General features: G+C 36.5%; 2 protein-coding genes and 2 long non-coding RNA genes across 4 annotated transcripts; 1 reads left to right on the forward strand and 3 right to left on the reverse strand.

Moving 5' to 3' along the window:
• Positions 1-33799: 33799 nt before the first annotated feature.
• On the reverse strand, positions 33800-34749 carry LOC145598210 (uncharacterized). Its single transcript, XR_014103518.1, has 4 exons — positions 34516-34749; positions 34323-34393; positions 34075-34098; positions 33800-33883 (listed from the first exon to the last, which is right to left on the reverse strand). It is a non-coding gene; the product is annotated as an uncharacterized LOC145598210 (long non-coding RNA).
• A 2599-nt stretch (positions 34750-37348) lies between these two features.
• On the reverse strand, positions 37349-40908 carry LOC145634708 (uncharacterized). The gene is made up of 6 exons (XM_081686108.1): positions 40033-40908; positions 39189-39939; positions 38543-39092; positions 38096-38395; positions 37909-38020; positions 37349-37825 (listed from the first exon to the last, which is right to left on the reverse strand). The coding sequence occupies exons 1-6, from the start codon at positions 40906-40908 to the stop codon at positions 37349-37351; spliced, it is 3066 nt and encodes a 1021-aa protein (XP_081542234.1).
• A 9244-nt stretch (positions 40909-50152) lies between these two features.
• Positions 50153-51614, forward strand: LOC145598271 (uncharacterized). The gene has a single exon (XM_081654640.1). It carries the CDS (start codon positions 50209-50211, stop codon positions 51496-51498), a length of 1290 nt encoding a protein of 429 aa, XP_081510766.1. The 5' UTR covers positions 50153-50208; the 3' UTR covers positions 51499-51614.
• Positions 51615-66929: 15315 nt separating this feature from the next.
• LOC145598366 (uncharacterized) lies at positions 66930-70093 on the reverse strand. Its single transcript, XR_014103546.1, has 3 exons — positions 69841-70093; positions 68256-68337; positions 66930-67541 (listed from the first exon to the last, which is right to left on the reverse strand). It is a non-coding gene; the product is annotated as an uncharacterized LOC145598366 (long non-coding RNA).
• Between the last annotated feature and the right edge of the window lie 1996 nt (positions 70094-72089).

A 72089-nucleotide genomic window follows, 5' to 3' on the forward strand; every position in this document is an offset into this window, starting at 1 on the left:
CGTTGCCTCCTGCCAGTAAGAAACCGAGTATTGATAATGCACCTCTAGCTCACACATTGGCTATTTCCGATGAAGAAAGCGAAGTCGACCCCTCATCTCTCATTAAGCCTGTCAAAGTGACCGAAGAAGAAGAAGAAGAGATCTTTTTCGATGTCGAGGATAATCCTCCGGAACTAGCAAATGAGGCAGAGATACGAATACTCACACTATATCTGAGGGAGACATCACAACTGTTACATGAAACTCTCAAAATTCTGAATGAACTTCGCAAGGAATATGATCAAGAACCTAAGAGAGAATCCACACCAGTAAAAACGACTTATGAGGCAAAATACTTTCCCTTACAAGTCACCGAAAGACCCAAGAAGAGCAATAAAATTTATACTCCAATTGGGATCCCGTATGCACAAATGTTTAAAATGCTCTCCGAGAGTGGCAAGGTCAAACCTCTCGAACCAAGACCATTTGAATCATTAAAAAGAACAGATAGATATTACTGTCAATACCATCAGTCAGGAGGACACACCATAGAAAACTGCTTCAAATTCAAGGATTTGGTGCAGAAAATGATTGATAGAAAGGAATTAGTCCAAGTTCAACAAGAAGAGGATATAAATGTTAATGGAGTATGGGATAGTGATGAAGAAGATGTCTATCTAAAAGACATATTAGAACCTTCACCTTCCATATCATACACCACAGACGATATTTGGGCTGAAGAAGATACATCAATAGAAGTCCTCACAAGATCCGGGAGAATACAACCTCCTATTTCAACGCAACCCATGCCTACCGTACAACAAGTTCCCATACCTGTCATCGAGGACAATGACATTGTTAAACAATTCAAGAAGACAAAAGTCGAGATGAATGTATGGAAGCTTCTAGCAACATCTCGAGAACATAGGTTGGCTGTGATGAATGCGTTGGATAAAATTAGGATCGATTCTGACACCACTCCTGAGGGACTAGTTAACTTCCTCACGAGTGATCTCCCTAGTCCAATTAATCTAATCACCTTCTCTGATAAAGATTTACCCCCGGAAGGTGACAAGCACTACAAAGCGTTAAACCTCACAGTAGTCTGTAAAAGAATGAATGTTCCCATGACACTGGTAGACAATGGATCGGCTATTAACGTCTGTCCACTTAGGACTGCGAGGATGCTCGGCATAAATAATGAGGATTTAACTCCGTCTACACAAGGAATAAGAGCTTACGATAATACTCGACGTCAAGCTCTTGGCAAAATAACCCTAAATGTGACGGCAAGAGCAATAGAACATGCTACTACTTTTCAAGTGGTAGACATCAAAGCCTCATTCAATCTGTTGTTAGGACGCCCTTGGCTCCATGATCTAAAGGTCGTCCCTTCATCTCTCCACCAACAAGTGAAAGCTATAGTTGGAGGAATCCCCATCACTATTGATGCTTCACCAATGAGGATCAAGTCAATAGAGAATCCAATCATCAACGTGGAGCACGACGAAGATGATGAAGACCTATGGGGCTTTAACGAAGAAGTCTCCTTAATCCAAGAGGATGAAAAGACATCTCTTTGCCACGACCCCCATTCCAACATGATTATCAACACTATGCTGAAAAAACAAGGACACTTCCCTGGGATGACCTTAGGAAAGAAAAAGGGGATAGCAAAATCGATAGAGTCACCTGGCCTCCCTAAACTAGATACTTTCGGACTTGGTTTCGAACCGACTCGGAAAGATCTCGAGCGAGCCCAGGACAAATTGAAAGCACGTAAGGACGCTCACATTCAAAAGAAAGCAATTCCCATGGATCAGTACCCTCTTACGCTTAATGGTCAGTTTATAAAGGAAGGAGAGGACTATCCATGCTATGAATTTCCTGAACCATTTGTTGTAAATGGCATACGACAACCAGGATTCGAAATTTTCTTGGATTGCTATTTCACCGATGAAATCCCAATTCCCGTCCATAAGGAGAAAGCACCTCCGTGTTTTGACTTTAGCGTCATGGGATTACTGTTTGGGCGAGAAAAGAATGAGCCAGTTTATGAGGAAGACAACTCCTCACTCATTCAAACCGTCCTACAAAGCGAAAACTTCGATCCCTCGAAGCTAATTACCCCAGCTGAAGGATTACTGCAAGGGTGGCGCAAGACTATCAAGGTGATTACTCCGAGTGGGAGGAAGATATCAATCACGACAGGACAAGGGCCAATGTTTGAAGAATTGTCAGGGTCAGAGTCAGAGTCTGAGTCAGAGTCTTTCCCTTTAGAATCTTCTAAGTCTTTAGTTATAATGCCTTCCCTTCCTGTTTCTTCTCCTAGGATAGTTAGTGATCCAGTCCCTGAGGACATATCACTCTTTGATGTAATGATCTCAGAGTATAATAATATCGCTCATTCTCCTTACTTCTCCTGTTCTTCCCTAACTCAAGATGACGAATATTGCTTAGCTAACGATGAAAAAGATAAAGAATTTATTAAAGCAATGGAAACACTTGAAAAGAAAACACCAGTAATTGAAGAGACTGAAACAGTTGACATCTCAAATGATTCAACTCATAAAAGAGAAGTTAAAATCGGACTAACATTGAATAAACAAGAAAGAACCGATTTAATTAACTTGCTTAAAGAATTTATCGATGTATTTGCTTGGTCATATGAAGATATGCCAGGCATTAACAGAGAAATAGCCCAACACACTATACCATTAATTCCAGGAATGAAACCTGTAAAACAAAAGCTACGTCGAATGAAACCCGACGTAGCACTTAAAATAAAAGAAGAAGTTCAAAAACAAATAACTGCAGGTTTCATCAAGGTATCCAAATACCCCGAATGGGTCGCTAACGTCGTCCCAGTACCAAAGAAAGATGGAAGGGTAAGGATGTGTGTTGACTATCGAGATCTAAATAAGGCAAGTCCAAAGGACGACTTCCCTTTGCCACACATCGATATTCTGGTAGACAACACAGCAAATCACGCGCTCCTCTCATTCATGGATGGATACGCAGGGTACAATCAGATTCTCATGGCGGAAGAAGACATGGAGAAGACAACTTTTATCACACCATGGGGCACTTACTGCTACACGGTAATGCCATTTGGGTTGAAAAACGCAGGTGCTACTTACCAACGTGCAGCAACTGCCTTGCTCCATGACATGATGCACAAAGAAGTCGAGGTATATGCAGACGACATGATTGTGAAATCAAAAGACCGTCCAGGCCATCAAGTAGCCTTAAGGAAATTTTTCGAAAGGCTAAGAAAATATAATATGAGGTTAAATCCCTCAAAATGCGCTTTTGGAGTAACCTCGGGCAAGCTCTTGGGATACGTCATGAGCTCTAGAGGAATAGAGATAGATCCAACCAATATTAAAGCAATCATGTCAATGCCACCGCCCAAGACCGAGAAACAGATTCGAGGATTCATTGGCCGGTTACAATACATAAGTAGGTTCATATCAAAATTAACAACGATATGTGAACCAATCTTCAAAAAGCTCAAGAAGAATGTACCAGTAATATGGGATGAAGAGTGTCAAAAAGCCTTTGACCGGATCAAAGCCTATCTCGCAAATCCTCCCGTATTAGCGCCAGCACTTCCCGGAATACCTTTTAGGTTATATTTGACGGTTACCAAAGAGACAATGGGAGCCATGCTAGCACAAGAGGTAGAAAACAAAGAGAATGCAATCTATTACTTAAGTAAGAAGATGCTCGAATACGAAACACGCTATACACCACTCGAGAAATTGTGCCTCGCTTTGGTGTGGGCCACAACTAAGTTGAGACATTACATGTTGGTGCATACCGTTTTCGTGGTATCCCGATTGGATCCACTCAAATACTTGTTCGAGAAATCAACGCTCAATGGACGTATTTCAAGATGGATAGTCAACTTAGCCCAGTTCGATGTACGGTTTATGCCACAAAAAGCTATTAAAGGATCCGTGATGTCAGACTTTCTGGCAGACTTTCCAATAGAAGACTCGACACCAATACAGGACAGTGAATTTCCAGATGAAGATTTGATGGTCACCGAAGATGATACTTGGACCTTGTACTTTGACGGAGCCTCAAACCAAAAGGGATGTGGTGTCGGAGTGCTACTAGTATCACTTAAAGAAGAACACGTCCCAATCTCAATAAAGCTTGATTTCGACGTTACCAACAATGCTGCTGAATATGAAGCATGTGTGGTAGGCCTTGAAACAGCCCTGGCATTGGGAGTAAAGAAGTTAAGGATATTCTGAGATTCCTCTCTAATCATCAATCAAATATCTATAAGGTGGAAAGTTAGGAGCGAAAGCCTAGCTCCTTACCAAACTTATCTGGAAACTCTTACCGATCAGTTAGAGAAGGTAGAATACACATATCTACCAAGAGAAGAAAATCAATTTGCTGATGCCTTGGCAAGACTAGCCTCAATGGTTAGGATCCCCACGGATATCGAGCAAATGCCTCTAACTATCGAAAAAAGGCACAAACCAGCATATATACAGGCTATAGAAGACGAAAACCCAGTCCAAGACGAAGATGAAGAACGAGAAGAGGAACCATGGTACACAGACATCCTCAACTATGTCACCAATGGAGAATACCCTCCTCATGCTGACAAAAGAGCAAAACGAGCCTTGAGACTTTTGGCTTCTCAATATGTACTCATAGACGACGAGCTACATAAAAGGGTACCTAAAGGTCAAGCTCTCTTATGCGTAGGGAAGGTGGATGCACAAAGAATAATGAGAATGATCCACGAAGGAATCTGTGGAACTCATATAAATGGCAAAATGTTAGTCCAGAAAATAATGCGAGAGGGGTATTATTGGACTACCATGAATAGGGATTGCCATCAATATGTAAAAAGATGCCCTAAGTGTCAAATTTATGCCAATTTACAGCACGTTCCTCCATCTTTGCTCTACACCTATACATCACCATGGCCATTCTCTACATGGGGAATTGACATAATTGGAAAGATCGTTCCTCCAGGGACGGGAGGCCATGAATTTATTCTAGTAGCGATTGATTACTTTACGAAGTGGGTTGAAGCACAATCATATGCTAAACTCACCGCAAAACATGTAGCACTTTTTATCGAGAGAAATATCATTTGTCGATATGGAGTCCCACATGAAATGATAAGTGACAATGGAACTCACTTTCAAGCCGAATGTGAAGAATTGCTACATAAATATGGTATCCAACATCATCATTCGTCCCCTTATAGACCTCAAGCAAACGGAGCAGTCGAGGCAGCTAATAAAAATTTAAAGACTATCATCGAGAAAATGACAGAAAATTACAAGGATTGGCCTGACAAGCTTCACTTTGCATTGCGGGGTTATCGCACGTCAATCCGTACGTCAACAGGAAATACACCATTTTCTTTGGTTTATGGAATGGATGCCGTACAACCTGTCGAACTAGAAATACCATCTCTACGTATTGCGCTAGAAAGTAAACTCGATGAAGTCGAATGGACTAGGGCACGATATGAAGAATTGATCCTACTCGACGAAAAACGACTAGAAGCTCTACATCACACTCAGTGTTATCAAACTCGTATGGCTAGACATTTTAATAAGAAGGTCAAGACAAGAAATATCAAAATAGGAGATTTGGTATTAAAAGCACTAAGGAAAAATGTTTTAGATCCAAGGGGAAAGTTTAGACCTAATTGGTCTGGCCCCTACATTGTCAAAACAATCCTGTCAGGTGGTGCAGCAAAATTAACTGACATGGATGGCAATGAATTCTCAAACATGACCAATCTTGACCAACTTAAAAAATACTACCCATAATTACTTGAGTAGGACACTCAAGAGAGCTACGTTCGGCCTGATTCCTTAGGAAAGGATACGTAGGCAACCCATTACGGGTGCGACCACTTTATTTTTCGACATCCCCGCATTCCAGAATCTACAAAAAGTCAACAAAAGTCGGAAAAGCAACTGGCGTCGCAGAACAGAGCCTGGCGCCAGCGAAAGGCCATTAGCGCCAGACGATAGTATTGGCGCCTGGCGCCAGACCTCAATATCCGGCGCCAATTCGAAATTATTGACGCCAATTCAGTAATAAAATCTGGGCTAATTTCGGTGTTTTTCGGAAATTTTTCGGCTTCCGTACTCGAAGAATTTCTGGAAAATCAATTTTTTCGGTTTTTCATTGCTTTAATAAAACAAATTTAAAGTAACAATTTAATTGAAAGCTGAAATTTCATTAATAAAATAAAACTGCATTGTTAATGGAATTTAAATAAAGCTGAAATAAATTAACTTTAAATAAAAACTAAGAATCTAATAAATCGAAAGCTAAGCAATGTTCTAATCTTTCTTCTCCTTCTTTGCTCTTTTCCAATTCTTTTCTGCCTCCTCCTCTTCATCCATTACTTTAGCTAGTAGGCATCCTTTAGAGGACCTACATTCAATCTTAGAATAGATTGTTTCCCCTTCCGCTAGCACCCCATGCTTCTTTTCCACCCAAACCTTTTTGTCTGTAGTGGTAGCTTTCCTTTTCCCCTTGTCTTTAGTATAATTCTTCTTCTTAGGCATTATAGGTGTCTTGAACTCAATTCTTGCACCTAAGCGTTCCTTGGCCGGTGTCACCCTATCACCTAGACGATTCTTCACATCAGTCCTACCCTGATCAATTGAAGACTTCTTCAGCAACCACTTCTTTACATCATTAGGCAAAGAAGGGGGAACCTTTTGGGTAATCACTTCCCATAAAGGTCTAGCGCTCCAGTACGTGTCAAATTTATCTACTTCTTGAGATATGGGATACTCATAGGGAGGACGAAGATCCCCGGAAGGAATATTTTGAAGCAAGCCATATTGTCTCTTTACTCTGCAGGGATAATAATATGTCATGAGAGACAAGCTTGGAAGACGGCAGAAAGGTTGCTTGTTAACACCAACCATCCTTTTTATTTTCCACCATGGGATGACCCACTTGATAGCAAAGTCACGTGATTCAAAGACTTTCTTCCACCCATGGCGCCCAATTTTAGGGATGCGTTTCTTTCTTCTTACAAAGCAAGTGGGCGTGTAACTTTCAATGTCGTCCGGAGGGCTAATTAATCCTAGTCTTTCCATTAGCCACATCTAAAAAAAAAAAAAAAAAAAAAAAAAAAAAAAAAAGGGAAAAGTTAGGAATGCAAATAAATTAATATTACAATACAAAAATATATTTTTAATTTCTGTAATTAAAAATATTATTTTTCTACCTGTAACAAAATTGGAGAACCGCGAAGAGGTGCTTTTGGGTCCCTTTTCAATTCATCTAGACCAATCATAGTCTCTCCAACTATTAAAGACATCGGATTTCTCCCTGATTCAATTTGTTCTAGCACAGTGGTTATAATTGATCGACCCTCGTTAATTTTACCACTACTAAGACAATATTGATTAAGCATGCAGAATAAGAACGCCCTTCTTCTATATATGTGAAGAGATTCAGAAAGCGGTTTATCAAAATAATAGCGTGCGAATTCCTTTAAGTTCACCACGTTGCCATTCACTATCCTTGATAAATCCCTTTCCTTCAAATTAAAGAAACGCTCAAAATCCTTATAGTAATATGCATCTACTCTAGGGATCACCACTAGGTCTATTGCAGGGAAGCCTAAAATAGCACCAAATTCCTTTGGCAAAGGGCTAATTTCATCATACCCTATTCTAAAACAATGTGTGTCAATGTTCCAATATTCTAAAGCGGTATGAATGAAGTCTATGTCTAGATCTACCCCTTTAATGCCATATATTCCCCCCAAGTGAAATACATCCAATTCTTTTCTTTCTCTAGCATTGAGAGATCGACACCACTCATGAGAATATTGGGTGAAGGTTTTAGTGGCTAAAGACATGATTACTATTTTTTCTAAAGAGAAGAATATTTTTTTTTCGCTGGAATTATGTGAATAATCGACTGAGCAGGGGGCTATTTATACACAAATTGCGAGGACTTTCAACCTGACTGGAATACGTAGTCAGCGTCAATTGGCGTCACACACCTGAAATTGGCGTCACCCATCTGCTCTTGGCGCCACACGCTAGCAATAGCGCCTGGCGCCACGCGCCACAGGCTGACGCCAGCTAGCGCCAAGTCAGCAGGACAGCCGCGTGTGCTCAGTTTGCGTTTTGATATTAAATTGGAGTCGGTTAATGACTTTATGGCCCCGTTTTATTTTCTTCTAAATATCTTTCTATCCTTTTCTTAATTAATTAAATATAGCAATTATGTTTAGTTAATTGTTGATTCTTTTTTTTTGGATTTTTTATTAAAATTAAAAAAATTCAGCCTTTCTCTCCGTTTTATTTTTCCTTTTTATTTTTTCTTTTTGGGGGAGAGAGTCGGATAATACCCTCCATCAACAATAAAAATGACGGAATTTTTGCGCAAAATTGTTATAACATTTGCACACACTAACATACACTAACATAATAATAATACATAATAGTAGATTTACAGAATAAAGTGTCTAAATAACAAGTCAAAGGCAAAGTTCTATAAAAAGTCAAAATAAATGCATATACAGAAATAAACTACGGCGCCGGAGGACGTAGGCCCATCATGCCATAAAACTGCGCTGTCCGAGGAGTCACCTCTCCACCAGCTCCAGCCCCAGCACCAGTTCCAGTCTCCGTAGGAGGAGGGAAACTCAAAACAGGAACGCTCCAGTCAAGGCCAACCTAAGGCTGAGATCGCGGAGGCTGCTGCGATGACGAGCCAACCTCGTACATCCCACCACCTCTGAAAGCTGAGGTAGCCTCTCCTAACGGCGCAGCCGGAACCTCTTCAGAAGAAGACCCTGAGCCCTCAGCAACGTCGGCTCGAGCAGCCTCAGAACGGCCACCTCTACCTCCTGACGAAGTGCGACGACGTCTCGAGCTAGACCTCGCCGGCTCTCTTCGCTCCTCAGGCCTCGTACGGGTGTGAGAAGCAATTAGCTGACCCTGTAAAAAGAAATAAATCAGAAACAAGGTGAAAACTGAAGCATAAGTGCAGAAACAATAAGTAAAGAAAAGTTACCTCTCGGACAGCGTCGTCTCGACGACAGGTAGCTGCGTTCCTCATCCGGACGAGTTGGCTCCGGAAGGCATCAATGCATCGTGCCATAGCCGAAACCACCTCGCGTGAGAACTGTCAAGGAAAGTTAAGTCAGTAAAAATGCATGATAACTGAATACAAGATTCTGGATTAGAGCTAGACTTACTCTGGTCTGATGACGAGGAATCGACCGCTCCATGAAGCGCTCGCCCTCAGGAGCCGGAGGAATCATCTCCTCGATCGGCCCGTACATCCCCTGGTAGTGGATGGACATACGGGGTGGCACAAACTTAGTGGGACCATCCTGATATAACAGAAAAAGAAATCAGTAAGGTATTACTTGGGGGCTACTCAGTGCAAAACAAAAGTCAAGAATCTTACCCTCACATCCTCGGCCGGCACGGGGGCTGGAGCTAACAAAGGAAGTAGCTCCTCAGCATAACTCCGCCCAAGGATCAGATGGGTTCGCCAAAGAGAACCAGGCTCCTCAGCCATGCTCGACAACTCTCTCTCGTCGAACATGTGGCGTGGTGGAGGAGCAGGAACGACAAAGACATCGGAAGAGTGCTGTCTAGCAACTCTCTCTCCTAAATACGCAACTGCTCCGTAGGTCCCCAGAAAATAACGGCGCTCAGCAGAGTACTGTGCGGCTAATCCAGGGACTGTCCAACCACCCCATGGCCGGTATGCTACCTCAGATCCCTATAAAAATACCAATCGGGTAAGAACATGTGTGAAACATCGCAGAAGAGCAAGATAAGCACCAAGAATCATACCGAGATGATCCGACTCCGGACACGTGCAGTAGACAGGTCCACATGGTGGCCGCCCCAAGAGGCGCTCACCGGATACCCCCTCGGCGATGGTCTCGCCGACGCAATGGAAGGAAAGTATTCATAGAACCAGATCTACAAAAGGCTAAAGAATGAGTAAATGCTAATTAAACATATAGGGCTAAATGTTATAGGGAATAATGTTTACCTATACAACTTTCCAGAAAGCGGACAAAGCGACATTCGTCCTAAGAGACCGGTGGCGACACGAGTCCCTCAGTGCGCGAACGAAGTCAGTATAGGCCAAGCTGGCCCAGTCATAAGTCCCGATCCGCCGGAGATCGCGAACAGCAGGGAGATAGTAAAGCAATGCCCTACTACCCCTATCAGGGGTGAATGTCCCTGACAATAACATCAGCACGAAGATGCGCACCCGCTGCTCTCGGGTGGTCGCATCGTCATCAAGAGCCACTGCCAGCGTCGAGCGGCGAATCCCTCTAGCACTAAACTGAGTCGTCTTGACCTCAGCTCGGGCCCGAACAGCAATCGACCCCAGTAGTTCCTCGACCTCTGGAGCAAAGACGTCGATACTGCCGTCGAATGGCAGCGGCACAGAAGAGAACTCCAGTCCTGTGATGAGACTGAAGTCTGTAGGAGTGACCATCATCTCACCCCATGGAAAATGAAATGTGTTGGTGGTGTCCCAAAATAACTCCACCAAAGCGCGTACTACGTGGTGACCCCCGCTGGAGGCGACCATAGCCTCGGAGGTCTCAAACAGGGCAACCAACCCGTAAGACTCCCATAGGAGTCTCGTCTCTCGATCTCTGGCGATATGCATCCTATACAAATCACTGAGACCATCGCAGCCAGAGCCGTGATGTCGTGTCCTTCCCGGCTCGGTTCCCCGTCTCACCCTCTCAGAAATGTGGTGGACAGGGGCAAAGAACAATGTCTGCTCATCCCACTCTGGGAACTGACCAAGCGAAGTGGATGGTGTAATGTCGTCCTCCACGGGCTCATGCTCCCGTCTAGTGTTTCGGGACCGTGAACCAGAGCCTCGTTGTCTAGCCATGCTACATTGTGCAGAATCATCATAAATCAAGGTTCTATAGTATCTAAAGGTTTGCCTAGCCGCATGATACTATGTTCGCAAAAACAGAGTACGTAGTACTAAAACAGAGCACAAATTTGAATTGAGCATGACAAGCATTTTTCAAGTAATCAAACAATTTCTTGCAACACTATAGTGATTATTGTGACAAATTGAACAAGAATTGCTAGCAAAAACATCAAGAACGAGCCACATTGTTCTTCACGACCTTAGGAGGTCCAACAATGGCGGATTGCTCATTTCTTCGCCAAATTGAGTCAAACAAGTCTCAAATTACTCCCAAGGCAATATACAAACATAAACAAGCAATTTCATGGCATAAAACTTGATAAATAGAGCAAATTGGGCATTATAAGTTTTGAATTTTCATGAAATTCGTGAATGAACATGCCAATAATTCATAAAAATCGGTGTGAGTTGGAAGGAAACTTACATAGATCGGGAATATGGATGAAAAGAGCTTTGATTTGCAACAAATTTGAGCGAATTCGGTTGAGAAATGAATGAGCAACGATCAATTGAAGTTTAGGCTTCTTTCGAGCAGCGTTCGCAACAAACCAGAGCACGAAACGAACTGAAACGGGAAATTAAAGTGATTCCCGTGCTGGCGCCAGTCCCTAGGCATTGGCGTCACATTATGTGCTTGGCGCCAGACGCCAATTTCAGCGCATGGCGCTAATGCGAAAAGCTGGCGCTGACCGATTTTCAACGATGCCAAAGCAGCCAGCCACCTTCTAGGGTTTTGCTAGCCTTCTGCAATATGTTTTGGGTTCCTTGGTACGCCAGTTAGCCCCTCTGAGCAATTTGACATGATTAAGTAATCGGCTTGATTACATGAAGTGATCGACCTGATGAAAAGATCGTCTCACTAAGCTTAAAGCGCCTAAGCATTGGCTCATTAGCAAAAAGCACCGACATACAGGTTCATTAGCAAAAGGCACCGACATACAGGTTCATTAACAAAAGGGCACCGACATATAGGTTCAAGAGCAAAGAGCGCCGACGTACAGGCATAGCAAAAGCAAAGTTCAGGCGAACTTTTAAAGATTGACGGGCGTGGGTCTTCGGTATTTTCCTTTGGGAGATTATCGCATCAAATGAGGACGACTTCAAGAGAAGATGTCTTCGGCATCATTCCCTAGCTTGCGGAAAGTTGTCACAAACAACTGAAGGTAATTTCGGGCGAAATTGTCTTCGATCATAGTTCCTAAGGCGTGGAACGTAATCATAATGCGGATGAGAATTATTTCAAGAGAAATAATTTTCGATGATATTCCCTTAGGCGTGGAATATTATCAAAGCGGAGAGGATCGTTTCGGGCGAAGCAATCTTCTAAGTTGGAAGCAGTTACAAGGCGTAGCGGTTTTCAAGCGGGATGGCATTCTCTAGCTTGCAGGAGGTCATCAAAGCAAATCGTTATTTTCAGAGACATGTGCTCGACGGTGCAAGATACGCGTTTCTTAACTCTTTTATCTGTTTAACTAACATTGTTTTGCAGGTATTGGCGTTATAAGATTGATTTAGGATCGCAGAACGTTCTGAATCATTCTCCGTCCCTATCGATACTTTGACTTTCGTTTTTTGAAACTTGCGTTTCTCCAAACTCAGTCAAAGTGGGGGCTTCTGTAGACACCCATTTGTGTCTCCCCAAAACCAAACCCAGTGATGAGTACCTTTCACGTCGAATCATGATCGAATGAAACGAAAGTGTGGAAAGGTCTAGTGTTGCGGAAAGTTTTATTTCTTTTCTTTTCTCTTCTCTCTGTTTTTGAAAACTTTATTTTAAGAAAACAGCCAATCCAGTTTGGTTGGTCCATGATAAGGGTCCAATGGTGGTGTAGTTGGATGGGGCTTGCAAAGACCTTTTCAACGATATATTATAAGCCCAATTCCAATGAATATTGAGGAAGTTATGGCCAATTTACTAAACTGGGCCCGGTTTGAGTTTTAAGTACGGCCCAATGATCTAGGGGAGGGCCTAATATGATTTATCATTCCTAATGTAATTAGGAATGGTTTTGGTCTTCTAGAACATTCTAGAAGGTCTTATCATTCTTAATTCAATTAGGATTCTTTAGAGTTTTAATTAGATCAAATAGCATTTTCGACTGAAATTATATTATTTTATCTTCCAGTACGGTAAAATTATCATCGTTTCGAAAACGTGTTAAAAGCCGGTTTGGCATCCAACCCCAGGCCTTGGCGCCTGGAACCAGAATTGGCGCCAAGTTGTTTCTGTGATCTTCAGGCTCTGTTTTGATAAATTATCTTTTTTGGCCGATTTTCTCTATAAATATCGTATCAGAAAATTCCGTTTTCATTCACCAATCACCGATTATCAATTTTCTACAATCTACAATCAATAATCATCAACATTCTCCAATTCTCTTTATTCATCATCTTTCTTTCATCAATTCTCAATAACATTAATCTTTTGGCATTCTTTCTTTCTTGCTTTTTCATACAAAATTCCGCATTCACAAGATCTTGAAGCACCTAGCCATATTCGAAGTTGCCTTCGCCCTAGACGTGAAAGGTTTTAATTTCTGAGGGTTTGGTCCCAAATCTCTATTTCAATTATTTAATTTAATTGCTTTGATTTATTATTTTCCTTGAAGTTACTAACGTGTGTATTTTGTTATTAGAAAGAGGTACGAGGCATCCAAGTAAGTATTTTAATTGTTTTTATGATGTAGACATCATGTGTTTATTGTTATGATTCCTAGTATCATGTCTAGGGTGTTTCTAATGTCAAGCATGATTAAAAGTATGATGCTTCCTATGTTCTTTCTAACATTTATGATTATGATTGATGATTATTTATTATGTTGCTTGATATGCCTATTATTGTATATTGTTATTGCTTGATCACCTTTTATTGCAGGTTAAAGGGAATTTGTATTTGCAATCACGCTTAATAAGATAATTAATAATCTTGTTAGGTTGTGATTATAATTCAAGTGATCGCCAATAATAGTTTAATTGTGCATTAATATTCAACCAACATAGATTAAACAGGTTTAGGGTTAATCTATTGATTGTATGTTAGTCAGAAAGCGCACATGAATACGATCAGAATAAAGTAGAGGCCTATTATTAGGGCAGGTTCAATCTCTTTTAGGTTGGATTTGTACCTTCATCCCCGAACCCTTATTTGGTTCATGACCTTATGGAGTTGACGATCTCTTGGATCGTTAAGGGGTGTAACCTTCACCTCGTGAACGGTTTACAAGTTCCTTAAAAACTTGTTGGCGACTCTTTTGCTCTATCTTCTTCCCTTTTGGACGCCACCGTACTTTAGTGTATGATCACAGTGGGGTTCAAGCTAGTGGGATTTTTAAAGGCTTGAAACTATTCCCTACAGTCGCCAACAAGTTTTTTTTAAGGAACTTGTAAACCGTTCATAGGATGAAGGTTACACCCCTTAACGATCCAAGAGATCGTCAACTCCATAAGGTCATGAACCAAATAAGGGTTCGGGGATGATGGTACAAATCCAACCTAAAAGAGATTGAACCTGCCCTAATAATAGGCCTCTACTTTATTCTGCTCGTATTCATGTGCGCTTTTTGACTAACATGCAATCAATAGGTTAACCCTAAACCTATTTAATCTATGTTGGTTGAATATTAATGCACAAATAAACTATTATTGGCGATCACTTGAATTTATAATCACATTAACCCTAAACAAGATTATTAATTATCTTATTAAGCATGATTGCAAGTACCAATTCCCTTTAAACATGCAATAAAGGTGATCAAGCAATAACAATAAATAAATATCAAGAAACATAATAAATAATCAATATCATGAATAATAATAATAATCATAATAATAATAATTATAATCATAATCATGTTCATGTTAAAGCATAATAAAAATAGCAAGATCCTAGGCATGATACTAACAAGATTAATAACAAACCCTAGCATGTCACTGAGCAATAAAAATCAAATCTTTAATCCTAACATGATACTAAAATGAATAAATATTAGAAAGAACATAGGAAGCATCGTACTTTTAATCATACTTAATATTAAAATTACCCTAGACATGATACTAGGAATCAAAATAACAATCTAAGCATCATAACATCAATTAATCAATTAAAGTACTTACTTGGATGCCTCGTACCTCTTTCTTTCACGTCTAGGGCGATGGCAACTTCGAATATGGCTAGGTTTATCTAAGTCTTGCGAATGCGAAATTTTGTATGAAAAACAAGGTAAGAAAGAGATGAAAGAAAGAATGCTAAAGAATTAATGATTGTTGATGAAAGCTAATTAAAATTTATTGTTGATGAGAATTCGTGAATGAAAACGGAGTTTTTGATACGATATTTATAGAGAAAATCAGCCAAAAAAGATAATTTAACAAAACAGAGTCTGACGCTCAGGAAACAAGGTTGGCGCCAACCCTGGCTAGCTGGCGCCAGGCACAAGTGGCTAGCGCCTGGCGCCAAGCCTGGTTCCAGGCGCCAAGGCCTGGGGTTGGACGCCAAACTGAATTTCAACGCGTTTTCGAAAATCTGATAAGTTTATCGTACTGGAAGATAAAATAATATAATTTCTTCGAAAATGCTATTTGATTTTGATTAAAACTCTGAAAAGTCAACTTATCAATGCTAATTGAATTAGGAATGAAAAGAACCTTCTAGAAGATTCTAGAAGACTAAAACCATTCCTAATTGCATTAGGAATGATAAATCATATTAGGCCCTCCCCTAGATCATTGGGCCGTACATAAAGCTCAAACCGGGCCCAGTTTAGTAAATTGGCCATAACTTCCTCAATATTCATCGGAATCGGGCTTATAATATATCGTTGGAAAGGTCTTTGCAAGCCCCATCCAAATACACTACTATTGGACCCATATCATGGACCAACCAAACTGGATTGGCTGTTTTCTTAAAATAAAGTTTTCAAAAACAGGGAGAAGAGAAAAGAAATAAAAAACTTTCCGCAACACTAGACTTTCCACACTTTCGTTTCATTCGATTATGATTCGACGCGAAAGGTACTCATCACCGGATTTGGTTTTGGGGAGACACAAATGGGTGTCTACAGAAGCCCCCACTTTGACTGAGTTTGGAGAAACGCAAGTTTCGAAAACAAAAGTCAAAGTATCGATAGGGACAGAGAATGATTCAGAACGTTCTGCGATCCTAAATCAATCTTGTAACGCCGATATCTGCAAAACTAGCGTTAGTTAAACAGATAAAAGAGTTAAGAAATGCGTATCTTGCACCGTCGAGCACACGTCTCTGAAGGTAACCGATTTGCTGCCGCTTTACTGTTGTTTTGATGACCTCCTGCAAGCTAGAGAATGTCATCCCGCTTGAAAACTGCTACTCCCGTAACTGCTTCCAAATTAGAAGATCGCTTCGCCTGAAACTATCCTCCCCGCAATGATAATATTCCGCGTCCAAGGGAACACTATCGAAGATTATTTCTCTCGAAACAATCCTCATCCGCATTGATAATATTCCACGTCCAAGGGAATACTATCGAAAATTATTTCTCTTGAAATAATTCTCCGTTGTTTGTGACAACTCTCCGCAAGCTAGGGAATGATGTCGAATATATCTTCTCTTGAAGTCATCCTCTTTTGATGCGATAACTTTCCAAAGGAAATTACCGAAGATCCACGCCTGTCGATCTTTAAAAGTTCGCCTGAACTTTGCCATCGCTATGCCTGTACGTCGGCGTTCTTTTGCTTTGAACCTGTATGCCGGTGCCCTTTGCTTTTGAACCTATATGTCGGTGCCTTTTGCTCTTGAACCTATATGTCGGTGCCTTTTGCTAATGAGCCAATGCTTAGGCGCTTTAAGCTAAGTGAGACGATCTCTTATCAAGTCGATCACTTTATGTAATCAAGCCGATTACTTAATCATGTCAAATTTCTTAAAGGGGCTAACTGGCGTACCAAGGAACCCAAAAATATGTTGCAGAATGCTAGCACAACCCCAAAAAGTGGCTGGGTGCTTTGGCGTCGCTGAAAAACCATAAGCGCCAGCCTATTAGCATTAGCGCCAAGCGCTGATGTTGGCGCCAAGCGCCAAGCCCAGATGGTGACGCCAATGCCTAGGGACTGGCGCCAGCACGGGATTCTCTTTAAATTCCCGTTTTCGGTTCATTTCTTGGCTCTGTTTGTCGCGAAAGCTGCTCGAGGAAACCGAAAGCTTCAATTGCTCATTGCTTGCTTGTTTCTCAACCGAATTCGCTCAAATTTGTTGCAAATCAAAGCTCTTCTCATCTATTTTCCCAATCTATGTAAGTTTTCCTCAAACTCACACCGGTTTTGATGAATTCTTGGCATGTTTATTCACGAATTTTATGAAAATTCGAATTTTATGATGCTCAATTTGCTTTGTTTATCAAGTTTTATGCCATGAAATTGCTTGTTTATGTTTATATATTGCCTTGGGAGTAATTTGAGACTTGTTTGACTCAATTTGGTGAAGAAATGACCAATCTGCCATTGTTGGACCTCTTAAGGTCGTGAAGAACAATGTGGTTTGTTCTTGACGTTTTCGCTAGCAATTCTTGTTCAATTTGTCGCAATAATCACTATAGTGTTGCAAGAAATTGTTTGATTGCTTGAAAAATGCTGTCATGCTCAATTTGAATTTGTGCTCTGTTTTAGTACTACGTACTCTGTTTTTTTTTTTGCGAACATAGTATCATGCGGCTAGGCGAAACCTTAGATACCATAGAACCTTAATTCATGATGATTCTGTACAATGTAGCATGGCTAGACAACGAGGCTCAGGTTCACGGTCCCGAAACACTAGACGGGAGCATGAGCCCGTGGAGGACGACGCCACGCCGTCCACTTCGCTTGGTCGGCTCCCGGAGTGGGACGAGCAGAGTCTGTTCTTTGCCCCCGTCCACCACATTTCTGAGAGGGTGAGACTGGGAACCGAGCCCGGGAGGACACGGCATCACGGCTCTGGCTGTGACGGTCTAGGCGATTTGTACAGGATGCACATCGCCAGGGACCTTGAGACGAGACTCCTATGGGAGTCTTGCGGGCTAGTTACTCTGTTCGAGACCTCCGAGGCTATGGTCGCTTCCAGCGGGGGTCATCACGTAGTGCGCGCTTTGGTGGAGTTCTTCTGGGACACCACCAACACCTTCCATTTTCCCTGGGGCGAGATGATGGTCACCCCTACAGACTTCAGTCTCATCACAGGACTGGAGTTCACTTCTGTGCCTCTGCCGTTGGACGGTGGGATCGACGTCTTTTCTTCAGAGGTCGAGGAGTTGTTGGGGCCGATTGCTATTCGGGCCCGAGCTGAGGTCGAGACGACTCAGTTCAGTGCTAGAGCTGGCAGCGGCTCTTGATGATGATGCGACCACCCGAGAGCAGCGGGTGCGCATCTTTGTGCTGATGTTATTATCAGGGACATTCTCCCCTGACAAGAGTAGTAGGGCATTGCTTTACTACCTCCCTGCTGTCCGTGATCTCCAACGAATCGGGACTTATGACTGGGCCAGCTTGGCCTACGTTGATTTCGTTCGTGCGCTGAGGGACTCGTGTCGTCACCGGTCCTTTAGGACGAACGTCGCTTTGTCTGCTTTCTGGAAGGTCGTAGAGGTAAACATTATTCCCTATAAAGTTTAACCCTACATATTGGTTAGCATTTACTCACACTTTTAACTTTTTGTAGATCTGGTTCTACGAGTACTTTCCTTCCGTTGCGCCGGCGAGACCATCGTCGAGGGTATATCCGGTGAGCGCCTCTTAGGGAGGCCACCATGTGGACATGTCTACTGCACGTGTACGGAACTGGATCATCTCGGTATGACTTTTAATGTTTATCCTGCTCTTCCGCGGTGTTTTAGACATATTCTTTCCTGATTGGTGCTTTTTTATAGGGACCTGAGGTGGCATACCGACCGTGGGGCGGTTGGACGGTCCCTGGATTAGCCGCACAGTACTCTGCTGAGCGTCGCTATTTTCTGGGGACCTACGGAGCGGTCGTATATTTAGGAGAGAGAGTCGCTAGACAGCACTCTTCTGATGTCTTTGTCGTTCCTGCTCCTCCGCCGCGTCACATGTTCGACGAGGGACAGTTGTCGAGCATGGCCGAGGGAGATGGTTCCCTCTGGCAGTCCCATGTGATCCTTGGGCGGTGTTACGCTGAGGAGCTACTACCTTTATTAGCTCCAGCCCCTGTACCGGCTGAGGATGTGAGGGTAAGATTCTTAGCTTTTTATTTTTCGCTAAGTAGCCCCCAAGTAATACCTTACTGATTTCTTCTGTTTTATCAGGATGGTCCTGCTGAGTTTGTGCCGCCCCGTATGTCCATTCACTACCAGGGGATATACGGGCCGATCTAGGAGATGATTTCTCCGGCTCCCGAGGGCGAGCGCTTCGTGGAGCGGTCAATTCCTCGCCACCAGACTAGTGTAAGCCTAGTTTTAATTCAGAATTTTGTGTTCATTTATCATGTATTTTCACTGACTTATTTTTTTGACAGTTCTCACGCGAGGTGGTTTCGGCTATGGCACGATGCATAGATGCCTTCCGGAGCCAGCTCGTCCGGATGAGGAACGCGGCCACATGTCGTCGGGACGACGTTGTCCGAGAGGTAACCTTTCTTCACTTATTATTTCTGCATTATGGCTTCATTTTTACCTTGTTTCTGATTTAATTCTTTTTTGCAGGGCCAGCCTATCGCTTCTCACACCCGTACGAGACCTGAGGGGCGGAGAGATCCGGCGAGGTCTAGCTCGAGACGTCGTCGTACTTCGTCAGGAGGTAGAGGCGGTCGCTCCGAGGCTGCTCGAGCCGACATTGCTGAGGGCTCAGGATCTTCTTCTGAGGGTGCTCCTGCTGCACCGGTAGGAGAGGCTACCTCGGCTTTCAGATGTGGTGGGATGTACGAGGTTGGCTCGTCATCGCAGCAGCCTCCGCGGTCTCAGCCTCAAGTTGATCTTGGCTGGAGCGGTCCTATCTTGAGTCTTCCTCCTCCTACGGAAACTGGAGCTGGTGCTGAGGCTGGAGCTGGTGGAGAGGTGACTCCTCGTACGGCGCAGTTTTATGGCATGATGGGCCTACGTCCTCCGGCGCCGTAGTCTGTTTCTGTATATGTATTTTATTTTTACTTTTTATAGAACTTTGCCTTTGACTCATTATTTAGACGCATTTGTATTTTTATGTTATCATAAATTCATTTGATTGTTTATTATTATGTTAGTGTATGTTACTGTGTGCAAAATAAGTGTGATAACAAATTTTTCGCGCAAAAATTCCGTCATTTTTATTATTGATGGAGGATATTATCCGACTCTCTCCCCCAAAAAGAAAAAATAAAAAGGAAAAGAAAACGGAAAAAATGCCGGTTTTTTAAAATTAAAATAAAATCCAAAAAAAGGAAATAAAATAAATTAAAAATAATTGCGATATTTAATTAATTAAGAAAAAAGATAGAAAAAATATTTAGGAAAATTAAACGGGGCCATAAAGTCATTAACCGACTCAAGTTTAATATCAAAAACGCAAACTGAGCACGCGCGGTTGCCATGGTGACTTGGCGCCAGCTGGCGCCACATTATGGCGCGTGACGCCAGGCGCTACACTTAGCGTGTGGCGCCAGGCTCTGGAGGGTGGCGCCAATGTAGGGGCTTCGACGCCAATTGACGCTGACTCCGTATTTCATTCAGATTAAAATTCTTCGCAATTTGTGCATAAATAGCCCCCTGCTCAGCCGATTCTTCTCATAATTCCAGCGAAAAAATTATTCTCTTGTTTAGAGAAAAAAATAATAATAATCATGTCTTTAGCCACTAAAACCTTCACCCAATACACTCATGAATGGTGTCGATCTCTTAATGCTAGAGAAAGAAAAGAATTAGATTTATTTCATTTGGGGGGAATTTATGGCATCAAAGGGGTAGATTTAGACCTAGACTTCATACATACCGCTTTAGAATTTTGGAATATCGATACGCATTGTTTTAGAATAGGGTATGATGAAATTAGCCCTTTGCCAGAGGAATTTGGTGCTATTTTAGGCTTCCCTGCAATAGACCTAGTAGTAATCCCTAGAGTAGATGCATATTACTATAAGGATTTCGAACGCTTCTTTAATTTAAAGGATAGGGATTTATCAAAAATAGTAGATGGCAATATAGTTAATTTGAAAGAATTCGCACGCTATTATTTTGATAAACCTCTTTCTGAATCCTTTCATATATATAGAAGAAGGGCGTTTATATTTTGCATGCTCAATCAATATTTTCTTAGCAGTGGTAACAATAATGAGGGTCAATCGATTATCACCACTGTACTAGAACAAATTGAATCAGGGAGGAATCCAATGCCATCAATAGTTGGAGAGACCATGATTAGTCTCGATGAATTGAAAAGGGACCCAAAAGCGCCTTTTCGCGGTTCTCCAATTTTATTACAGGTAGAAAAATAACATTTTTAATTACAGAAATCAAAAAATATATTTTTGTACTGTAATAATAATTTCGTTTGCATTGCAATTTTTTTACAGATGTGGCTAATGGAGAGGCTAGGGTTAATTAGCCCTCCGGATGACATCGAAAAATATGCTCCCAATTGTTTCGTGAGAAGAAAGAAGCGCATCCCTAAGATTGGGCGTCATGGGTGGAGAAAAGTATTTGAATCACGTGATTTTTCTATCAAGTGGGTCATCCCGTGGTGGAAAATAGAAAGGATGGTTGGTGTTAACAAGCAACCTTTTTGCCGTCTTCCAAGCTTGTCTCGCGTAACATATTATTATCCTTGCAGGGTAAAGAGACAATACAGCTTACTTCAAAATATTCCTTCCGGGGATCTTCGTCCTCCCTATGAGTACCCCGTATCTCAAGAAGTAGATAGATTCGACGCTTACTGGAGCGCTAGACCTTTATGGGAAGTGATTACCCAAAAGGTTCCCCTTTCTTTACCTAATGATGTAAAGAAGTGGATGCTGAAGAAATCTTCAATTGATCAAGGTAGGACAGATGTGAAGAATCGCCTAGGTGACGGGGTGACACCTGCCAAAGAACGCTTAGGTGCAAGAATTGAATTCAAAACACCTACAATGCCTAGGAAGAAGAATACTACTAGAGATAAAGGGAAAAAGGAAAGCTAACACCACGGACAAAAAAGCTTGGGTGGAAAAGAAGCATGGGGTGCTAGCTGAAGGGGAGACAATCTATTCCAAAATTGAATGTAGGTCCTCTAAAGGATGCCTACTAGCTAAAGTAATGGATGAAGAGGAGGAAGCAGAAAATAATTGGAAAAGAGCTAAAAAGGAAAAGAAAGATTAAAGACATTGCTTAGCTTTAGATTTATTAGATTGTTAATTTTTATTTAAAGTTAATTTATTTCAGCCTTATTTAAATTCCATTAACAATGTAATTTTATTTTATTAATGAAATTTCAGCTTCCAATTAAATTGTTACTTTAAATTTATTTTATTAAAGCAATGAAAATCGAAAAAAATTAATTTTCCAGAAATTCTTCGAGTACGGAAATCGAAAATTTTCCGAAAAACACCGAAATTCGCCCAAATTTTATTCTTGAATTGGCGCCAGTAATTGTGGGTTGGCGCCAACTATTGAGATCTGGCGCCAGGCGCCAATACCATCGGCTGGCGCTAATGGTTTCTGGCTGGCGCCAGGCTCTGTTCTGCGACGCCAATAATTTGCCGACTTTGTGTTGACTTTTAGTTGATTCTGGAACGCGGAGATGTCGAAAAATAAAGTGGCCGCACCCGTAAAGGGTTGCCTACGTATCCTTTCCTAAGGAATCAGGCCGAACGTAGCTCTCTTTAGTCGTTTTTCGTCGAGTAGGATCAATTCTTCATATCTTGCCCTAGTCCATTCAACTTCATCAAGTTTACTCTCTAGCGCAATGCGTAGAGATGGTATTTCTAGTTCGACAGGTTGTACGGCATCCATTCCATATACTAAAGAAAATGGTGTATTTCCCGTTGATGTACGGATTGACGTGCAATAACCCCACAGTGCGAAGTGGAGCTTGTCAGGCCAATCCTTATAATTTTCTATCATTTTCTCGATGATAGTCTTTAGATTCTTATTAGCTGCCTCGACTGCTCCGTTTGCTTGAGGTCTATAAGGACACGAATGATGATGTTGGATACCATATTTATGTAGCAATTCTTCACATTCGGCTTGAAAGTGAGTTCCATTGTCACTTATCATTTCATGTGGGACTCCATATCGACAAATAATATTTCTCTCGATAAAGAGTGCTACATGTTTTGCAGTGAGTTTAGTGTATGATTGCGCTTCGACCCACTTTGTAAAGTAATCAATTGCTACTAGAATAAATTTGTGGCCTCCTGTCCCAGGGGGAGTGATTTTGCCAATTATGTCAATTCCCCATGTAGAGAATGGCCATGGCGATGTGTAGGTGTAGAGCAAAGATGGAGGGACATGTTGTAAATTGGCATAAATTTGACACTTAGGGCATCTTTTCACGTATGGATGGCAGTCCCTATTCATTGTAGTCCAATAATACCCTTCTCGCATTATTTTTTGGACTAACATTTTGCCATTTACATGAGTTCCACAGATTCCTTCGTGAACTATTCTCATTATTCTTTATGCATCCACCTTTCCTACGCATAGGAGAGCTCGACCTTTAGGTACCCTTTTATGTAGCTCGTTGTCTATGAGTACATATTGAGAAGCCAAAAGTCTCAATGCTCGCTTTGCTCTTTTGTCAGCATGAGGAGGGTATTCTCCATTGGTGACATAGTTGAGTATGTCTGTGTACCATGGTTCTTCTTCTTGTTCTTCTTCTTTGTCTTGGACTGGGTCGTCGTCTTCTATAGCCTGTATATATGCTGGTTTATGCCTTTTTTCGATAGTTAGAGGCATTTGCTCGATTTCCGTGGGAATCCTAACCATTGAGGCTAATCTTGCCAAGGCATCAACAAATTGGTTTTCTTCTCTAGGTAGATATGTGTATTCTACCTTCTCTAACTGGTCGGTAAGAGTTTCCAGATAAGTTTGGTAAGGGGCTAAGCTTTCGCTCCTTACTTTCCACCTTTTAGATATCTGATTGATAATCAAAGAAGAGTCTCCGAATATCCTTAACTTCTTTACTCCCAATGCCAGGGCTGTTTCAAGGCCTACCACGCATGCTTCATATTCAGCAGCGTTGTTGGTAACGTCGAAATCAAGCTTTATTGAGATTGGAACGTGTTCTTCTTTAGGTGATAATAGTAGCACTCCGACGCCACATCCCTTTTGGTTTGAGGCTCCGTCGAAATACAAGGTCTGAGTATCATCTTCGGTGACCATCAAATCTTCATCTGGAAATTCATTGTCCTGTATTGGTGTCGAGTCTTCTATTGGAAAGTCTGCCAGAAAGTCTGACACCACAGATCCTTTAATAGCTTTTTATGGCATAAACCGCAGATCAAATTGGGCTAAGTTGACTATCCATCTTGAAATACGTCCATTGAGTGTTAATTTCTCGAACAAATATTTGAGTGGATCCAATCAGGATACTACGAAAACGGTATGTACCAACATGTAATGTCTCAACTTAGTTGTGGCCCACACTAAAGCGAGGCATAATTTCTCGAGCGGTGTATAGCGTGTTTCTTATTCGAGCATCTTCTTACTCAGGTAATAGATTGCATTCTCTTTGCTTTCTACCTCTTGTGCTAGCATGGCTCCCATTGTCTCTTTGGTAACCGTCAAGTATAACCTAAGAGGTATTCCGGGAAGTGCTGGCGCTAATACGGGAGGATTTGCGAGATAGGCTTTGATCTTGTCAAAGGCTTTTTGACACTCATCATCCCATATTACTGGTACATTCTTCTTGAGCTTTTTGAAGATTGGTTCACATATCGTCGTTAGTTTTGATATGAACCTACTTATGTATTGCAACCGGCCAATAAATCCTCGAATCTGTTTCTCGGTCTTGGGCGGTGGCATCGACATGATTGCTTTAATCTTGGTTGGATCTATCTCTATTCCTCTAGAGCTTATGACGTATCCCAAGAGCTTGCCCGAGGTGACTCCAAAAGCACATTTTGATGGATTCAACCTCATATTATATTTTCTTAGCCTTTCGAAAAATTTCCTTAAGGCTACTTGATGGCCTGGACGGTCCTTTGACTTCACAATCATGTCGTCGACATATACTTCAACTTCTTTATGCATCATGTCATGGAGTAAGGCAGTTGCTGCACGTTGGTAAGTAGCACCTGCGTTTTTCAACCCAAATCACATTACCGTGTAGCAGTAAGTGCCCCATGGTGTGATAAAGGTCGTTTTCTCCATGTCTTCTTCTGCCTTGAGAATCTGATTGTACCCTGCATATCCGTCCATGAATGAGAGAAGCGCGTGATTTGCCGTGTTGTCTACCAGAATGTCGATATGTGGCAAAGCGAAGTCGTCCTTTGGACTTGCCTTATTCAGATCTCGATAGTCGACACACATCCTTACCCTTCCGTCTTTCTTTGGAACTGGGACGACGTTGGCGACCCATTCGGGGTATTTGGATACCTTGATGAAACCTGCAGTTATTTGTTTTTGAACTTCTTCTTTTATTTTAAGTGCTATGTCGGGTTTCATTCGACGCAACTTTTGTTTTACAGGTTTCATTCCTGGGATTAGTGGTATAGTGTGTTGAGCTATTTCTCTGTTAATGCCTGGCATATCTTCATATGACCAAGCAAATACATCAATAAATTCTTTAAGTAAGTTAATTAAATCGGTTCTTTCTTGTTTATTCAACGTTAGTCCGATTTTAACTTCTCTTTTATGAGTTGAATCATTCGAGATGTCAACTGTTTCAGTCTCTTCAATTACTGGTGTTTTCTTTTCAAGTGTTTCCATTGCTTTAATAATTTCTTTATCTTTTTCATCATTAGCTAAGCAATGCTCGTCATCTCGGGTTAGGGAAGAACACAAGAAGTAAGGAGAACGAGAAGTATTATTATACTCTGAGATCATTACATCAAAGAGTGATATGTCCTCAGGGACTGGATCACTAACTATCCTAGGAGAATAAATAAGAAGGGGAGGTGTTATTGCTAAAGACTTAGAAGACTCTAAAGGGAAAGACTCTGACTCGGACGACTCTTCGAACATCGGCCCTTGCCCTGTCGTGATTGATATCTTCCTTCCACTCGGAGTAGTCACTTTGATAGTCTTGCGCCACCCTTGTAATGATCCTTCGGCTAGAGTAATTAGCTTCGAGGGGTCGAAGTTTTCGATTTGTAGGACCGTTTGAATGAGTGAGGAGTTATCTTCTTCATAAGCTGGCTCATTCTTTTCTCGCCCAAACAGTAATCCCATGACGTTAAAGTCAAAGCATGGGGGTGCTTTCTCCTTATGAACGGGAGTTGGGATTTCGTCAGTGAAGTAGCAATCGAAGAAAATCTCGAATCCTGGTTGTCGTATGCTATTTACAACAAATGGCTCGGGAAATTCATGGCATGGATAGTCCTCTCCTTCTTTTATAAACTGACCATTAAGCGTAAGAGGGTACTGGTCCATTGGAATTGCTTTCTTTTGAATGCGAGCGTCCCTACGTGCTTTCAACTTGTCCTGGGCTCGCTTGAGATCTTTCCGAGTCGGTTCGAAACCAAGTCCGAAAGTATCTAGCTTAGGGAGGCCAGGTGACTCCACCGATTTTGCTATCCCCTTCTTTTTTCCTAGGGTCATCCCAGGGAAGTGTCCTTGTTTCTTCAGCATGGTGTTGACAATCATGTTGGAATAAAGGTCGTGGCAAAGAGATGTCCTTTCATCCTCTTGGATTAAGGAGACTTTTTCATTAAAGCCCCATAGGTCTTCGTCATCTTCGTCGTGCTCCACATTGATGATTGGATTTTCTATGGATTTGATTCTCATCGGCGAAGCATCAATAGTGATTGGAATTCCTCCAACTATGGCTTTTACTTGTTGGTGGAGAGATGAAGGGACGACCTTTAGATCATGGAGCCAAGGGCGTCCTAACAACAGATTGAATGAGGCTTTGATGTCTACTACTTGAAAAGTAGTAGCATGTTTTATTGCTCCTGCCGTCATATTTAGGGTTATTTTGCCAAGAGCTTGACGGCGAGTATTATCGTAAGCTCTTATTCCTTGTGTGGACGGAGTTAAATCCTCATCCCTTATGCCGAGCCTCCTCGCAGTTCTAAGTGGACAGACATTGATAGCTGATCCATTGTCTACAAGAGTCATGGGAACATTCATCCTTTTGCAGACTACCGTGAGGTTTAACGCCTTGTAGTGTTTGTCACCTTCTGGGGGTAAATCTTTGTCAGAGAATGTGATTAGATTAATCGGACTAGGAAGGTCACTCGTGAGGAAGTTAGCTAGTCCCTCAGGAGTGGTGTCAGAATCTATCCCGATTTTATCCAAGGCATTCATTACAGCCAACCTATGTTCTCGAGATGTTGCCAGGAGCTTCCACACATTCATCTCAACTTTTATCTTCTTGAACTGTTTAACGATGTCGTTGTCTTCGATGATAGGTATGGGAACTTGTTGTACAGTAGGCATAGGTTGTGTTGAAACGGGAGGTTGCATCCTCCCGGATCTTGTGAGGACGTCTATTGATGAATCTTCTTCAGCTCAAATGTCGTCTGTGGTGTATGATATAGAAGGTGAAGGTCCTACTATGTCCTTTAGGTAGACATCTTCTTCATCACTGTCCCACACTCCATTAACGGTTATGTCTTCTTCTTGTTGAACTTGGATTAATTCCTTTTCATCAATCATTTTCTGCACCAAATCCTTGAATTTGAAACAGTTTTCTATGGTGTGCCCCCCTGACCGATGGTACTGACAGTAATATTTATCTGTCCTTTTTAATGATTCAAATGGTCTCGGTTCGAGAGGTTTGACCTTGCCACTCTCGGAGAGCATTTCGAACATTTGTGCATATGGGATCCCAATTGGAGTGTAAACTCTATTGCTCTTCTTGGGTTTTTCGGTGACTTGTAAGGGAAAATACTTTGCCTCATAAGTCGTTTTCACTGATGTGAATTCTCTTTTAGATTCTTCCTTTGGACGTGGAAGTTCATCATATTTCTTGTGAAGTTCGTTCATAACTTTGAGGGCTTCACGTAATAGTTGCGATGCCTCCTTCATAGACAGTGTGAGTAATTGTATGTCTTCCTTGTTTGCTGGTTCTGGAAGGTTATCTCTGACATCGAAAAAGATCTCTTCTCCTTTTTCTTCGACATTGATTTCTTTGACAGGCTTGATGAGAGATGAGGGGTCAACTTCGTTTTCTTCATCGGAGATAGCCAAAGTATGAGCTAGAGGTGCATTGTCAATGCTTGGCTTCTTACTGGCAGAGGGCAACGGTAGTTTGTTATTATCAATTAGGTCTTGGATAGCTTCCTTAAGCTTCCAACAGCTTTCAGTAGAATGGCCCCTACCTTGGTGATATTTGCAATGTGCGTTGGGGTTCCAGTTAGCCGACCTCTTCTCAACTGGTGGATCCCCAAATGGTCCAATGGGAGTTATAAGACCTTTTGCATTTAATCGATCAAACGCGATGTCATAACTCATGCCAATAGGAGTGAAGTTCCTCCTAAATGGTTTCCTTTGTCCTTGGTTGTTCATGGCGAGGACTTCTCCTAGATTAAAGGTGCTAACGTTATTTGAGTGGGCGGTTTTGGAAGAAGAAGGATTGTCGTTCTTCTTTCCTTTCCAGCCACTGTTGGAGTTATTGTTGGCAGCTTTAGATTTAACCAAGTCATCTTCAATATTGATCCCAATATCATAAACAGCCTTAAAGGTATGGAGGTTATTTTGATATTTAAGATGTTTGGAATATTTTTCTTGAAGATTTTTTATGAATAGTCTCACGGACTCTTTTTCACTTGGTACCTCGATCATTTTAGCTGAGGTTTCTCTCCACTTGTTAAAGAAAGAAGTGAAGCCTTCATTCTCTTTCTGTTTGAGGATTTCAAGTTCTCTATGGTCAGTTTCGACTTGAATGTTGCATTTGTACCTATCAACGAAAGTGTTTGCTATAGATTCATAGGTAGAGGTCTTTTCTTTTTCGAGAGAAAAGAACCGCTGTTGGCAAACGGTCTCGAGAGATAGTGAGAACAGAGAAGGGAAGACCTTCTTATCGACACCCTTGATACTCATTATTGTTTCAAATGCTCTTAAATGGAAGTAAGGGTTGTCAATTGCCCTAAATTTTGGGATGTCGTTGGCGCTGAACTTCTGCGGAAGAAGATCTTTATCCACCGAGACCCCTTGGGATGTGAGTTCTTGAAACTTGTAGTCGTTGGACAACTTGCTTAGGCTCTCTTGCATGAGGTCCATTTGTTGTTGTTTCACGGGATCATCGATCCTAAGTGCGAGAAGCTTCAGTGTCTCAGTTACAGTAGCCAGTTGGTTCTTAAGATCATTGACTTCTTCTTGAGTTGCCATTAGAACTCTTGATTTCCTCTTGCGGGCTATAGGTTTGTCGAAAAGTTGGACTTGTACGAAGAGGTTATCTTTGATTAACTGTCCTTCCTTTCTTGACCACGCGCTGTAAATTAAGCCATTTTGCGTTTTAATTACTTGACTCGAATCAACTTGACTTTATGGTTTTAAAAAAAAGTATGCATATTTTTGGCAACAATAATGTACATATTTTTAGGGAACTAAGTATTATTATTTATATTGGAGGATTAATATCCGACTTACCCCCTAAAAAAAATGACGAAAAAAAACGCGCATACAAGACTCTCTTAATCATGGTCAAAACATGTGTATTGGTGTGTGCATTGAGTGTAAGTGACATGCTTGGACTCTTGTGTAAGACCATGGGACTTAGTGCCTAAACTCGAACATTGATTCAATTAAGCATTATTGTCAGCAAAATTAACCGAATTAAACAGAAGACTGATTAAATAGACATTAGGTGATGACTCGACAAATAATCCGAACTGTCGGCCAAGCGACAGGACTGGCGTCACACTGTGGTGGTTGGCGCCATACAATTTAATTAATGTCTGGCGCTACACACCATAGTGTAACGCTACAGCTCAAACTTTGGCGCCAATAGTGGAGCTTCGGTCTGGGACTGTTTTCGGTATTATTAGTCAACTGGGGTATGCCTAAAGTCGTACTAGGTCCCTTCCGATTGAAAAAAATAGACTTTATTGACTCAAATTAATTAATTAATTAATTAGGCAAAGTTCTTTAAGTCATTAATTTATTTAGTCTCAACACAAGTCAACAAACGGTTAAGAGAAACATAGAATATATATGCACAACAAATAATGCACAATTAGTCAAGTAGGCACAATATGATGCAATGAGTTCGCAACCTAACCATGGCTCTAGTTCTCTAAAGTTCGGGATGTGGTTTAGTCAAATAGGGTCCATGGTTAATTGTCCGGTTGCACCGCGCGGAAGCCTAACCGTGAAGGGTTGGCGCGAGTGGATGGGACACCGCGAGTTTTAGAAAAAAACTCGCTTCCATGGTTTGGTGAATTCAACATCTCGGATGTACCCTTTGTTGCACGGAGCGTTCAATCGGGTAGATGGAGCATGAATTCCCAGAGGGTTATGTCCATATGTAGAACACATATGGGTTTCAGAAAAGTGAGAAAAAAATTCAATCAGGAAGTAGGATCGAGCAAACAATACGAAAAACCGGTCGAAATTAGAACGCATATTTCCGGCTCGGTATTGGGGGAAATTGGCGCCAGCAAACAGAGACTGGCGCCAACTTTTAACTGTAGCGCCTGGCGCCAATACTGGCGTCTGGCGCTACGGCTAAAAGTGTGGCGCCAAGCTCTGGCCCCTGACGCTACTTCCCACATGCCTCAGCAGCTTTCTGTGCTCGATAAAATCTTCCAGTTTCGCGTGGTGTTATTTCAGTCCTAGTTGTGAAAGACATTTCTCAAATTTTCTACGTGTAAAATCCTATATTTTTTACTCATTACGGATGGTCTTTCCAATGAGAACCTTTTTATGCATATGACAATAATGTTAATCAAAATTCCGCACATGAAATACTTAGAACTTTTCGAGTCTCATCCACTCATTCGAAATCATTGCCGAAACAAATTCAGGAATTAAAATAGAAATCCTCCCCAGTGAAGTCGCCAAAAAACTGTAGGGAATAATTCAAGCCTTAATCCCCTAGCTTGAACCCCACTGTGATCATACACTAAAGTACGGTGGCGTCCAAAAGGGAAGAAGATAGAGCAAAAGAGTCGCCAACAAGTTTTTTTTTTAAGGAACTTGTAAACCGTTCATAGGATGAAGGTTACACCCCTTAACGATCCAAGAGATCGTCAACTCCATTAGGTCATGAACCAAATAAGGGTTCGGGGATGATGGTACAAATCCAACCTAAAAGAGATTGAACCTGCCCTAATAATAGGCCTCTACTTTATTCTGCTCGTATTCATGTGCGCTTTTTGACTAACATGCAATCAATAGGTTAACCCTAAACCTGTTTAATCTATGTTGGTTGAATATTAATGCACAAATAAACTATTATTGACGATCACTTGAATTTATAATCACATTAACCCTAAACAAGATTATTAATTATCTTATTAAGCATGATTGCAAGTACCAATTCCCTTTAAACATGCAATAAAGGTGATCAAGCAATAACAATAAATAAATATCAAGCAACATAATAAATAATCAATATCATGAATAATAATAATAATCATAATAATAATAATTATAATCATAATCATGTTCATGTTAAAGCATAATAAAAATAGCAAGATCCTAGGCATGATACTAACAAGATTAATAACAAACCCTAGCATGTCACTGAGCAATAAAAATCAAATCTTTAATCCTAACATGATACTAACATGAATAAATATTAGGAAGAACATAGGAAGCATCGTACTTTTAATCATACTTAATATTAAAATTACCCTAGACATGATACTAGGAATCAAAATAACAATCTAAGCATCATAACATCAATTAATCAATTAAAGTACTTACTTGGATGCCTCGTACCTCTTTCTTTCACGTCTAGGGCGAAGGCAACTTCGAATATGGCTAGGTGTATCTAAGTCTTGCAAATGCGGAATTTTGTATGAAAAACAAAGTAAGAAAGAGATGAAAGAAAGAATGCTAAAGAATTAATGATTGTTGATGAAAGCTAATTAAAACTAATTGTTGATGAGAATTCGTGAATAAAAACGGAGTTTTTGATACGATATTTATAGAGAAAATCAGCCAAAAAAGATAATTTAACAAAACAGAGTCTGACGCTCAGGAAATAAGGTTGGCGCCAACCCTGGCTAGCTGGCGCCAGACACCAGTGGCTAGCGCCTGGCGCCAAGCCTGGTTCCAGGCGCCAAGGCCTGGGGTTGGACGCCAAACTGAATTTCAACGCGTTTTCGAAAATCTGATAAGTTTATCGTACTGGAAGATAAAATAATATAATTTCTTCGAAAATGCTATTTGATTTTGATTAAAACTCTGAAAAGTCAACTTATCAATGCTAATTGAATTAGGAATGAAAAGAACCTTCTAGAAGATTCTAGAAGACTAAAACCATTCCTAATTTCATTAGGAATGATAAATCATATTAGGCCCTCCCCTAGATCATTGGGCCGTACATAAAGCTCAAACCGGGCCCAGTTTAGTAAATTGGCCATAACTTCCTCAATATTCATCGGAATCGGGCTTATAATATATCGTTGTAAAGGTCTTTGCAAGCCCCATCAAACTACACTACTATTGGACCCATATCATGGATCAACCAAACTGGATTGGCTGTTTTCTTAAAATAAAGTTTTCAAAAACAGGGAGAAGAGAAAAGAAATAAAAAACTTTCCGCAACACTAGACTTTCCACACTTTCGTTTCATTCGATTATGATTTGACGTGAAAGGTACTCATCACCGGATTTGGTTTTGGGGAGACACAAATGGGTGTCTACAGACGCCACCGTACTTTAGTGTATGATCATAGTGGGGTTCAAGCTAGGGGTTTAACGCTTGAAATCTATTCCCTACAGTAGTTGAAATAACAAGAACTGAATTCAAAACTGGATTCCAGAACTGATTTTCAGAGCTGTAATTCATAACTGAATTCCAGAACTGGTTCTGAAGATCAGCTCTGCATTCAGTTCTGAGTTCAGTTCTTGAATTCAGCTCTGGATTCAGTTCTGAATTCAGTTATGAAATTCAAGTTCTGATGTCAGTTCTGAAATAAGAGCAACAACTCAAGTTCTGATGTTCACACAAGCTCAAGTTAAGACAAGTAGTACAAAAGCAGCAGGGGAGCAGGGCACACACATACACACACACACACACACATCACAAGCAAGCAATCACACAAGCTCTAAATGTTACCTGATGTTTTGCCTTTCCTAAGAATTCAGATGCTTTGTTTAGAAGACCCGGAGATGCATTCCCTTGGCGAACTGCACCTACAATCTGAGAAAATTGTCCAACAAGCGCTTTAAGAAGAAGATTGTTGTGTCCGACCTCGTCTTTCAGCTTTTCATTTTCTTGAGATAATGTATCATTTTTTTTGTGCAAAGCATTCACTTCTTCTTTAACACTATCCATCACAATAGTCCTCTTTTGAACTTTTTCATAGCCTTCCTTCCTTAACACACCACGTACTTCGAAAATGTCCCCCTTTTTAACCCCTTGTCCGTAACCCACCGGACGATCGGGAATCTCATTGCCATACATAGTTTGCTGAAATGCTTCATCTTCGAGCTCTTGTTCAGACATCTTAGGGTGCACCATCCTCAACTCTTCAACCTTAGCTTTAACATCATCCTATACCAAAATTTAGGAGTAATGTAAGACCACAAATAACACATAATCACACCACAAAATCTACACAAAATGATACCAGAAATCTGTCACAAAACCATACCACAAAATCTTGAGTGAGTGTGTCAGGAAGAAATTTTCCGTCTTTACCCGCATGGGTTTTAATCCACAGAGCTAACAAGCTCATTTTTTGTCCATGTTCATCTTCCTATAAATAATAAGGCAAAACAAGCATTAAATATGTGTACAATAGTATATAACGCATATAACTTGGCTTTTCTCTTACTAACATCCTAAGTAAATATAAAATGACATATATATATTCCATACATAATCAGCTTGTTGGTTTGCAAAACTTTTAGAGCCAGATGTATGAATCTGATTTAGAGAAGCTCGTGCCTTTTTACCGCATTCTGACATAGTCTGCAATCACATTTTCAGATTTTTTAGTTAGAGATTAAATAACGTTTAATAGAGTAAACAATAAGGTAAATATTGTCCTTACTTTCCCGTAATCCGAATCCCAATATTTTACCAACTTAACCCAGTTACTACTGGTAATTCCATGTGGCACATTATTACACATATCATCCAAATTCTTCTCTAGTGGCTTGTAATGAATCAGTTTCAGAGAATATTTGAACTGCCTCCAACATTTATTGGCACGCTTGAGAGCTTGGTTGTCATATTCCACACCAGGAGGAATCACAAAACGGTCCTTCAGTAAAAATAATTAGTTAAAAATATAAATCAGTAAGTAATCTATTAGAAGTAAGAGACCGGCTAAGTATGTGTGTTTAGGCAATGACAAGGGGATGTCTTAGGGATGATTATACTTACTCTTATGTCTTTAATTATTTTCCCTTTAAAATGCTTGTCGATTGCTTTCCAATATTTTTCCCCAACTGGAAAATGTGACTCCATCTTCGCAATCATACTAATGAATTTAACCAAAATATGTCCACCCTTCCTAATTGGCTGGCATAAATCATTGAATTCGACATAGTACTGGACGCCGTTATTACTCCATACATCAATTGGCAGAATAATACCACTTACTAATGTAGTATTACCCTTGGCACCTAAATAAAATAACAAAATTAAGTTAAAAGAAATAATCAGTTTAAGTTGATTAGCAAACAAATTAAGTGGCAAGCAGCAAGTAATAGTAATATTATTAGTTATACCTCAAACCAAATAGAAAAAGACTATTGAACATTCTGGAAATTTCAGAGCTAGTAATTTGTAAGGAAACCTTTCCAAACATCTTAAAATAACTTTTGCACCTTAAAGCAAACAATAAAACAAAACTTATTAAGATATATTAAATCAGAAGTTCCAAACCATAAAGCTACCCTTGTGCTTGTTACTCCATTTTCCATTTTTTTTTTTTTTTTTGGTGTATATATTTGTTTGGTGTAGTGAAGTTTATAACATTGCTAGCTGCTGCCTGTAAGTGTAAGTGTGACTGAAAGAGATACAAAAACAAAGAATAAATTTGCTGAAACCTTGTTGTATGAACATCAAAGCAAGCTACTTCGTGGTCACTAGTTTTCTCAGCTATATGCCTATATTGGCAACACTCCCATTATCTCAGCAGGTCTTCCTTTATGTTAGTCACAGCAGGTCTTCCTTTATGTTAGTCACAGCAGCTTTATATCATGGTTTTAGGCTCAAATATAGCAGCAAAAGATGGAAGATAACATGTCAAGACAGCAAGCAGCAAGGGAGCAGTACAACAAGCAGCATGGGAGCAGTACAGCAAGCAGCAGGGGAGCAAATCAGGGGAGCAAGCAGCAGGGGATTCAATTCTGAATTCAGTTCTGAATTCAGTTCTTGATTCAGTTCTCAATTTAGTTCTGAATTCAAACTCCCAAAAAATCAGGTCTGAATTCAGTAGGTTATTGTCCACCTTATTTCAACAAACATCCTTCGTTCAAATGAAGATTTTAATGGATTAAAACATATTTTTGTTATTGTAATAGTCGAAAATGGCAATTGAACGATCTTTAAAAAAATAGAAAGGGTAGGTTCCATACCAAAATCAAAGACCAAAGTTTTTGAAAACAAGACCCAAGATCATGTTGATTATAATAGGAGTTTTAGGACCACATCAATAAAATTGGTCCAAATCTTTTCCAAACTTCACTGATCGGTTTTAAAACTTGATTCTATGTATACATTTTAATGGTCCTACTTAGCTGCAGCAACAATACAAGACTACCAACTGTAATTAGGAACCTAATTATCAAATCATAAATACAAGAAAAATACAATTAAAGGTTCAGAATTTCTTTAGTTCAGAATTTCACCCCCCCCCCCCCCCAACAACAACAAGCAGCAGCAACAAGGCAGAAACACACTACAACAACAACAAGCAGCAGACAACTTTAATAAAAATATTTACCTATGGTTAGAACCTCCTCCTTGTCGTCAAAATCTATGTCTATAGGCCAATCCGAAAGTGCTTTTGGTCGTAAAGACTTAGATTGTTTCGGGATCTTCTCTAATTCTTTCCCACTGTTTTGTCGATCTTGATTATTCTGTGGAGCTGTTGCTGAAGTTTTAACAGCACCAGTCTCAAGGTTCTGAATTCCCCGTCTCACAGCTTGCTCGAGAGGTTTATGAGAAGTAGAAAGGGAGTTCAATGATGAGTTTGGTCTACTTGATTGTGGAATATTAGGTGGAATATTAGGTGGGATATTAGGTGGGACTTTTGCTGGGTATTTATTATGATAACCTGATGTAGTTGCCTCTTTGACTAAACTCGATGTTGAACCAGGATGGTTTTTCCAAACGGATCCCAAACTATTAGGTGGTTGTTGGTCAGATTTTGTTGTGGTATTGGGTGGAGAAAAAGGTCCCCATTTGTCATCCTTAAGTACCTCAGTCTGTGGTGACTTAGTAGCTTGTTTTTTGGTGGGTTGTGAAACAACTTCAGTAGCATTTGACTTAGCTGTGGCAGCAAGTATTTCCCTTGCTCTCTTGCTTCGATAAGTCATCTTTTACCTGATAAAACCATAAGACAAGCTACATTAGTATGTAAAAAATGATATAAAGACAAGACATAAACTTAAATACAAACTATACATCACAATATCAGTGGAAAGTAAAGACAATATATTAAGACAAAACTGATATAAAAACAAGACACTATATGTACCTCTAAACTAAACATCTAAACTGAAATACAAAATAAGAACAACAAAAATCAATGCATCATATTTGAAATAACAAGAAATAAATTTGATCAAAAAGACAAAATCTGATGACTCTCACACACACACAAGCTCTGAAATATAATCACACACACACAAGTTCTGATGTTCAGAGCTGCAATTCGGAACTGAATTCCAGATTTGATTTTCAGTTCTGAAGATCAGCTCTGCATTCACTTCTGAATTCAGTTCTGAAATTCAGATCTGAATTCAGTTCTGGATTTCAATTCTAATTTCGGCTCTGAATTCAGTTCTGTTATTCAGATCTGATTTAAGTTCTTATTCGACCAATAAGAAACCAACACGATAATACTACGTAGTACCATAAAAACAGAAATTAAGTTAATAAAATACAAACTTTGATGAATTAGAATAACTAAATGAAATATAAAAATACACACCCATCCAAATTTATGAACTCAAATCTATAATAAATTATAAAAGTTGTAAACAAATTATTCAGGTATATCAAACAAGTCCCTAGGATTAGTTTTCACAACATGACACCACCCTTTTTGTATCTCACCCTCAATATAAAAAACTTGTTTTGCTTGAGATGAGAAAACAAATGGATCATCACGCAAAAATCGACCAGTGTGCATCAACTTTGAGAAATTGATACGAACACTTCCATTCGGTTTTGTTTTGATACCCCTACGGATATCGACCCAATCACAACGAAACAATACAACCTTATAATAACCATAATAATCTAATTCCAAAATTTCTTTGAGTTTTCCATAATATTCGTGACCCTCTGCTTCCACCATGATTCCTGAATTCTGAGTTACTCGAAATCGCTCACGATCCACAATATCAAATTTGTAACCATTGATAATAACACTTTTCATCCTTTTCCCACGGTTACTCAAGCCACCGGCTAAGGCTTTTCTTAACTTTCCATCTACCGTGCTATCATCTAAATTATGGACCTATAATTCGAGAATAATAAAGTTAGAATTAGAAAGTTGTATAGTATGAAAATAAAAAGACCCTAAATGTAAAAGCATATGACTTGGCTTTGCAACCAATCTGCAAATTCATCAATTATCCACTGATTTTCAATAGATTCATCAACTTGACTTCCTCCAACGTCATTCTCTTGCCTCTTTAGTTGTAGGAACTCACTATCGAGATTGTAAATTTTATGTTAGTAACAAGTATATATTGGACGCTTTAACTAAACACATAATGCTACTTACTTGAGCACCGGGGTTAGTTCATTAGAATGAAGTAAAACATAGCGATGAGCTTGCTTTAAACTTCTATCATCCAAACGGACATTTTCTTTCTTTCCAACAACACGACCACCAGAGTTATACAAATAGTTGTCAATGTTTGATACACCATCCTCATTCCTTCTAGGTTTATTGAACATAGTCTCAACACTTTCTAAATATCTCGAACAAAATGCAATTGTCTCCCACAAAAGGTAACCTTCCGCTATAGATCCTTCCGGTTGCGCTTTATTGCTTACATGAGATTTCAAAAAGGCCAAGTACCTTGAATTATAGTAACGATTTTGTATGTGAATGTGAAAGAATAGGAAAAATTATTATATAAAAATAAATAATACAAATAATAATAATAATAATAATAATAATAATAATAATAATAATAATAATAATAATAATAATAATAATAAGTACCTTTCAACAGGATACATCCATCTATAGTGAACCGGTCCGCCTAGTCTGACCTCTTCCACTAAATGAATTAGTAGATGAACCATGATTGTAAAAAATGTTGGTAAAAATTCTTTTTCAAACTTGCAAAGAGTCAACACGAGCTTTGATTGAATGGTATCTAATTCTCTTGTATCTATAGCAGTTGAACATATCTTTTTAAAAAAGTCGGACAACTCCTCAAGCAAGTCAATAACTCTTGTGGCATTCGACGCCCTTAAAGCAACCGGGAGGATATCTTGCATGAGAATATGATGGTCGTGACTTTTCATATTAATAAGTTTCCGTTGCTTTAGATTCACACATCTTTGCAAATTAGATCCATATCCATCAGGAACTTTCATCTTTTTCAAGACTTTCAAAAATCGTTCTTTCTCCTCGTTAGACATGGTGTATGCAGCCGGCGGGATGTAACCTTGAGGGTTGATCCATAGATGAGGTTTTATATTCAAATTCTTTAGGGATTCTCTGCCACTCTCATCATCCCTACTATTATCCATATCTAAAAGAGTTCCTAATAAAATATCGGACACATTCTTTTCAATGTGCATAACATCTAAACTATGTCTAAGAGGATTATGCTCCCAATACTCTAATTCAAAAAATGTACTTTTCTTTTTCCAAAGAATATGATCACCATCGGGATCGCAATCATCATCAAGTTCATTGGCAGCTCTTTTCCCTCTTTTTTTAGGAACTTTTTTTTTTGTCTTCCCATATACATACTTTACCCCTTCTTGTTGCTTCAAAACTTCGGTCCCGCTGGTACGAATCGGAGCAATACCATATTCTTCTTTCCCATCAAACAAATTAGCTTGTGAACGATATGGGTGATCAATAGGCAACCATTTTCGATACCCAGTGTAGATAATTTTGCCACCAAATCTATCTGAATAAGTAGAATGAGTGCAAGAAGGACAAGCTTTGTAGCCTTTCGTACTCCAACTTGACAGCATAGCATAAGCCGGAAAGTCATTAATAGTAGAGTGTAGGGATGCTCGCAGTTTGAAGTTGCTTCCACTATAAGAATCAAAAGCATCAACACCTTCCCACAATAATTTCAGTTCATGGATTAGTGGTTGCAAGTACACATCAATATCCATACCGGGACCAAATTTACCAGGAATAATTATAGAAAGAATAAAGGATGATGGTTTCATACAAAGCCATGGTGGTAAATTATAAGGAGTGAGGACCACCGGCCATGTACTATAATTTGTGTTCATAAGACGATATGGATTAAAACCATCACTCGCTAGGCCTAATCTAACACTGCGAGGATCAGCGGCAAACTCTGTATATTTTTCATCAAATTTTTTCCATGCCTCGCCATCAGCAGGGTGTCGTAGAATCTTATCATCCTTACGATTAAAGTGTCATCTCATGTCCTCTGCAGTTTTAGATGACATGTAAAGCCTCTTTAATCTAGGGATAAGGGGAAAGTACCGCATTACTTTAGCTGCCTCGCCTTTCTTACATGCTTCTTTTCCTTTTTCATTTACATCACCCTCCTTTCCTTTCACATTTTTCCACCTTGATGTCTTGGATATATGACACTCACTTTTATTTGCGAATTCGCCCCAATATAACATGCAATCATTTGGGCATGCATGGATTTTCTCATATCCTAACCCTAAATCATTTATTATCTTCATGCCTTCATAATAGGACGATGGAAAATCCTTAATAATGGGAAATGCGTCAATTAGAAGTTCAAGTAATTTATTAAATGACTCTGCAGACCAATGGAACAAACACTTTAGGTGAAACAAATGCAATAGAAATGAAAGTTTCGAAAAAGTAGTACACCCCTCGTATAGGCCTTTTTCAGAAGCTTCCATGAGATTTTTATACTTTGCCTGTTCTTCATTTGAGAAAGTTGATTGATACTCATCATCTACCTCACGATAAATGGTAAACCCCTCATCCATGTCATATGAATTGTCATCCTCAATACTTTGTTCATTAAATGATGGATCTTGAGTTTTGTCGGTTTGTTGTGTATTAAATCTAAAAGCTGCTCTTAGTAACCCGTCCATATCATCTCGACCTACTGCATTCACTTGATCATCACTTAGATCATAGGTCTTACTCCCTTCATCTTTACAATGAAATATCCAATTTCTATAGTTTTTATAAAAACCATAAAATAAAATATGCCCTCCAACTTCTTCTACAGAATTCGTTTTATTTAACTTGCACTTATTACATGGGCATTTAGTTTCCCATGTATTTGGTAAAAGAGTCTCTTTAGCAAGTTCCAAGAATTTCATGCAACCTTTAAAATAACCAGGATCACCTCTTGGTAAATCAATCCAACTAGTATCCATGTCTACAAAGAAGTATATAGTTAATTGCCAAACAAAAACAATGACAGTAAGTAATTCAAGCCTACAAACTTGTTGTGGGTGAAAGAAGAAAATTAGAAAGAAACATGCAACAACAAAAAAAAGTTTACAAATAGAGTATACAACACTATATTCATAACCACCGGCTTTAATTGAATATACAACATTAAACCCTTGATATACATAGATTTTTAATAGAAACAGGCACCAAGGCACCAATACAGCAGCAGGTCATGAGTATTAGGCAAGGGAATGAGTGAGAGCTCATAGGAAGACAAAATGCAACAATTCTGAAATTCCTTAATACAATTGTCCACGGCCTTACATGTAGTGTCGTAGATAGTGAATAAAAAAAGGTAAGTCGAGGCATGCAGCTATTCAAATCCAACTAACTCACACACATCCATTTTGGTAATCTATCTTTGCTAGACAACAGTAGGAGTCTACTAGGACTGCATATATAGACTAAATATAAAATGTATAAAATTGAGACTTTCAGGATGATGTACAACTGCATTTTCACTGTCAATTACTCAACCATAACAAAATCAGACAAGATTATGAATATATCGATGTTTGATGCAATGAAAATCGTACCTTAATAAACTTTGGCTTGTCTAAAACCACAAGCGAAATGTAACTCTCAACCAGAAAATCTACAGCTGCAACAACATCAAAGGAAATATCTGTTTATAAAGAAAAATTTTAGCCTCATGCTTCCCTCCAAACATCATAGAGTTGTTTAAACATAATGCAAATCATTTATGACAAGTTATTTAACAGTGTTCCATCTTAGAAGTAAGCTTTCTGCACATAAATTTATGTCAATTATGTAAATTCATACATTGCTTACTTTTACCTCTAAGAGGCAATTGTCATCACTGAGCAATTGTCAATATTTCAGATTCTTGATCCAAAATAAGAGCTAAAAAAATATAGGCGATGAAAGAGAACTAGGCTAGGGGAGGCAGTAGGCTATTGCTTCTAAGAGTAGAGCATGTGAAGACAGAATGCAATCATCAGCCACAAAATCACCACAGAAAAACAAGAAAACTCGTATCAAAAACCCATAAAATTCATATCAAAAACCATATTTGATTTATCAAATTATTTAGAAATAGATGAAATAATAAATTGATAGTGATACTGAACGGAACCTAACTACTGCCAAAGAGAACAATGAATAAATTTTAAAGCTATATTATAAGGTTAATTAAGGATTAAATCACTAACATAACTCTCTCTACTTTATCCATAGCTGGCTCATAATTGATATTTGTTTCGTTTCATAATCGAAAATAGCTTACTCAGATTTGCATCAGCCTAATCCAAATGCCATTAACGTTACCAAAATAAACATCACACTATATGAGTCCTAGGAACACTTCCACATTCAAGCATCACCAACTTTAACTTTGGTCCACAATTCTTCCCCTCCAGGTGAATCACATAAAAACTTTATTTTTTCTTTAATGATTTTGAATAAATATTTCACCATATATTTCTTTTCGTTTAATTTTTTTACATTTGATATAAATATTTCTACATCAATATCATAAGAAAACGAAAGTCTTCATCTCTTTTTCTCTCTCTCAATCATTAAAATAAGTTTTGAATTTTCCTTTCCATATTGATGAACCAGAAGCAATTGTTTGTTTTACAGGTATCATCAAGAACCCATAAAATTCAAAGCCTACAAACTAAAACCCATAAACTTCAAAGCCTACAAAATTCATATCAAAAACCAGAAAATTCAAAGCCTATAATAATATTCATATAAAAAACCCATAACATTCCAAACTAAAACCCTAAAACGCCATAAAAATCATAACAAAAACCAAAAAACAATTTGAAAAAAAAAACATGAAAACTTGGATTTAAAAACAGAATTCACGAAAAAAAAACAACATAGAAAGAAATTAATTTATCTAAGTAAGGGCAAAAAAATTACCTCGCAAAAAGAGATTGGTTCTTGTTCTTCATCACCAACGCAAAATCGAAGACATGCAAACAAATAATTCCCAATTTTAACAAAAATTTAGAGAATTGTGATATATTAGGTGCCAAAAACGGTAGAGATACATACCTAGCAAAAATATTGTTCAGCAAATTGTAAATTAATACCTCAAATTTATGAAACTGGCGAGCCACAAAACCCCAAATTCCTTGAAATTTAGCAAGCCAAACCCCGAAATTAACCCAGAAACTGACGAGCCACAAAACCCCTAAAATTTGAGATTTTTTTTGTCACTGATGAAAGTGATGATGGAGTCCAAGTTTAGAGGAGAGCAGAATAGATGGGCAGTTTAATTGGGAACCTATTTCGACTGAGGGTGAAACACAAACCCGCTAATTATTTCATTAAAAAAATTCAAAATTGCGGGCAACCTTACTCACGTGCATAGCATGTGAGTTTCTCGATGCTTTTAAGTGTCGAGAAAATTTTCTACTACAAAAAGCGTCGCAAAAAGACGGAACCAAAAATTATAGACTGACGCCCCTTCAACAGCGTCGAACCAATTGCGTCCAAAAATCACTCTTTTTGTAGTAGTGTATATAGTTAAGTACTGGGCCAAAATTACTAGTATTTTAAGGAATATGATAATAACGCTTAAAATAAGGTTTCTTACACTTTGTAGAAGGCCTAGTATTCTCCAGTTTTACTTAATTATTAATTAAATTAACAACTTAGTTTAACTTTTAATCGTATGGCTCTGATACCAATCGAACGCAGCTAGATACCAACAAAACTCTAGTTAGGATACCAACAATATATCAACTTATACCAACAACAATATTTGTTAAATATGATACCAACCGCAGTACTATGTGATACCAACGTGTTGTATGATGGTATTTCGACTACTAAGGAAGGTATTGGCTATATATCTCGTTGGTACTTACAGATAAGGTATTTTTTTTTAAATTACGAAAAATGACCTTACTAGAGACCAATCTTGGATTCTACTTACTTGAGGCCAAAAATTTTTCATTTTTTTCCTTTACTTGTTTGTACTGTTAACATTAATTCCCAACACTTATGTACTTTTAATCATTAGTTTTACAGAATTTACAACTTTATTTCTTAATTCTCGCGCAAAAACCAAAAGAGGTTTTGTATTAAGGGACAAGAGAGTAATGAACATTGAAATTAGTACTCATCCAATATAAAATTGGAAAAGATATACTATCACATGCAAAATTGAGGGCAATATGAAATAATTAAAAAATAATAATAATAAAGCAAGGGTAATGTAGTTCAAATTTTATGTCTTAAAATAGAAAAATCCTAAATGTAAAGAATAAATAGGAACACTCAAAATGTATCGATTTAGACTCGTCATTTCGTCTAGTACTTGAGGTTGTGTATCGAAGTGATACTAATGTTGTGAAAAAAAAAAAAAAAATCAAAAATCATTACTTTGAAAGTTGTTACTCGTACCTAATTAGTACATGGATGATAATTGGCATATTAAATATTTATTCACAATCTAAATTCATTCGAATTTTTAACATAAGACTAATTGAATTTGCTGTCAAATGCCGTAGAAATAATTGGCATATTAAATATTTAAAAAAAATTGCTTAGTTCGATTTAAGGGGTTTTTTTTTTTTTTTTTTGAAAACAGGTCCTTTTGAATCTAACAAAGCTATCAAGAACTAAAACATAAATACAATATGGTACAGTGTAGGAGAAAAATGGGAATAACAAAAAGATTCTGTCTAATGAACAAAATATCAAGCAACTTTTGAGAATGAGGTTGTTTGGCAATCAGCGGTTGACTTTTGGTTGTTGGCTGGTTTGCTTAGCTTGTTTGACCAACTGGAAGTGTTAGGTGTATGGATTGACTTTTTAACTTAGGGTCTGTTCTCATTGACTGAACTCAGTTGAACTGAACTTAACTTAACTTACTGAACTAAATATTTTATAAGAGAAGGAAATTAGGAGCTAAACTGAACTGAAAATAAACGTATGGGAATAGACCCTTAGTTGTTTAAACAACTATTTACAAAAGTGTTTGGCAATATTAGCTGTAGCGGTTAGCTATATTTATTAGTGAAAAAGTGAGCCAACAAGCCAAAAGTCAATCTAAAAAGCTACTCCTACTGTCTTTTAGCCAAAAAGTCAGTTTAAAAGTCAACTAAAAGGCAACAATCATACATTTTATAGCTATTTGACCAAACTAAAAAGCCAAAAGCTAGGTAAAAAGCAATTGCCAAACACCCTCAAAGTGTGATGTGCCCAACCGTTCAACTTGATACTATTAATCCATATAAATAGAATGATCCATCAATGGGGAAAGACTCCTTCAGTCCTAGCTACTATAAATAGAAGTTGGGGCCTGGGGAGTCTTAGCAACAAAAATTGAATTAGCCGACACAAGAAGATAAAAGGCTCACATTACAAATTGTTAGGTGTTGGGGGGGGGGGGGATTTCAAGTAATACAATTTCCACACTAACCAATTGGCTGTTGGTGGAGTGGTACGGTGACTGAGAATATATTTGATAGGGAGAACCCTTTGATCTCCCACAACAATTATTGGGTGGGGAATGAAAGCTAACCATCCAAAACTGATTCCGGAATTTAGATTAGCCCAAAAGGTGAAACAGGTGGGGAAAAAAAATCTGCTGATCCCAATGCCTAATTCAATGACAAGCAAGAAGATTAAAAAACTTGGTAGGGAGGACCCGTGTTCGATCCCCCTCAATAACAATCGGGAGGGGATTGAAACCTAACCACCCACAACTGATCCTCGAATCCGGATTAGCCCAAAGGATGAAGCGGATAAAACACCAAAAAAAATATATATAAAATAGATTCAAACACTCACAACTGAAATAGAAACAAAGATCTCTCATAAGTTGAACCAATTATTTCAACATAACGATGTAGCTCATGTAAGTCTTTACAGACCAAGTAACAAATGAAGAAATTAATTTTAAAAAAAAAAAGGATCTCTCATAAGTTGAATATTTTAACATAAGGATGTAACTCATATAAGGGCATGTTCACATTTATTGAACTGAGCTGAACTGATTGAAACTGAACTGAACTAAACTGAGCTAAAATGAATATTTTATGAGAGAAGGAAATTAAGAGTTGCACTGAACTGAACTGATTGGAGCTAAAATGAACTGAATTTTTGTGATGAACCCTTACAAGAATTCGAAATCAGATGAATTTGGAACAAAAATTTTCCAATCTTTTTGGCTACACATATATCAATTGCTTAAGGATTTTATTTCACGAGCAACCTCCATTTATAAACACTTTGCTTTGATACTCTTTCCTCCTCTTTTCCTCTCTTCTAGGATTTTCTAAACTTTTTGGCCGTTTAGACCGAAAATAGTCTAATTTCTACACTAGCAGTGTAGATCGTTCGCCTCCCTATGGTACAGTCGTTAGTTTTTGTTAATTTAATTGTTTGTTTTTTTAACTTGGTCTACCCTAATTAAACATGTTACACCATATTCTCCTATTATTTTCATTCATTTCAAGCTAGATCTATAAAATTGGACGCAAAAGTACTTTTCTACCACGATAATATATCTTTATTTACAAAAATGCTAGTAAATACACTCAGAGGAAGATTAAAGTTACACTCGAATGTAACATATAAACGACTCGCGGCACGCCCTATATCTCAGCTTCTCGATATACGTGTTGAAATTTAGGAACAATAATAAATCCTTTGGAGACTAGGAGTGACAGGAGTGATAAAACTAGCAGACATATGTCCCCCATACATCATTAAAATGCTATAGGAAAAGGGTCATTTATGCACCCTACCAAGGCAGTAGTCACGTTATTTATGTTATGGCAAATTGACAAGGAACAAAATATGCCAGGGAAGAGATGAACTTGAACCTATGTAAATGGAGCCCTTATGTTAGTGTAAATTCCACGTGGAAATGTTGTTGTTATAGATCTTATAAACTTTATATAATTCTAATTGTCAGTAAACTGTATATATACTGCATGAGGCAAGACTGATAATAAAAATAAAATATGATTGTGATGGTTTGTTTTAACTAACTGTATGTGTGTGATAATGTAGGGTCGTCTTCTTATTTTTTTATGGCTTTTTCCTCAATTTATATGCTAGTTGACTAGATTCTTGATGTTCGCCATATTATTGCCACTTCTTATTCATTTAACCAATTTGTTGATTAATCCCCATTAATTTGGAATATAAAATAATGTTATGTTCTTTGATGCAACTTGATGAAATTGATGTAGAGCTATCTATGCTCTAAAATCCTCTAATGGTTATGATTAGAAAATGCAAATGTAATAAACTAATAATGTCGTATTATCTTTGTTTTCTTTTGGTTGCAAGATTGTTTGGGTCTTGAGCCATTGATTTTCTAGTAGAATTAATTAATGAAGACATGCACTCACATATATACAATATTAATAATAATGAAAATGACTAGAATTTAGAATTATTTAACATTGGCAAGATATATAACCAATTGAAGGTTGAATCAATCAATTGAATAAATTAAATAGATAGTTTTTGGTTTTATTTAATCTTGTAAGTGGATCAGGTAGCCATATCCATGATACGTTGAATGTTTCTAATAAAAAACTTATCATTTTATTAATAAAATGATGTCTTCTTGCATTGAGTATTTTCACCGTATAAATAGTTGTACCTTATAAGTGCAACTTAGGGCTTGTTCTCATTGACTGGACTGAACTGAACTGAAATGAACTGAACTGAAATGAACATTTCATAAGAGAAGAAAATTATGAGCTGAACTGAACTGATCGAGCTGAACTGAACTGAATTTCAAAGTAAGAGAACAGGCCCTTAGATTGAATTATTGTTTGTGTCTTTACAAGGTACAAGTACATGATTAAAAGAAAAACTCCCTTTGTTTCATTAGAGAAAAAAACAATGGTTAAATAGGCAAATTGAAAAGGTAGTGATGAGGTTATTTCAGATATTTAGGCCGTAGTTATTTTCACTAAGGGGTGGTGTATCAACAACATTTAGATTATGTCAGCAATAGTTTGGATAATAATCTCTAAATTTACATCAATACTTCCTCCTCTGTTAATATTGCAACAAGGAGGAAATTACGCATTCCGAAACACCTTTTATATGTTAAATATCTATAATTGTGTAAGAGTAAAAATTATAAAAAGTTGATATTGTGAAAGTATTTTATGAGACGAATCCAATAAGATCCCACTTGACTATATTTTGCTTAACGTATAACTCATATTATATGGTCAAACAAGAGTGATGAATAGTGCAAAAAGTCCATTGTTGCAATATTAATAGAACGGAGGAAGTATATTTTAACTTTATTTGTTTTTGGTGTGTAGAAAATCACAACGGGAAAATGATGCAAACATGATTTGAACCCTTATATTTGTACGAATTTTAAGTATCAATTCTCAAAATTTCACCAACAAAACTAGATTTTAACCACCGTCCAACTTATCCTAGTTATTTTGAGAAGATAGTATGTGAGTTCGAACTCACAATGAGACAGATACAAGTGTTATGAAGTATTGAACATTCCATGATAATATAATTTCAACATCTCAACTTTTAAAATTTAGATAAAAGTTTTGGACATATCATACATATAAATTTCCAACTTTTTGGATTGTGTACTCACAATCAAACAGATCGACTCATTCAATACTTTGTGTTTTTGTTGTCTTTGGAAAGTAGACTTAACAATAGAATTCTATTTATTTATTTTTTTTTGTTAGAGAGCCACAAGGACGGAGGTGGGAATCGATCCCATGATATCTTGAAACCGAAAAAAAAGCTCTAACCACTTGAACTATTTCTCACTCTCAAACAAACAAACGATCTTAACCAACTTAATTTGTAAGTTAAAAGAGAACAATACCTTTACTTAAATTTGAAACCAATTCCAATTGAGTACTAGTATGATAGGAGGGAGAAAAAGAGGTGATAAAACATAAAGAGAGCAACTTTGGTTAGTATTTTGATGAATAAGTTTGACCAAATGGCAAAAACATAATGCAACCAAGTTCTAGACTTTACCCAGAAAAGCAGCCACAATCATCGTTATTTTGACGGCCATATATAGCCTTTCTTCTGTGTCCTATTAAAAACACGAAACCGTAAATTCCTCGCATTTATCTCTTTGCTCTTCTTTGTTAAATTAAAGCAGAAAGTAACAAAAAGATTACTCCCTTACCAAATTCCTTCTCTTTTCTAGCCTTTCGGTGCAACCAATCCCTATTCCTACTCACTTTAATTCATGCCAATTATCATTACATCTTTCATTTTTACCCACTCTTATTATGCAACGAGTTTTTACCACTTCTATTCTTCTAATAATAATTACTCGTCTCAACCACTCGTGATTCAATTCATCCAGTTTTAACTTATCGAAATTTATTTAAACTTAATTGAAAATTTTTTAACTGTAAATTTAAGTAGGATATTTTATTAACTTTTTTAACCCTTTTCTAGATGTTAGTTTTTATTTATGCATTTGTCGTGTTTGAACTTATGTTAACCCTTAAGGCCTTAAGAACTTAAATATTAAATTATGTGAAACTCTTTTGTTGCATTCTTATCCATTTATCAAACATATCTATTAACTATTACTAAAACAAAACATGCTGACATCATTAATGGACACTTGTCAATTTCTTATGAAATTTTTTTCCGCCAAAACTATTTTTGACATTATCATTTTTTTCTCTATTTTTTTCCTTAAGTTCTAAATTACAATATTTCTATCAAAATTAATAAATAAGATTATTAATTACACTTTTTCAAATAAAGAATATTGACAACAATTCTAAACAAATAGTAAAATCTATTTAAACCGTGCAACGCATGGGATTAATCTATAAGCTTACAATATGGAAAATAAAAAATTTGTTAGGACTTACGGAATATCATAATATAATTTTGTAATAGTTACATAATATAATAAGGATTATATACATTTTAAAAAATAATCTCTAATACACCTCGTAATTATAATGTTAAAACTGAATCTAAATAAAAAAAAATACTCAGCATAAAACGTCTTTTATTCGTAAGAATATCATTTAATTAATACTCGGTACCATATAACAACATGTAGAACTCTAACTTCATCAACCAAAATCTTAATCATATACATTCCCCCTTACTCTTTTTCTATATTTTCAATAAGAGTAGACTATATACAAAACCATAAACATATCTAGTTGGATGTAAGCATTTTATTTTTTTAAATTTACGGGCGGCTCATTTTATTTTAATTTCTTAATTAATCAGGACAAAAAATGAAAAGAAAACTGTGCTGTTACACCATTAAATATTTTTTTCCCTATGTCTTTTTCTTGATAGTGATTGTTTTCACTCTTGTAACCTTAATATTCCCTCCAATGCTTCAAATACACATCTTCAATAATAGCCTCAATAATAATCAACTCAATAACATAACCTCATTATTAATCTTTCTTCAATCAATTATCTATCATTCTCTCTCTTCTACCCTTTTATTCCTTTCTCCCTCTTCCATATCATACTCATCATCAACAATGGCTGTAGATGTGTTCTCCGAGAATTTCGTTGGCATGATTAGTCCCAGACTTTCATTTTCTCGAGATCTGGATGAGAACGATACAAGTAGTGCCAATATCAACGACTATTCCTGTAAGCTGGATCGCTCCTTTGTCGATTCAGCTTTCGATTTTGCTTTCAATGTCGATACGAGTATCACATTTCAGTCTTCGTCAGCAGATGAACTTTTCTCTGACGGAAAAATCATTCCTACTTGCTTAAGAAATGAAGAAGAGGTTAAAAAATCTGAAGCAGTTGTAGAAAGAGTACCAGTAATACCCTGTTTGGATCTTCAGTCTGCGACGATTACGGATACGGGGAAAAAGAGTTTAAAAGAGTTCTTAGAAGACAGTATAGAAGAAGAAGAGGAGGAAGTTAACAATGCTGCAGTTGCGGCGAAATCGTTTTGGAAATTCAGGAGAAGTAGTAGCTTGAACTGTGATAGAAATCAGAGAAAAGGGTTAATTGGGTCATGGAAAATATTGTCTAGAAGTGGATCAACAGGCAAATTTTTGGAAAAGATAGTAGAAGAAGAAAAACCCAGTAATTTTCATTCAAAGTTGTTGAGGAAATTTAGCAGAAACAACAGTTTGAGTAATTGTTCTGATAATGGTAATGTTTCTACTAGTAACAACAAAGTGTTAATTGGGTCGACTAAAATGTTGAGGAGAAGTCATTCAACAAGTGATCATTATTTTTCGAAATCGGATTCGGGTTTGTTTAGAAGGAGTAATTCAACTGGTTCTGCACCAAATAAGTTGAAGAAGCAACAATCACTCAAACAACAACAACAAAATGTAGGCAATGGTAAATCATCTCAAAAGGGAAAGGTAAAGGATAATATTAGTAGAAATAGTTATGGTTATGGTAATAATTATAACAATAATTTGAGGATTAATCCAGTGTTAAATCTTCCAACTCCATACATTCCTAGAGTAAGTATAGATTTGTTTAGTTTTGGTTCATTATTTTGTAATAATGGTACCAAAGATAGAAAGAAAAAGAAATGAAACATTTTTAGTATTTTTCTATGTATAGTCGACTCATTGCTTGATGCATGCCCACGAGTGAGCGTGTTTGTATATGAAATTTAATACTCATTTTTACTAGTTTTGTGGTTTAACAAGGACAGTGCCAACGTGAAGCCTTAAATGACAGCCTTTCTTCCCATTCATTTTTTGTCATTTGATTCAAGTGTTGTGTAAATAATTGTGATCTTCAAATATCAAAACCTCCTGAATTGGGTACCCAAATTCTCTATATATTACACATTTGATGTACTCCTTATGTTCCTTGCTTGATGTTTTATTCATTTACTAAACATGTGATCAAATTACATACAAAGTATTTCTTATGTTATTATATATATATATATATATATATATATATATATATATATATATATATATATATATATATATATATATATATATATATATATATATATATATATATATGTGATACCATTAAGTGAATAAATAGTACAATTAAATAGTGTAATAGACTAGTGTTATTATAATATCCTCTGATGGCATATATATGTCATGATATTTTGTTGTAGTATAAATAGAGTTTTATCACTTTTATGTACTAGCTAGGTAGATTTTAATGGTACTAATGTAGTATCTAATAATACCATTAAGACTCCAACAATATACCCTTTGTTTCACTTTGTTATTCACCTTTGGAATCAATCACTAAAAAATATAAGAAAATGTGAAATCCTAATAATTTGATTTGATTTTAATTTTCACAAAAATGGATCGAAATACCGTGTTGTGTGAGGCTCGTACAATACATATATGTACCCAAAATCCCCCTAGTAAAAGGAGTACCAAATTAAGAAAAATGTTGAAGGTGTATTCTTAACTCCAAGAGATACATATATCATTACTCTTGATTTACTTCCTCCGTGTTTTAATAAATGTTACACTTATCAAATGCGGCTGGTTTTTTTTTTTTTTTTTTTTTTTTTTTTTTTTTTTTTTTTTTTTTTTTTTTTTTTAATGATGAGCTACCTTTTATTTTTGAGATGACATAAATATTCGATGTACTTAATTACTATTTTTTTTATTTTTTATTGCAAACACATCATATTTTTCTCAATATATACATTTTCAATCTCTCTCTCTCTATTTATTATCCACCATTTTTTTTTGCATCCATCAACAATATTACGTATTACATGGCTACGCCACCCTCTCAACTCCTTGTTTTTCGTAATTGTACTCAAGTCCATTTGTCCATAAAGAAAATCAAAAGAGAGAACAAAAATGACAAGCTTCAGGGAATGTAAGTGCCACCCCTAGCCTGGGTGTTGCGAGGTAATGGAGATTGGAGGAGATGTCAAAAGGCGTTAAAGGTGGGTTACATGCACATGAGACCTCGCATACGTACTATCATTGACTATAAACACGTTGGATCCCAAACATCTTGCTCATTTTTGTAGGCTATTGATTGACAACCATTAAGATCTCATCACATGTGTAGTAGTACAAATTCAGGAGATATCACTCTATCACTAGGTTTTGCTTAGATAATATATATTAAGGGGGCGTTTGGTATCAACTTAGTAAAGGTAACGGAATGGAAACAAATTAGGAGGGAAAAGGGTAATATATATATATAGTGTTACCCTTACTAGTTGTTTGGTATTACTAAGGAAACGTAAACGATTAGAATCAAGTCGTTTCCTTTTGTTTGACATAAAAAAGGGAAAACAAAATTTTCAAAAAAAAAAAAAAATAAAAAAAAGGGAAAACAAAATTAAAATATTGGTGGGCTACATTAATCACAATTCACGAGCTGCTTTATTGCTTCAACTTACTCAAAAAAAATTTCTCTTTTTTCTTACTCCAATTTAATTACTCTAATCCAACCACCAATTTCATCAAATCATGAAAAAAAATCAGCAGATTACTAGATCATTTTTTTCTTTTATTGATCACAAAACACTACTACACCAGATTGAAATCAGCAGATCATCAAAAATCAAAATTATCAACATCAAATCAGATTATCGTAAAGGCAAATTAATCATCATCATCTATCATCATGAAAATTCAGTTTTTTTTTTTTTCTTTTTTGTAAATTTTTGATGGATGAGATGTGAGAATGATGAGTTGTTGTTGAGTGATTTTATTTGACCCAGTTTTGGCGATTCTTGAATAATGAAGCAAGATCTTGAACAATGGCATGATGAGAAATCGATTCGAAAGAGAGAGAATGGGTGAGTAAGAGCTTTGGAAGAGAGAGTCAATTAGAGATGTTAACATTGTTAAATGCAGGAAATGGTATTTGTTTCCTTGGGTCAAATAGCGGAAACAAATTAAAGTGGGGGGAATTGTTACACCCAAGTAACGGTATTAGTTACTCTCTAGCCTTTGCCAAACAAGCAGTAACGGAGTGGATTATTTGAATCCGTTTCCCTACCTTAAAAAATCCATACCAAACACCCCTTAAGATTAACCTGTTGGAGTTATTCACTTATTCCCATAGTACAAGGGGGATGATGGACCGCTACCCGGTATAGGCTACCCCGCCCAATACCAAGTGACGTCAATTTTTTTTTTTTGGATATATTTTATTTAGGATAAATAAGAGTACTTAATGACTTAATAACAATATTTGATAAATTAATAACAGTACCTTAATTTAAAATAACAGCTTTTAATAATACACTGATTTTTACTATAATCCGATCTGATAATTACTTTAAATGACTTTTAACGGTACTAGTTATCACAACTCTACTACTTATACATCAAAATAAATTATTTTAACAGTTTAAAAGCCCACCATGCTTCGCAATAATAGTTATTTAACTAGAGAGTTTTGACCAATACCTGAACTTAGTCGACAATGGAACCTCCGGCGTTCTGAGCTTCCGGCTTTATCAAGGTAGCTAACCCCAACCCTGTCTTCCTTAGATCAGGCTCAGCACAGATCTAATTCGTTTCCTACCTTAGACCGTAATCTCTAATTAGACAATCCTTATTGTGTTTATGATGGAACTAAATAGACAGATAACTCATTTGATATATAAGGTTCAAGGGGATAACGTTCCTTTTTTGAACGAAACTTTTATTTAATTTGAAAAGATTACAACACTCATATATTACAACAAACACACAAACTGAAAGCTTAAACAGACATAATCTGAACTAGAGTTTTTCTCTACTTTAAGAGAGATGGAGAACCAATCTGTCTCTTAAGGTGAGTATCTTTCTCTAGAGGACTCTCTAATGTTTTCAGAGAAATTCTCTAGCTAACTCTTCCAACTCTGCCTTCACTTCTTGACCTAAGTCCCTTTATATAGGGAAGCAAACTTACATAGGATCCTTATCCTGACTCAGCAAGCAATTCTACACCATTGCTTTTTTACAAAGATACTTTAAGACATAAACAATTAATAAAACGTGGCTACAGTAAAGATGCCTTGAATTATTGCTGGTGTGGGCTCATGCATTCATAATTTCATCCATCATCATTTCTTGTAGGCCTCCCTCACTATCTTTACTGTCTTCGTAAATAGAATTCTCTCTGCAAAGGTCTGCGACACATTTGGCTGCATACTCTTCATCCCAACTCATGAATGCTTCAAACAGATACTCATAGCCTTCAAATGACAAAAACTTTCCTCTTTCGATATCTTCTAAATATTTGTAGATTGACTCGGTATTGTTTATGCCATCTACTAAATATTCTTTCATCTCGTTAGGTGCCACAATTGTTGTGTTACCAACACGAAATATGACAAGAGGAATTTCTTTCCTTTTTATAAAACCATTAAGATATTGTGAAATGTAGAAAAATCCCAATGCTCTTGCTTCAGTTGGATTTCTAACCGTCTTCTGACGAATTAGTATGGGATCTTTGCAATACCTCACTCCCCCAAATACTATTAAGTAATGCGGGGGACTAACTTTTCCTTCTTTAACTTCGATATTAGCACATTGTACCTTTACGCTTAACCGAAATTCGTCTTTTTTGTCTTCACAATATTTTCGAACCTTGTTGAATGCGTACTGCTGGAACTTTGTAAGTCTTGGAAAGAAAGAGTCATTAGGAGTAGGGAATTCATAAAAATCATGTACCATTCCATAATCCCAAGCCTTGTAATGTATACTAATGAATGGAGCATTTTTATTAAGAGGATATGGGTAGATTCGCAATGATGCAACTTTAGAGTTTTTGGGAAACTCTACTCTTTCTCCCCATAGATCTCGAAGATCAAAGAATTTACTGGACCTTGTAGCCACCAACTCGTACCATGTCCTAAAATCATTATATCTTATTTTGTTTAATATTGTATCTCGTACATCAGGAATGAGCTGAAATAACATAATTGTTATCTCGAACATCAAAATCCTTTGGACTGCCCGATGGAAACCCTTAATTAAACCATCTCGCGAACGTTGTTTTGCTGATATGATCAAGCCTTGCATTAAGGCCCAACTGGAGGGTGAAACCCGCTCCATTGCTTTCTCGGTCTCATCAATGAGAGTTTTCCTCTCTACATCCATCTTTTGAAGTTGGTATGCAGGAGGTTTTTGTGTAGTTTTGAGCTTCTTGGACGACATTAGCTAATTCTCTGGTCAAGCTGTCTGCCAAAGAATTCTTTGTTCCCTGTATATGTTCAACAGTAAAAGAGAATTGGTTAAGCCATAATTGCCAACGCAGGAGTCTCCCTTGCGCTTGCATATTAGACAAATTCTTTTTAACAAAACCGAGTATGCCTTTGCAATCTGTTCTTATTAAGAACTGTTTAGGGGCTAAGAAGATTAAAAACTTCTCGATCCCTCTAATAACTGCAAGGATTTCCTTTTGCATTGTAGGATAGTTTAACTCAGCTTTGTTAAAACTTCCACTGCTATATCTGCAAAGTCTTTCTCCTTCTTTTATTTTTAACACAGCACTCCAGTGCTCATTACTAGCATCTGTTTCAAGGATTAAATCATCTTCACTAGTAGGTAGTGGTAGTACAGGAAGGTCTTTACACATAGCTTTTAAATCTTGAACAATTTTGGAATCACTTTCCTTCCAGTTCCAAGTTATTTCTTTCTTGAGTTTTTTCTGTAATGGCTTCCTTAATAAAGCAAGATTTTCTATAAAATCAGAAGCATAGGTTAAACATCCTAGAAACCTTTCTAGTTGCTTTCTATCTTCAATTTTATCAGGAAATTTTTCAATCTTTTCTAAAATATGTTTTTGCAATATTATTTGTCCTGCTTTAATTTCTAATCCAAGAAACTCAATTTCTTGTTTAGCATAAACACATTTATCCTTTCCAAGGATTATACCATGCTCTGCACATTTTTGAGTTACTGCTTTAAAATCATTCTTATGTTGTTCTAAATCTTTTGAAAATATTAGAATATCATCTATATAGACTAAACAACAATGATTAAGTTCTCTAAAAATACTATCCATTCTTCTCTGAAATATTTGTGGAGCATTTTTTAATCCAAAAGGCATTACTAGCCATTCATAATGCCCTTGAGGGGCACTAAATGCAGTTAAAGGAATGCTTTCTTCTTCCATTTTAATTTGCCAGTAACCACTCTTACAATCCATTTTAGAAAACCATGTGGCTCCTTGTATTCTATTAAATAACACAGTTTTATTAGGAATATAATAGCCATCAAAAACAGTATTATCATTTAGTTGTTTATAATTAATAACCATTCTAGCTTTACCTCTTTTTTCTTCTGCATGATTTCTTACCATGAATGCTGGACTATTATGAGGACTTTTGCTATTCCTAATTAGCTTTTTATTAAGCAATTCTTTTATTTGTTCATCAAACTCCTGAATATCTTGGTAGGTATAAACCATTTGTCTCATTCTAATAATCTTATTGGATTTGTTAGAGTTATCTTAGCAAATGCTTTATCCTTTTCCCAATGTTCTAAAGGATTTGTTGAATATAATTTTTCGCATAGTTTTTCTTGTTGCTTATTTATCTGATATATTAATGATGAATCACACTCAGAAATTCTAAGTGCAACCTCTCGTTGTGTAGGAGTAACCCTATCACCACGCTCACTGCGGGTAAATTCCATTGTCTGGTGAGTATATGCCTTTGTTATTTTCTGTATGGGGACAGAATGACCATTAATAGTAAAGATTATTTGATCAATAGTTTGAGTGCATGGGGAGTATAATCTTTGAAAATTATTTCCTATTATCATATCATGACTAGGTTGATTAGTTGCCCATAAAATGGGAATAACACATTGAACTCCTCCAATTTCTATTTTTAAATCTTCAATTATCTCTGTATGCATCGTGACACTATTATTAGCAATTCTAACTTGCATAGGATTTTTGGCCTTTTTCCACAAGAATTCTGGAAATAATGATTTCTTTCCAAAACATGTAGAACAACCACTATCAATATATGCACATAATCTATATTTATTGTAATCCTCAATGCATATATCAATTGGAATATAAATGCTATTAGGATTAGTACTGGATATTTCATTACAAGCTTCCATTTGCATATTAACTTCATCCTCATATACTGGTTCACTTACAGTTTTGGTTTTATATCCAATTACCTTCCTTTTATCAATAGGATTATTTGGATCTTCATTTAACTCGAAATTAGAACATGATCCCATATCAATGCTATGCCTTGGCGGTCGTTTTAAGGCTTTTTTGCTTTCATATTTTTCATTTAGTTTCTTTAGTAGAACTAATATTTCTTCTTCATCCTCTTCTGGCTTTTCATCACCTTGTTTTTTCATTTTTATTATTGTTGAATTTTGTCTACTTAGACTTGGTGTTCTAAAACTCAGATTTCTCTGTAATTTAGGCTTTGAATTCATTCCAATATGAAGTAGTCCTGATTCATCAATTAACATCTTACTTGATTTATTACTAACTGCAGGGTTCATAAAGAATTCTTCCCAAGTTTTTTCAATTTCAATTTCATTAGGATTTACCTTTATAGGTGTAATTTTCTTCTTAGGACCTCCTCCTTGCTCATATTTTTGAGCATCGACTATTTGTTTCTTAAAAGATGAGTCTATAGTGTTTACCAACTTATAAACCACCTTCCATCTTAATTGTATGGGTCGTGTTCCTTTATGCATTTTCACTTCTTCTGTTAATAGCTTGATAGCTAAGAACTTTGACGCAAAGGAATCCTCTAAGCTCACATAATATCTAGGTTCACATATATAGCTTACCGTTCCTTGACTTAAGTTACATGTGATACCACTAATTATTTGATCATAAAATTCTTTATGTCTAATATCACAAATAAAACTCAAGCATTTAACATCCTTGCCAAAATCTTGCAAAGGTGTTATGTATACTTGTACTGCACCAATACAAATATAGCTATAATTTCCCTTTTCTTTATGTTTTTTAATACTTTTCCAGTTTATGATATTAATTTCGGCTGCTTTTTGTTCACAATCTTCGATTACTATACTCCCTTCCATTTCTTCACATACATATTTAGTTCTAGTCTTAAAGAAAGAAGTTTTAAATATTTTATCTTTAGTAATTTGGGGAAAATTCCAGCTTTCTTTGTTTACTTGATCTAGGTCATTATCTTCAAATGAATACTCAGCTCTTTTTAGTTGACCTATTTTCATTTTGCTTTTATCTTCCTCATTGTCATCTGATTCTGAATTTTCTAATTCTTCTCCTTCCATCATGTTATTTATTTCTTCATAATTTTCATCTTCAAACTCATCATTAACTTTAGGTTCTTCATTATACTCATTTTCCTCTTCTATGATCTCTACTATTCCTTTATTGTTATTTAAAGCAAATTCTAAAGCCTCGTCTTCTGGTATTTCTATGTAATCCCAACTTCCTAAGGCTTCCATTAGTTTATGATTAGCTTTCTTACATTCATTAGCATAATGTCCTAGTTCTCCACAAGACCAACACTTGCATGTTTTTTTTTTCTCAGGACAATATGTTGCCTTTCTGAAAAATCTACTTGGCTTTCTATATTTATGTTTATAATACTTCTTCTTATAGGTTTCTCCTCTTGATCGGTCAAATTTGTTTTTCTTATAGCTCTTTCTTTTATTATAGTTTTTCCTTTCGCATCCATAGTTATTTGGGAAATCCCAACAAGTGAGAAATTGTCTCTTCATTTGTTGAGTTCCTGCAACCTCTCTACACTTCTTTTCAATCCACTTTCTAAGGAAAGCAATTCTATTACCTAGGGCATCCCTAGCTAAAAATTTATCTCTCCATTCTTGATATTTTTCACTAATCTCTTCATTAAGAGGACTTGGTAATTTTTCGTAGAACATTCCAAGATTTGTTTCATTTTCACCAATTTTATAATAATATGTTTCAAATTCCATAATATAATCATCAACATATTTCATATTACAGATGGATAAATTACTTAACTTTCTTTGATATTCCATTCGTTTCTCATTAGGATCGGCTCTAGGACCAATGAACTCTAACTCAATATATTGACATAACTGCCTAAACATTCTTGTAGGTGATTCACTAGCTCTTAATGCAGTCTTTACTTCTTCATCTATTCCATCGTACCAATCTTCTACACAGCCGTATAGACTATGTTTAATATAATTTAAGAAATTTTCTGAAGTCCATTCAGTATTTAAATTAAGTACACTACTCATACTATTCTTCCATTGATATAAAACATCTTGTCTATCTCTTACACCGTCTAATTTAAGTTTATAACCAGTTTGACTAATGGGTTCAAGCGTCACTTCTTCTTGTTTAGGTATATGAGTAGGCATAACCTTGACACTAAACCGGGTAGTCTTCCCTGGTATGTATCTTGGTCGTGTGCAACTTCCTTCTCCTTGGTACCTAGGTCTTTGGATAACATTGTTTTCATTAATAATTTCTTCTCCAACATCATTATTATCCATTACTCTTTTTCCTAGTTTGTTTTCGATCTTTCGTTGAACAACTTCTATGGGTAGAAAGTCAAGATCATTTAACTTCATTAATCCCATTTGTTGATATAAATCTTCCTCTAAAGTAGCATAATTATTTTCTTCTATTTCATTATCAGATGCAATCCCCTTTCTAGAAATTAAATTCATGATTTCGTTAAGCTTATTAGGGTCTTCTTCTTTGTCGAATAGGCCCTGTAATTCATTTAGTGTTTTCTCCTGAAGATGAGGGCTCATGTTTGGTTTCTTTATTCTTTTCTTGGTTACTAGTCGGTCTTTTAGGGAGTGTTACAGTAAACTTTTTATTTTTATCTAGGTTTTGAAAAGGATATTTATATTATATGGGACGATTTTATCTTTATTAGGTGATACTTCTTTTCCAAGTTGATGCCTAACTTCGTTTGTTAAAGCAAGTTGAACCTGTTTAACCTGTTCATTTAGATCGCTTACTTTTTTATTAATATCGGTTGTGGTTATTGATATCTTATTTTCGATATTAATACAACGAGCATGTATGTTATCAACTTCCGATCTTAATTTGCCAATTTGATTTACTATATAATTAAGGACTGGGCCAAAATTATTAGTATTTTCAGGAATATGATAATAATGCTTAAAATCAGGTTTCTTACACTCTGTAGAGGGCCTAGTATTCTCCAGTTTTACTTAATTATTTATAACTTAATTTAGCTTTTAACCGTTATGGCTCTGATACCAAATCACGCAGCTTAACAGTTTCTAATTTAGAATAACTGTATTGTCTTTCTTAATAACATATTTTACTTATATAATAACTGTATTTAAATATAACACTTAATTTTTAACACAAATACTTATTCTTTTAATATATAAGTACTGCTGAAAAGATCAAAGTAACACCTCGAAAACAATATTAAAGAAACATATAAAAGTATTAAATTTTATTTTAACAGGCTAGAACATAAAATAACAGTATTAAAATAGGAATTAACTTTTTTCCAACACTTAGCGAAATTTTTTTTTTCAACGGTGGTATGGACTTTCCTAGTCCCTACCTGGTAGTGGGCAATACTTTCTCCATAGTACAACTCCAAGTCTAGGTTCATTGATTTTGCTTTAAAAGGTCAAAATTCAATTTTGCTTGATTGATACCATGATTATGGCAATTAGTTGACTTTGATCATCATATATTTCCTCCTCTCTAGCCGTTTAATACATAGATGGAAGACTAATTAGTATACATGCATAATTAAAGGGCTTTTAATTGATTTCTTATGCATGGTTGCTGTGAAATATTAATTCCCTTCTTTTGACTTGGGCTTAGTGAAACTTCTATATAAATGAAGCTCCTCCACTTCTTTTTGGACACACAAAAGATTACATACTACTCCACAATAAATTGAAGCATCCTCCACTTCACAAGGGATACACACAATTAAAAAGATATACTTCTCTTCTTTACTCCAAAAATGTTACAAAAAATAATTTCTTGTTTTGGGCATTGATCATTGTGTTATCAATCTAGCTCTTTGAAGTACACCGGAGAGTTAGAGTCGTGTAACCCTGGAGGTCGATTGCTATGAGTCCGTGTGTACGAGTACGGGGCAAATTCGACTTTAGGGCAGTGATGCTATGTCACGCCACGACATTAAATTAGATAATTTTGTTCTATTATTAATTGCTATTAGTCATATTTCCTACAATCTAAAGTCGAATTTGTTAAGTTTTATAGATTATGGCTAATAGGGAGACTAGTTTAGTACACATTGATTTTATTATTTACTGGTCGATTTGTTTAAGCGTGGTTTTTGGAAATCATGTTGCAGCTATGGATTTTATATTAACATTAGGGTAAATATGTTGTGCTTCCATACAGTGCGCATATTAAATAGCACTTGAATTAGCTTATGAGTCGTGACATAGATGAAGTATGTGCATACTCTATTTTACTATAATAACTTTGTGGTGCTATTGACGATTTTAATCAATTGTGCAATTCTACTATTGATTGGCTTGTTATAATTTGTTTGTTATACGAGTTAGCATATTTTAATTTCCTGCAATTTAGAAGTGTAATAATGTAATTACCTTGGATTATTCGATTGATTTGATAAAACGCAAAATACATATTCATCTTCAAGGTGAAATTGAGATCATTATTTGTCGTATCTTCCTATGTTTTTATCATCAAAGACTTTTGATAAGATCAATACTCTATTTATAATGTCACTACTCTGATGTATAACTAGACAGGGGAATATGCATTGATAATTTAGATAATGTCACTAGTATAATATTGGAAGTAGCTTAGCGATCGAAATGTTGCGTCCTCAATAATCTGAGGGTTTAGTTGGGAATTTTCATATGTCTATATTCTAACTGTGAGCTATTATTAATACTCCTTGGATGATGCCTTATTATCAAAATTCTTGTTGAGCCTGAGGAGATAATAGATGAAAATAGCAAGAGTGGATTCAACATCTGTTGTGAGATAGCTTCAAATATTAAAATTGAGTTGGATGCATGACTCATTTGAATGCTCATATATAACAAACTATGTGGCAATGCAAGCTGTGTTGTTTTTGGAGTAAATTTGCATCTCCAATGTGCTCAATGCCAAGAAAGTCCTCTCAAATTTTATCTTTATTAAAGTTTACATAACATGGCTTATTTATGCATAATTATTATGATAATTGCTTTGCAATGTGGGGGGGGGGGGGGGGGGGTGAGTTGTGTTTGATTTTAAGACTAACGAGTATGTTAGTAAAGTGAGTATGTTGAGGAAGGGTGAATTTCTTGAAAATATCTTTATTTGTGACTATTTTGTTAGTTGATTTGTCAAGCTGTAAGTTTATCTGTTACATATTTATTCATTATATTGTTCAGTGACATGGTTAATTTGGATTTGTTTATGTGACTCTTAAAGAGCTTTAAAGCATTAAACTTTATTCCTAATATAGTGTGCAATGGATATGATGACTATTGCAAACCATATGAGTATGGTATGAGACTTTTAAGAATTGGTATTTAAATTATATTGAGTTAATCCATGCTTATTCATTAAACTTGGAGAGTAGAATTTTAAATGTGTTTTTGTTCTACTTGTTTATATAGGAGAAGTAAGATTTTTTATTTGACTATGTCTAAAAGACTTAAGATGGAATTATGAGAACTCCGTATATTAGAAACATAAGGGGGAATAACCCTAATTTTTAAAGGTCTTTTAAATAGCCCGTGTTTTAACCTATGTGGGGGTGTTAATATTTTTTTTTCAGCTCACTATGTTGCCTAAAGGTCCATCTCATGAGAGTTTGTATTAGTATCCTCTAATTAACAAAATGTTAATGTGATAACCTGAAATGCTTTTTGTGTGGGGGTACCTATTTATGATGAGATGTTCCTTGGTGTGCTTCGCAGTTATATATGTTTTAAGACTCTGCGATGTTATGATTATTGTTGAATATACTATTTAAAGAACCTAATATGTTATCAAGGTTGAGTGTGCTAACTTGATTGGCTTTAGAATTATGTCAGAGCGTTTTAAAGCGTTGTGTTTGACATATTATTAATTTGAGAATGACTTGAGTTTTGTTATTTTTCGAATTTATAAATGATATGTGTCACATTGAGATCGTATTACATCATTACAATCGTATGATAATTTGCAATCTGATTCATGTAATTTAATTTGCTTCATGTTTCTCTTTGACCTTTCTTTTGTGAAGTCGATGAATATATCGATTATGAAGGAGTAAATTCGAAGTCCAAACTAGTTAAGTCTAATCATTTTGATTAGAAAGGTTGGAGAATTAGAAGAAGTCATGGGGTGTCTTCAAAAAGTGATGGATAAGTAGCCATAACCATATGGAGAAAACATGCCCTATTGTTTGTACTAGTTTTGGAGAAAAGAAAATTAAATTTAAGTTCTTATTTTTGACTTATCATATTTGTGAAAGTCAGTTTTGTCTAACCGTAGTAAAGCCATTGGATGTAATGTTGACTTTCATGAGTCCGTTGAAAGTAAAGAAATTGATATAACTTCACTAAAGGTTCGGTGATTAACTATCTTTGTTATTTCTCATCATGACTAAGTTTGAGCGTTCATTTGTCCTGTTTGCATTATTATCCTCTAATGTTTTGATAGTGTTCAAATGAAGGCATATATTGCAAACTAATATGACAACTTAGTTATGAAATTGAAAGTAGAGGAATTTTTTTTTCTAAGTATGTGTCCTTGTAAGAAATAATACAAGGTAAATAAGTTTATTATATATTTAATGAGCACTGAAGCTATGGTGTGAGAAGTCATCACATAATTATTCTCGAAATTTGTTAGTTTGACCATGATTGTGAATCATATGCTTCAAACTTAATGTTGTTATGTAACAAGAATATTGTTATAATATTAATCATAGTGCAGGTGAAGACTATGAAAGTGCTCTCTAATGATCATTGTATGGTACTATGAAATAATAATTAAATTTGCAGGTTGAAAATACTTACGAAGTAACTAACCAACAATGATGAGTTCATTATGAAGGTTTAATTTGGCTCAAAACGTTATGCAATCTTATTGCAAAATCTATTAGTAGATATCAATTGTAAGGGGAGCCAACTCCATTAAATACATGTGTTGTGAAGTACAAGTTACAATTGAGGTAACTTACCGTGGAAAAATAATAAAAATGTATACATGCTAGAGGCATGATTACTAATCATAAAAATGTGATCACGTGATGTGAGAGGAATACTAGAGATTCCTCAATAAAGGCCTTTGTAGAAAATATGGTGCTAAAGTAGCACAAGGAATGAGTTTAAGCGTATGAGGAGTGAATTGTGATTGATACCCGTCTTAGACATGTCTAAGTTCAATGGGTCAAACGAAGTCACAAAAAAGCTCAAGTATAGTACCATGACCATTCCTATTAATAAAGAGATGCGGTACTTCTTACTATGCTGCTATGTGTATGAGGTTGAGTTAAATAACTCTTAATAAGTTCATAGCCTTAATATATAAAGGTGGTTTGTTGCAGTACAAACTTGATGAACTTACCTATGTGAATGTGGGGGTAACGCCCAATCCCCTATGAGGTTCCAAAGGCTAGGACCTCTAGAGCATTCATGAAAAATCCAGGAAAATGCGAGGCATTTTTAATTTTGCGAGAACACCTTTGATTTGAGAAAAGTTTAGTACGCAACTGTATTTTACAAACTTCATGAAAGGTTCAAGGCGAAGTCCACCTGACATGACTGTAGAATATAATTGTAAGTACTGGGTATCAATTCAAGTCCACAAGACATTGATACTTGCAAAACCGAGTATCCTTTGCCCAAATTTCTTTACTTCTCTCTTTTGAATCATGTGGGGGAATGTTGGAGTTATTCACTTATTCGCATAGTACAACTCCAAGTCCAGGTTCATTGATTTTGCTTCAAAAGATCAAAAATTCAAATTTGCTTGATTGATACCATGATTATGGCAATTAGTTGACTTTGATCATCATATATTTCCTCCTCTCTAGCCGTTTAATACATAGATGGAAGACTAATTAGTATACATGCATAATTAAAGGGTTTTTGATTGATTTCTTATGCATGGTTGCTGTGAAATATTAATTCCCTTCTTTTGACTTGAGCTTAGTGAAACTTCTATATAAATGAAGCTCCTCCACTTCTTTTTGGACACACAAAAGATTACAGACTACTCCACAATAAATTTAAGCATCCTCCACTTCACAAGGGATATACACAATTAAAAAGATATACTTCTCTTCTTTACTCCAAAAATGTTACACAAAATAATTTCTTGTTTTGGGCATTGATCATTGTGTTCTCAATCTAGCCCTTTGAAGTACACCGGAGAGTTAGAGTCGTGTAAACCTGGAGGTCGATTGCTATGAGTCCGTGTGTACGAATACGAGCACTAGTGCAAAACTAACCTTAAGTAACACCCACAAAATGTTACATAAAGTGGTAAAAGTGTTATTATAAACAATAGGTAATACTTTAGTGGGTAATACATCCGCCCATGTTACTTAAGGTCTTATGTAACACTTTGGGTAAAGTATAGTAGCACTTTTTAAAGTGTTACTATAAACTCTCTAATGTAACAATTTTTTATATTATAGGTATCACTTTTAAAGTGTTACCTTTTATTCTTAGGTAACACATACTTAGCTTTAGTATCTTTTTTCAATCATATAGTAACACTTTATCCGACATAGTGTATCACTTTTACGAACTAATGTAACACCTCGTTGAGTATTAGGTAACATTTTTTAATCATTTTTTGACATATAGTATCACCATATTCAATATTATGTATCACTTTTTGCAAACTAATGTAGCACCTAATTAATTAATTGTAACATTTTAATATAATAATTATTATTGATAAATTTCTTTTTTGAAACAATTATTTATCGGCATTAGTTCAAAATCGACTTAGGGCACCGGTTCAAGGGCCAAACCGGTTCCCTTAACTTAAAATAAGGGCACCGATTGTCCCTTGAATTGGTCCCTTTAATGCCTAAAAAAAAGGAAAATTGATAAACAAACCATTACATATGTATATGAATAAACTTGGATATTTTTTTTAATAAATGCTTGTAATATTACAATTTCATTAAAAAAAATAAAAATTACAATATACAAAACAGCATTAGCTTGGAAATAGAACAGCAGCAGCACGAAAACTGAACAGCAACAGCACATAAGTAGAACAGCAGCAGCATACAACAACAGAAGCAGTAGCAGAACAACAACAACAACACATATGCACAACAACAGTAGCACATAAGCGGAGCGGCAGCAACATGCAACAGCAGAAAAAAAACGCAATAACAACTTTAGTGCTTTCTAACAGAGAAAATTGATTACAATTTCAGCTGCTAAGTAAGGCTCCACCTAATTTCCTCGAAGTGGAGAGAAACGAGAATGACAAGCATAGAACATTAACAACAACAAATCTTAGACGAAAATTTGGAAGGTATTCGGCCAGTCTTTCGGATGTACTCGGCCTGTTACCTAATCTTTGTGGCTTGCTTATTCACTTTCATTTCAGCAGTTGTTCGCTTTTCTTCAGTTGTGTGCCTTGCAGTAGCAAGCTTGTTCACGAACTTATCTTGTGTTTTGGCTTTCATTCTTTCCACCTCAACCTGAACAGTTACAATTTAGTGATGAAAGTAATATTATTATGGTAGATTGGGAGGACCATAACTAATCTTGTACACTATAAAAAATAAAAAGACTTAAGAAGATATATATATATATATATATATATATATATATATATATATATATATATATATATATATATATATATATATATATAGTTTCTGCTGTCAAACAATTAACACCCAGTACACCCCACCCCCCGCGGCCTCTCACACACTAACCCAAAATAAATCTAGTGTATCTTTACATATGATAACAAACTCCTATATACATTCACTTTCAACAAAGCTGAGAATAAAAAATTGGCTATCCCTCAACCTCTCACTATACGGATTTGTAATCAAATATCATTGTTCCTGAATTGTTCTCTTCCATACGATAAAGCAAGCTGTTAGTTATTCTAGTTTTAAAACCAAAATAGAAATAGTACCTTCTTTAAGTGGTTTTTTTTCTCATAACAAATTTTTACAAATAAATTTGTTCCTAACTCCTTATACACGCACCATCCTTGAGGACTTTATATTGGTAATTCAATAAAGTACAATAAAGTACAAAGATATTGGATGACAGATGCAAATCAAAAGCTAACTGGCCCGGGGAAAACATATAAATCAATGCTGACAAAAATGGTTGACTCCATAATGAATAAAGCAAACAATAAACAATTGGTAAAATATTATAAAAGTACTGAATACCTCATTTTTTCTCATCTCAGCCTTAGTTTTAGATTTTTAATGATTTTTGCATACTTGGATCTTCATTGCTTCACGTTCAGACCTGTATAGTTTATAACTATGTTATTTTTTTGTCTAGATACCACTAAGAAAGGTTTAAAGATGTATAATAAATAGTCAAATTTGGTCTTATATATAGACTTGGAGTAAGATTATTTACTTTATAAGTGTAAACCAATGAAAGTCAGGCAAAAAAAAAAAAAATCTCTACTTATCTTATTTCGTTCGGTAAAGTCTTGCTAGTTGCTAGCCCTGGGTGGCTAGGCTCTCCCCATGACAAGCTCAAAGAGCTAGATTCACCATGGGGAAACCAAAGATACAAGGTTCTAAACCTAAACACGTACTCCCAGCTACCCACTATACTTTCACTTGATTGAAAAATATGAAGAGGGAGATAAAAAAAAAAAAAGAAAGAAAAATTCTTGATCAAGACTAAATATATGCACATTCAAGACAGCAGAAGTTCTCAAGGTATGATGTTACTAAGTACGAAAAGTATAGCATAAATACCTAATATATCTTCACATTTATTCTATTTTTTCCATTGACTTCCCTAGTTAACAATTTTTATAGCACAGATTCTCCATTTCTCCCACTATACTGCACTACTTCTCATAATAAATTAAGCCAACTATGTTTAATATGAGATTCTGCAATTAGGACAAACGAACCACCTTAACATCATACAAACAACTTCGACGATTACAGTGTTATATCAAAAACCAAAAGCAGGTTTTGCTCATCAGATTTGATACCAAGTTAACATTCCACAACAACAAGATAGAAGATTAGCTTTTAGAACTCCACCACAATGAAATCATAAATATGAGCTGGCAACAAACAGATAATGAAAAAGATAGATGACATTCAATTTACTCAAGATAATTAGGCATAGAAATACAACTACTGTATTTAAGAATATTATTCAGCTAACCCAAAGCGTTCTTAATCCTATTTAAACTAAGAACGAAAGTAAATCACTACTTTCTCTACATGGTAGAGAACTAGAGATGCCAAAAGTGAAATCAAGTAAAAGTTTAGACTTAAAATACAGAGATATGATTTATTTTTCTCTGCTTCCTTATATTAAACTATCAAGAGTTAATATTGATGAGGCACTCCAAAACCACAAAATGCCTTCATCATTCTGCTCTATGGAAGGCTTAATCATCATATTCATCCTCCTATTTAAACCCTAATATAACCCAAAATTCAAACCCTAATCCTAACAATTTGAATCCTGACCAAAAATTCAAACCCTAACCCAAAATTTCAAACCCTAGTCCTAACAAATTTATAGCAGCAAGCAAGCAGCAAGAAATGAAAAGCAAGTAGTTACAAAGTCAAAAAAAAAAACAAAACAAAACAAAAAACGAAATCCCCAAATTCATAGAATCGTCGTTAATTTGTAATTTTGTATTGTAAAAAAAAAAAAAAAAAAAAAAAAAAAAAAAAAAAAACGAAATCCCCAAAATCAAAACCCAAAATCATAGATTAAAGAAATAAATAACCCTAAATCGAAAAATAAAAGTAGAAATAAACTTACAATTGCAGGTGCTAATGGTGCGATTTTGTAGGAGGGAAACAGAGGTGATGGTGCAGCTTCGGCTTGAAGAAGAGGTGGTGGTGGCTGCCCGGCGTCGGCTTGAGCAAGGTGGTGGAAGACATTCCGGTCGATTTGAAGATGACTGAAGTAATGAAGAGATTGAGAAAGTTGGGGATTTGTTATTATACTTTGGCGCTTTTAAAAATACCACAAAATTAAAATTAACACACATCCTTTTTTACACTTTAAGCTTTTTTTTTTTTTTTTTTTTTGTGAAAAACAAAGCTTAATTACTGTTTTAATAATTCATTTCAAAATACTTATAACGATTTTTTTTTACACATACTAATGATTTTAATACTATGAATGATAACTTCTCAGTAAGTGGACCCTATACCTACTTCGGCATCATTAATGTTATTTACAATTTTTTAAACCAATTAAGTTGGTGTCAATCGAACTAGTGGTACAAGTTAGGGTCAATAATGTAAACCCGTCATAAATTGATGTCATTAGTTGTTATTTTTCCAAAATAAGGTAAAGGGTAGTAGGTCATATTGAACCAGTACATCTATATAAGTTAAGGGTACTGATTTTTGTAAAATAGTATCTTTTAAGGGCAATTTTTCTTTTTTGGGGTTTAGACAAGCTATTACAGTAGCGTTTTAAGAACCAACACCTTTCTTCAATTGCCTTTTTTACTTATTCTCCCTTTATATATTTATTTCTACTAGTGATATGAGTTCTACTCTATCAGAGTGTTACAATAAAGTGTTACTTAATATCAAAATGTTACAATAAAGTGTTACTTAATATCAATGTGTTACACTAAAGTGTTACTTAATACAAAAGTGTTACAATAAAGTGTTATATAATGTCAAAGTGTTACAATAGTGTTACTTATAAATTAGTTAAGCTTCTAGCCTTGAAAGTGATACCATGTGGTGTTACCTTAGATCAGTTTTGTAGTAGTGGGGGCAAATTCGACTTTAGGGCAGTGATGCTATGTCACGCCACGACATTAAATTAGATAAGTTTGTTCTATTGTTAATTGCTATTAGTCATATTTCCTACATAACCTTATACCAAGTAATAATTATTATATTCATGATCTTTAGTATGTATACAACTCAATAAAAATGGTCAAAATTAGAATATGAATAGTCTAAAAATTCAAAATCCCTATTGAAAAGTGAAGGCTGCATTTATCTATAGTGACGCCTTAGTCTTTGATTTAATTGATAGGCTGCATTTTTCTCCCTAACCTTTACAATTTGCGTGAAAAGAAGAAATGGAGATAAAGGGGGGGAAATGAAAGTAAGGAAAACAAGTTTATTTCAAGGTGGGGGTCTAAGGGAATAGAGGGAAGGGAGAGGGAGAGATTTGTTTTTCCTACTAAAATTATAGTGTGCTCTCTCCATTCCAAAGTAATTGAATTACTTTGCTTAGCTTATAAAATCTCCTAAATTAATTATTAGTTATAATTCTATAACTTACTTAGCATAAATTCATATTTTTTTAATTTACGTTAAAAATAACACCCAGTCAATGCAACAATCATCCAATAAAATACTTTATAAAGCAAGTCAAGTGCAAAAAATCTTTGAAAAGGTTTTGCGTGAGACCGTTTTACGTGAGTTCTGTTTATAATGCACACATCCATCCTCCACCCACTGCCACTGCCACTACTAGCCACTTGTCGGCGACCAGCGACCACCCTCCCCCTCCCATCCCCCGGTGCTGGCGACCCTCCACCACCCATTCCTCGACGCCGGAGACCCCACCCTCTCCCTCTCCGTGTGTATGATGGTGGTTTCTAGTTATAGTCGAACCGAACAAAGTGGTTCTTAATTCTTATGGTGTTGTTTGGAGTTCTGGAATTCAATTTTAGTGAGGTCTTAGCATCAAATTATCTTACATTTGCTAATATTTATCAGACCGTCTTTATCAACTTATCTTATAAGAATTAGTTTTATATTGATGGACTAATTATCAGATTATCAGACTATATTAGTATAAGATTATCAGATTAGCATCAGATTATCACTTCTAGCATAGATTCATATATAGACATTCAATTTTAGAAGTGATGGAATGTCATTCGTTATCATACGTTTTTCAAATTGTTGATCAATATTGTCTAATATCTGATACTTATAAACCAATATCTGACTATTATAATCTAATTTCTGACACTTTTAATCTAATATCTGATAATTATAATCTAATTTATGACAATTACACTCTAA

This window comes from Chenopodium album, chromosome 1 (assembly GCF_948465745.1).
Source record: "Chenopodium album chromosome 1, dcCheAlbu1.1, whole genome shotgun sequence".
NCBI lineage: Eukaryota > Viridiplantae > Streptophyta > Magnoliopsida > Caryophyllales > Amaranthaceae > Chenopodium > Chenopodium album.

Coding starts and splice junctions, on each gene's coding strand:
- LOC145634708 (XM_081686108.1), bottom strand. CDS start 40,908: ATGGATACTAGTTGGATTGATTTACCAAGAGGTGATCCTGGTTATTTT. Junction 39,093..39,188: donor TATTCTTTGGAAAAAGAAAA/GTACATTTTTTG, acceptor ATATTTTATTAG/GAACTCTTTTAGATATGGAT. Junction 37,826..37,908: donor CAGATTGGTTGCAAAGCCAA/GTCATATGCTTT, acceptor CTCGAATTATAG/GTCCATAATTTAGATGATAG.
- LOC145598271 (XM_081654640.1), top strand. CDS start 50,209: ATGAAAAGAAAACTGTGCTGTTACACCATTAAATATTTTTTTCCCTAT.